This window comes from Schistocerca piceifrons, chromosome X (genome assembly GCF_021461385.2).
Source record: "Schistocerca piceifrons isolate TAMUIC-IGC-003096 chromosome X, iqSchPice1.1, whole genome shotgun sequence".
Taxonomy (NCBI): Eukaryota; Metazoa; Arthropoda; class Insecta; order Orthoptera; family Acrididae; genus Schistocerca; species Schistocerca piceifrons.
Genome location: NC_060149.1, coordinates 578,603,179 through 578,675,267, shown reverse-complemented (window position 1 = coordinate 578,675,267; position 72,089 = coordinate 578,603,179).

Genomic DNA, 72,089 nt, shown 5'->3' with positions numbered 1-72,089 from the left:
ATAATTACATTCAGATTATTGATACACAATATAAATAGATTACATGCTACTAAGTAAAATATCATTGAATTATATTTAATATAGCATTCCTGAGGTCAAATCATGTCAGCACCATACTGTATGGGCACTTCAATACAAGCCATTTTTTTAACTCGTTTTTAAAAATTCTACCAGAAAGCTGTTTCAGGTTGTTTGGCAGAGAATTATAAAATATTGCTCCCTTAATGAATGGGGTATTTGTTGTTAGATTCAATCGTCTGCTCACCATATGAAAGTCTGATTTTTGTCTTGTATTGTAATCATGGATTTCCATATTCCTGTTTGTCACTTTTTTGTCTTTTTTCACTAGTAATATTGATTGAAACATATATACTGCATAGATAGTCATAATATTAAACTTAATAAACAGGTTTTTACATGAAGTTCTGGGTCTTACTTTTGCCATAGTTCTTATTACTCTTTTCTGCAATACAAATACCCTTTTTATATTGTATTGGCTACACCCACCCCACAATACAATTCCATAAGATAGATGGGGATACACCAACCCAAAATACGCAATTTTTATTGCTTCTATATCTAAATATTGAACTAATCTCCTTAGTAAATACAGACTAGATGTTATTTTACCACAGACATGATCTATTTGCTGATTCCATGAAAGCCTGTCATCTATATATATCCCCAGAAATTTACATTCTGAACAGGTATTTTCCTGAATGTCCTCATTTAGAAAAGTATTTTTATTTGAACTACTTGTCTTAAAATAAATTAAATTAGTTTTGTTAATATTGACCCTCAGGTTTTCTTTTTCAAAATGTGTTTGGGCTTTTTCAACAAAATTCTGTACCACTGAATTTAGGTCATCATTACTACGTGCCCAGCAAACCCCAGAGGTGTCATCAGCATACATAGTAATACGATGACTGGTGTCTAATACTTTTGGGAAATCATTCACGTAGCAAATAAACAAGAAGGGGCCCAAGATAGAGCCTTGTGGCACACCAAAATTTATGTTCCTTATCTTTGATCTTCTTTTTGCAATTACCTCTCCATTATCATACACAACTTCTGTGCATTGTTGTCTATCTTTAAGGTAAGATTCTATTAAGAGCAACAGTTTCCCACTGACACCATTATAAGCAAGTTTACTTAAAAGAGCGCCATGATGGACTCTGTCAAACGCTTTGGAAAGATCTAAAAACACTCCTGCTGTTTCGTATCCCTCATTTATTTTCTCCATCAGACAGTGTACAAACTGTACTGCTGCAGATATGGTGCTCCGACCACTTCTAAAGCCGTGTTGGAAATCTCCTATTAAGTTATTCATATTATAGTGCTCAATTAAGATTTCTAGCATTATTTTTTCAATTAATTTACCAAACACTGACGTTAAGGCAACTGGTCTGTAGTTCTGTGGTTGTTTTCTTTCCCCTTTTTTATATAAAGGTTTAACTAAAGCAAGTTTCAGTTTCTTCGGAAACACACCTTCTTCAAGTACACAATTTATTAGATGGACTAACGGTCTGGCTAACTCACCCTTGCATTTTTTCAGTAGAAAAGGAGAGAATTCATCCCATCCAGCTGATCTTTTATTTTTTAAGTTGTCAATTAGCTCTGTTACGTCCTTGATGGTTACTGTAGGTAGCATACAAGAGTCCCTTTCCTTTTCCTTATCATATTTAAACGGCCTCTCCTGTTTCATGCAAGTATCATTTTCAATAGCATCTATAAAGTAATCATTAAATATATTGCTAACTATATAAGGATCAGAAAAATTATCATTATGTATACTTAACTCTATATTATTAATTTTAGTTTTTGAATCAGTGTTCCTCATATCATTAACTACTGCCCAGCACGACTTTGAGACACAGTCAGAATTTCGGATCTGTTTACTAATATGTTCTACTTTCCTTCTCCTTACTTCCTTGCGATACTCATATTTATATTTTTTATAATCCTCTTTATATGAATCAAGACTGGTTTCTCTGTGTAGCTTATACATATACTCCATTCCTTCTTTGAGTCTTTTCGTTTTTTCATCAAGTTTTACATGTTTGACTATTGGAGGTTTATTTTTATTTACATTCATCTTCTTTGCCGGGATAGTAATATCAATATGTCTAGTTAAAATTTTTAAAAATACTTCCCATTTGCTGTCAACTCCCCTTTCTCTATAAACTGATTCCCAAGATTCTTGACCCAAAGTATTCTTTAGCAAGGTGATGTTGTATTCAGAAAATAATCTTCTATTCTCAAATTTTTTGTTTTGTTTAAGTTTATTAAGACAACCAATCACTAATAATTGTCCTAGATGATCAGATATGTGCCCGTTTACAGTCTGTGCCGAAACAACATTTTCATAATTGGTCATCACATGATCTATGGAACTGCTGCTTGACTCAGTTATTCTAGTGGGCACATGACCAAGTAGATCTTTAATATCATAGGATCTTATGCAGTCTTGTAAACCTTTGCATTCCTGGCTGTTGCTTAGTGTGTTTATATTAAAGTCTCCTAACATTACAATATTTACTGTATTGCCACCCTTGCTTAGCTTCCCCAATACACTATCCAGTGCTTCCAGGAAAACCTCGAGATTACCAGAAGGGGCTCGATATATACCTAGCACAATAAGTGGGACGGATACAATCATTAACTTAATTATCACTGCTTCAAAGTCTTTCTCGATACAATAATCCTTAACCCATGATACGTTTTCTACAGAACTTATTAGGTTACATTTCCTTACGTAAGTAGCAACACCCCCTCCTTTATGTTCTGTTCTACAAAAAAACGATGTAAGATTATACTCCTGTAACTTATAATACTGAATATTATGGTTAGCTTTTTGATGCTCTGTAACCATGATTACATGTGGAGCTAGATCTGTAACTAAGGCCTCAAATACATCGATTTTGTTACCTAAGCCCTCAACATTATAATGTAAAAATGATACATTGGTACAATCATGAGAGGATATATCCTTCTCAAGGTTAACATTATCACACAAATTGATAGTTTCTAAATTGGGAACACTGAGGGACTTTTTTATCCTAAAAAATCAACAGTCTTGACACTGCAGTGAGGAATTATTTCGGTTTGCTTGCTCTGCAGGCATATATAATTATCACTTCCGTCTTTCGTGTGTATGACATCTGAGGTACAAGGTATCACATTTGAATTATCGCATTTTGTTTCCTCAATAGCTCTGTTGATGTCAGTTGCTAGAGTATTCTTGCCCAGACGATTAAGATGTAGTCCATGTACAGAGAAGCTGCTTCTTTGATAACTGTTAAGGTCCAGCAGTCTCACATTTTTTAACTTGGAGCAGAAATGTTTTAATTTTTTATTTGTAGATCGGATTTCTCGGTTCACACACGACCAGTCAGGCAGATCAAATCTCGCCGGAATATTTGACAAGATCACATTTGTATGGGACAACATCATTAACATAACAATCAACTTTTTAATAAATGAACTGGCCTCGTTGCAATAAACGTCATTTGAACCTGCTATAATAACAACGACATCACTTTCTGTAAAATCGGTGCAGTCGTTGTTTACAGAGCTTGTTACATCAACAAACTTCGCCCCTGGTTTAATAACGGATGAAATGCGCACGTTTTCTGTGGTCGAGTTAGACATACAATCTGAAATATTGCGTGCATGACTATCTCCGTAAATTTTAACATTCTTTTTAGACTGAAATTGAGCTTGTTTAACCTTAGGACCACTTTTTGTAGTTTTGGTGACACTACTTGCATTTGCAGTTGCACTTTCACACGTGGTTTTCAATTCTTGTTGTTGTTTTGTTTTATGTATTTCACCCACATCGGACTGTTTTTCAACTATTAATCTAGAATTTTCTTCCTTTAAACATAGTATTTCAGTTTTTAATGCCTGAATGTCCTTTTGAAGTAATTTTATAATTTCATTTTTGGAGTCCACTATAGTTGCAAGATCGGCCGTTTCGTTACGTAAACAAGCGTTACACGTCCACGGAAAATCTTCACTGATGTATTTTAAGTTTATTTTCGCGCACTTTTCGTGTAACCAATAGTTGCACTTGACACACCAAATACCTTTCATAACTCGCTTTTCACATTCTTTACATGAACTGCTTATTTTTTGCCTTTTGGACGAGAGCACAGTGCCACTACACTTTTCTATCGGCGCCATCTGTGTACGGGCCTCTGCAGTAGGCACTTGGTTCATGCATCCACGCCACCTGTTCTTTATTGGCAAAAAAAGCTTGAATTTGCATGCACTGAATGGTAACAGGTGGCCTTCAAAAGAATCATGGTTTATGCTCCATCGGACAAATTGTCTTTGGTGTGAATGGCCCTGCAACAATCAGCAAAGAGGTCCAGGCAGGAGGAGGGTGCGTTAGAGTCTGGGGAATATTTTTGTCACATTCCCTGGGTGACCTTATCATTTTGGAAGGCACAATAGATCAATGAAAGTATGCATCTATCCTTGAGGACCATGTCCAACCATACATGCAATTTGTTTTTCCTTGGCTCAATGGCATCTACCAGCAGGACAATGCAACTTGTCATGCAGCTCACAGTGTACACGCATGATCTGAAGAGCATCAAGATGTGTTTAATATAGTCCCCCAGCCACCAAACTCCCTAGATTTAAACCCAGCTGAGATTTTGTGAAGCCACCCAGATCAGGTTGCACAAGAGTTACAGGAATAACATATATTTCCGATCAGGTAAACTGGCTGAAACAGCTCTTTGTCCTACTGTATATTCTTTTTACTCATGTGTGTCATTGAGCTTTCCAGGTGGGTGCTGATATCTGTCATTTACACTTTTAGTTCAGATATTGCCTTTTTGTACTACTGCAAAGAGGCCTTTTATTATATTACTTTTACAATTTCTGTACAGTTTAAGTTCACAATTACAGTTTAAGGTTCATTTATTCATGTTTATTTGAAGAGTGTGATGGAATTTTCCTGTAGTAGTTTAAAGTCAGTTGTTGTGTACCTTCGATGTGGGCACTGTAATACGGCCACTCAGAGCAAGTGTTGACGCATATGATTACAGTTGCCTTTAGAGAATCAATTACAGTAAACATTTTTCATATTATTTATTTATTGGTCCTCTGATTCATTATTGTATGATGCGTGCATATACTGGTGCACGAAAGGTAAATTATGAGACAGGACAAGTACAATGTGATAACTGATGTGTGTTGTGATGAAACTTACACAGTATGAAAATAACATATTTTTCATAAGTGCAGAATTACATTTTATAAAAATTTTTATTGTATTCTCATACATGCAAAACAGTTTACTTACCTGCTTTGTATAGAGAGATTTATTAAATTTACTACACTCACATACACACACACACACACACACACACACACACACACACACACACACACACATATGGAGTACATGATTGGCATAGTTACAGATAGTATAATCACAAAACAGATTTTACATTAATGTTTATTTCTCACTAAAAAATCACTGCTGCTATCAATTTCATATATCTGTGCACACATGTGACAAAAAATTCGTATTCCTTCAGTTTGTTTGAATTATATTCTGGTTAATTTATGCCAAGTGTGCTGTGAATTGTAGTACTGTGCATACCTTGTGCTAAACACTTAATATTTTGTGCATATTGTCTTCAGTAGTAGGTGTACTACTATCAAAATCACAGTTATTTTCTCATCATTTTGGTACATTTATTATTTTTGGTATCACTGCAGCACTGAAACAGGATCCTTTGATTTATTGAAGATTAGAAGTTATCTCCTACACTAATGTGTTATATCCTGCTTATGTGTCTAATTGTTTTTCCATTTCATGATGGTGAAGTATTTTTATGTGATACCAGAGTTTTGATGGTACTACCTCCCATTTTCTGATTTATGTTTATTGTTTCCTGTGTGTTGTATCTTTTGTCTACATGTCTGCAAATGTCAAGGGGAGCTTTTTTTTTATTCAGTTATGCATTTTATTAGAGAGTTTAGAATATATCTGATATTTCAAAACTTTACCAGAGTCTTGATGGTACTACCTCCCATTTCTCATTTATGTTTATTGTTTCCTGTGTGTTGTATCTTTTGTCTACATGTCTGCAAATGTCAAGGGGAGCTTTTTTTTAATTCAGTTATGTATTTTATTAAGAGTATGTATCTGATGTTTCAAAACTTTACATACTTTACTTTACGGATGGAACTAATTGTTTATGTGAATAGCTTCACCCCCCCCCCCACCTTATGCAGCAACTGTAAAAATATTATTCTTCAAGTAGATGTGTTTGACCATGGATTCAGTGATCAAGATCTATTTCCTCGGCATTATAATGTGAATGAGCTGGGTTGTTGCGGTTTGTAACAGCCCTCTCCCACACCCCTTGGGTTCTGGTTTGTGTTCATGAACAAAATGTGCTTAAATTTTGAAGTGTAGATATTGTTGCACAGTGGGATATTAATTAAGTGTGGAATAAAATTTTGTCAAAACTGACCGGGATGATGCTACATGGGACACCTTTGTTGAGTACACAATGACAGAGCAACTAATGTCAGCACTCAGAACAGCCAAGTTAAAAACAAGTAGGGAGCTAATTGTCTCAGTCTAGGGTGGGAAGAGCATCAGGAACTCCTGATTCAGCACCTTGACATCAGTGCAGAAGCAGACACAACACTATTCTGTCAATGGGGCTACATGTAGCAACTACACCTAGGGACAATGCAAGAATGCCTTTCAGGCCACAAACTTTGCATAAAAGAATGCTCTGAAGGTCTGAAACTAAACATTAGGCCAGCCAAGAATGCTGACATGATTGGAAAATCAGGACATTTGGCCACCAGTGTGGGGGCATCATGTCATCAACTGTTGTAAAACTCATTGCCTTCCTTCCACTCATTCTCAAAGTATGGCCACTAAGTCTGCATCACTAATGGTGATGGAAGGCCAGCTGGATGATATGGTGGCTGTGATGAAGTGGTACCAACCACCACCAGTTTGGAGTCTACTATATGAGTCTGCAGCTGTCTGGCCATGGTCACATCCATGATGGCCAAGCAGATCTTCTGTGAATGAAGAACCAATCTCTCCATCTGTGAGCAGTTCAGTTTGCAAGCAGGGAAATTGTGTTGCCAGTCCTGGGCAGTATGGATGATACAAGTACTGCCTTACCACCTGTACGCTGGAAACACCCCTTCGGCTGTCCTCCACATTACTGCTGGGTGTTCCCCCTGCATTTCATCATGACTATTGACATCAGCAACATGCAGATTTCTGGAGCCAAACCTATGCACACATACACTGAATGAGACTACTAGGTCTCTGACAGATGTCCATAGTCTTGCCAGGCTGCAGAGATTTGCTGGCCTCTGCACACTCCTGCCATGGAACCACAGCACTGAGCTCAGACTATGCCAGGGGCTGCACCAGCAGATTCCTCACTGGGCTCTGGCATACTACCCTGCACCTACATCCAATGCAGGCAAAGCATGGCCATTGCTGGGCCATGCAGGGAAGAAGACAGAGTGACTGGAAAACTCTCAGAAATAAATGACTGATAATTGAATGACATGTCATTAGCACCACAGGATCACACCTCCGCACATCCACTCAACTGTCCTAAACCCATGTAGAAGGCCACATCTGGTGGGCTCCTACAACATGTATGGTCACAATAGTCTGAACTTATGGAACTTACTGGAATGATTTCTGTGCTTTATTCCCTGTAATTGTATCTTTGGGTACAGAAGATGAATTTATGTGATACAATTCGTTATGCTGCTGTCTTATGTTTGTCCTTAGTGGTTGAATTATCCTAGATGATTTACATATTTTAATATTGTTGTTATGTTATTAGAGACTTTGATTTTTTATTTCGTGCCATTTCACATACTTTGCTGAATTTGACTGATTTTCTTCCTTAGAACTTGTCTGAACTTATGGAACTTACTGGAATGATTTCTGTGCTTTATTCTCTGTAATTGAATCTTTGGGAACAGAAGATGAATTTATGTGATACAATTCGTTATGCTGCTGTCTTATGTTTGTCCTTAGTGGTTGAATTATCCTAGATGATTTACATATTTTAATATTGTTGTTATGTTATTAGAGACTTTGATTTTTTATTTCTTGCCATTTCATATACTTTGCTGAATTTGACTGATTTTCTTCCCTAGAACTTGTGATTCTTGTGTGATTGTGTGGATGTACTGAGTTGTTGTGTAGTGCTGCTCCCCACTTTGGTTTCAAATGCTACAACATATAAACTGGATCGTAGCAAAATTCTTTTGAGAAGCTAAAGATTTTTCTCTGCGTTGTTCTGTTGATTCCTGATGGTAACAGTGATCATTTTTATGATCTTTCTTGCTTCCATGGGATGTTTGCCAGTATATTTACCCGCTTGTTTTGTTTTGCTTCTTGAGTGTGACAACTGCAGGGTGTCACAAAATAGGTGTTAGAAAACTTTTGTGTACCATGAAATAAGATGGGGTGACAGATTCTTGTTATCATATTTGTGCTATATGAGAAAACTTGAAATTGAATACAGAATATTTTCTAAGTGCTTTGCTTCTGCATCATTGACCATGTAGAGCTGTGAATTGATCTCTGTGATGACTTTCTGAAGAACATCTGGAAATTGCGGTGCAAAGATCCTGGAGTGTTTTAGGTGCACCTTTAAGGACATTTTACTTTAGATATCCCCTTAAGAAATACTCACATGTCCGCAGCTCGTGGTCGTGCGGTAGCGTTCTCGCTTCCCACGCTCGGGTTCCCGGGTTCGATTCCCGGTAGGGTCAGGGATTTTCTCTGCCTCGTGATGACTGGGTGTTGTGTGATGTCCCTAGGTTAGTTAGGTTTAAGTAGTTCTAAGTTCTAGGGGACTGATGACCATAGATGTTAAGTCCCATAGTGCTCAGAGCCATTTGAACCATTTTTGAAATACTCACATGGGTTGATATTGGGACTATAAGTGGGCCATTCCACACCACACCTAGTGAATGTTAAAGTGTTCAGGGCAACACTACAATCTCCGAACATTGCCTGAAGGAAACTGAAGATATCCATAGTATGCTGCTAACATGCTCCATCCTGCATGAACCAGTAGTTAAGTGGTGTCATGCAGTCAGTACAAATTCATATTTCAAGAATTGTGTGTATTTGTCTGCTGTGACAAGTCTCTCAATATAAATGTATCCAATATTGCACTGTGCACAGATTACACATCGAACAGTGACTTATTGTGGATGAATTGGAGGAGCAGCATGAAATTGTGGATTCACAGTAACACAGATGTAACAGTTCTGTTTGTTCACATGGCCATGGAGATGGAGGTGTGCCTCATCACTAAATCATGTTTGATGTTCATTGACTATTCGATTTTCAAAGGCTTCTGTCATCTCATTTTCCAAAGAATGTTGCTGCTCCACTTTCCTGTTCTTCAGAGGATGGCACAGATGAATTTTGTAAGGAAATGGTAAAGCTTCTCTTTAATTATTCTCTGGAGTGACCATTGTGACATCATGAGTTGCCATATTACAGGTCTTGTTGATGTAGTGGGCTCCTCACTGAAAAGTGTTCTCACTCATTCCACAATCTCCATGGTTGCAACTGAGACAGGTCGTCCTGACAGCAACCCTTTCTGGAATGATATAGGAATCCAGCCTTTTCAAAACATTCCATCAACCTGTACAAATTAATGGAAACATTACAAAAAATCCATATCAGAGAATGCTTAAGTTTTGTCATCATAAATGTATTTCAATTCCATACAGTAATCTCACTGAGAAATGGTGAATCTGTATGGTGCTGTTATTGGACCAAATGTGTTGAAAGCATATATAACCACAATATTATATCCAGGTTCTGTATAAAATGTCTTTATGACAAAAGAAAGCTGTTGCAGTGTTAGTGCTTCCATTCTGAAATGTGAACTGAGAATCGATGAGAGAGCTACAGAATTTTCAGAGCTACAGTACAATCATATTGCAAGAAGAACCATTCACAACATCTGATTAAACTATGGTAGATAAATGATTTGTAATACCAATTTTGCGCAACCCTGTAGGTCCCAAGTAAACAGCAACAGGCAGGAGCAGATTTCAGAAGCTGGTGTTACTGAATTAGGTGAGAATGACAATGAACTAGACTCTGGGACTGGTATTTTCTTCCCTGGTCAAGCAAGAAAAGGCGATCTTGCTGGAGAGGAGGCTAGCTTTGGGAGACCAGTAAGTGAGGGGAGTGCTACTATTAGCATAAATTCAGAGACGGAGATAATTATACAAGAGACAGATGTGGACAAGAGAGTGAATGAAATGGACACAGTAACCACTATTGCTAGGACGCATGAACAGGATATTCCAAATAAGACACCCATTCAGAGTTTTATGCTATTTTATTGTGACAGCATCATACTGTCTGTGAAAGTTACCTGAGAGACCATGTGAGAAGTATGATGATTGTAGTATATCCTGTTTTGTAGTGCTATATTAGCTTACACTCTGTTTAGTCGGATAATTTTATTCTGGTCGAAGGCACTGGTGTCTAATTTTATGATATATTTTGCTAGAAATGAGTTTAGGATTACAATGACTGATCGTCCCGCTGGTTCTTGGTAGAGTATTTTATACATTGTGAATGAAAACACATGGCACTGGTGTAATATTCTATAATATATATTATTTGTTTCACAAACCATTTTTTGGCTGTTATGTCATCATCACCTACTATGACAAACATGTGGTGCCATGAAATTTTTGTATGAGCAAACTTTTTAAACTAGTGTATCCTATCTGCAATGTATCTCTATTTCCAAAGATGAAAAGTGATAATGTTAGATTTAGGAATAAAACTAAAGGAATTACTGCTGTAAAATGTGATGTAAGGAAACCTAAGATAAAATATGTGCCATATTAACCAATGAACTATATACAGGTTAAAAAATTGTTCTTATAAGAAAATAAATTTGAAATAAACTTTGGTGACATGTTCCAAGGGTGGAGCTGAACAAAAATAAATGTAAGTGTCATGTGACTAGGGCCTCCCTTCGGGTAGACCATTTGCCAGGTGCAAACATTTCAATTTGACACCACTTCAGGGACTTGCACGTCGATGGGAATGAAATGATGATGATTAGGACAACACAACACTCAGTCCCTGAGTGGAGAAAATCTCCGACCCAGCCGGGAATCGAACCCGGGCCCATAGAATTGACATTCTGTCACACTGACCACTCAGCGGATAGAACTGAACAGAATAATCCTGTCTTCAACAGGTCTTAAATTATGAACAGATAAGATACACAAGTGAGATTAAATGGGTAAGTGAAGCAACTGTGATTTCACAAAGTAAAATTTTTTAACAGGCCAAGAGAAATTACAGTAACTGAAATAAAGGAAAAAATTGGGGCAGTTGAGTAAGAGGTGTAATTTACAAAATGGCTTACAACATTGATAATGCTAATGACAAATTTAACTATTTTATAAATGATTTTTCTGCCCTTTTCGAAGAATCTTTTCCAAAGAAATGGGTTAAAAATATTAATCCAAATTCCGTAAGTAAGGCTTGGATCACAGAATGTATTAGACAATCATGCAGAACTAAGAGAGAAATTTATGCTAAAATCAGAACAACTATTGATACACAAAAATGGAATCATTATAGATTGTACTGCAAAATTTTAAAGAAAGTAATACAGAAGTCAAAAGCCCTTTTCTATAAGGAGAAAATTGATAAATCTAATAATAAAATGAAATTAATTTGGAACATTATAAAAAGTGAGACAAAGCCAAAAACAAGCGACACAGATGATCTAAAAATAAGGCATGGGGGTAACTTAATAGAAAATAAAAAAAGTGTGGCTGAAATTTTTAACAAACATATCCTGTCAGTAACCCAACAAATTGGCTGTAGGCCCTCTGTTGAGGAAGCTATGACTTTATGTCAGGATGCATACTCCAACATAATACCAGAAATGTACATTAATCCTATCACTGTAGAGGAAATTCAAACAGTCATCTGGTCTTTAAAGTGTAAGAACTCTGCAGGAGTAGATAATGTATCCAATAATTTATTGAAATTTTCATGTAAATGGATTAGTGATATTTTGTGCCATATTTTTGATGCTTCATTTCAACAAGGCATTTTTCCTGAAAGACTCAAGTATGCCATTGTGAAGCCCATACACAAGAAGGGTGATAGAGCTGAGCTCACTAACTACCGCCCTATTTCACTGTTAACAGCCTTCTCTAAAATTCTAGAAAAATTAATGCGCAATAAAATTACTGAACATCTCATAATGAACAGACTTATCAACAAGAGCCAGTTTGGCTTTCAAAGGGGCTGTTCAACCGAGGATGCAGTGTATGCACTTACAAATGAAGTACTTGAATGTATAAATCAAAAAATGATAGGAATTGGTGTTTTCTGCGACTCATCAAAGGCATTTGATTGTGTAGATCACCACATTCTCATGCAGAAAGCCAAACTACTTGGAATAAGGGGTGTTGCAGGTAACTGGCTGCATATCTTATCTTCAGGAAAGGAAACAGAAAGTAATTTTAAACAGCTCAGATGAGTCAAGGGATACCTCCGCTTAGTCTGAATAGACTTCTATTAGTTGTGGTGTGCCTCAAGGCTCAATTCTGGGGCCACTGTTGTTTTTGATGTTTATAAATGATTTACCATTGTGTGCAAGCCTGCCTTGCTAGTTTACTCTTTTTTCTGACGATACCACCATTTTCATGAGTGGAAAATCAGATGATAATTTCGAGGAGTCAGTTAACAACATATTCTCTGAAGTGATTAACTAGTTCAGTGTTAATGGTCTCTCTCTAAACTCAAGTAAGACAAATTTTATCCAGTTCCATACAAAAACAAAAAAAGTGAGAGAAATAAATGTAAAATGTGGAAATCAACCAATAGAAAGAATGGATGTGTCTAAATTTCTTGGAGTACATATTGATAGCAAAATGAACTGGTCCTTCCATATACAACAGACCCTAAAAAAATTGAGCTCAGCTATGTATGCTATCAGATTTAACCACTATGAAGTCTGCATACTATGGGTATTTTCACTCCGTTATGTGTTACGGAATTATCTTCTGGGGAAATTTAGCTTTGGCAAAGAAAATTTTTGTGGCCCAGAAAAGGGCTATTAGAATTATGTGCAGAGTACCCCCTAGGACATCATGCCGTAACCTTTTCAAAAAGCTGCAAATAATAACCACTGTATCCCAGAACATATATTCGCTGATGTGTTTTGTAATTAAGAACCCCTTACAATTTCTATCAAATAAGAACTATCACAAATATAATACAATAGGGAAAGAAAATCCTCATTGTGAACTTAAGAACCTGACAGTTGTTCAGAGAGGTGTCAAATGGTCAGGAACAAAGATTTTTAACCATCTCCCTGAGCAGATAAAACATTTAAGAGAAAATGAATCTCTTTTTAAAGCAAAACTAAAGGAATATTTGTTAAATATATCTGTTTATACATTAGAAGTGTTTTATGATGCAAAAAGGGAAATAGCATTTAGATAGAATTATCCATCTTGTTAACAAAGAAATGTGCTTGCAATTTTTCTCCAAATTAAAACATGAAATTTTGTATTAACACTCAAAGAAATCTGATGTTATATGTAAAATATCTGTTTTTCCTCTAAACTTTGTATTAACTATATGCAGTTATGTAGAACATTTTTTATATATTTAATGAAGACTGTTTTGTATCCTTTTCTATGTTTGTTGTTTTGTATGTTTGACTCGTTCCACATCTCATGTGACGTGCTCACAATACGAGATCTATGGAACATGAAATAAATAAATAAATAAAAGGATTATGAGTATTATCTGCAGTTAGAAGTGGCAAGTAAAGGAGCTGTGTATGGCCATTCAGTACTAAGTGTAGGCTGATGGACACATATTTATTAATTTCCCTTATTTCAAGATAGTCCATCTTCCTTGCTTTACGGATGTGGTGTAATATTCTTGTTGTACCTTGCACCTATGGCTTTCCTTAAGTAGGTGGTCACACATGTAGAGTCTCCTTTTGTAAGATTCCAACTTCTATGATATTCCTTCAAGCAGGTGAATGTTGCCCTGCGAGACTGACCTATACAGAGTTTTTCACAATTACACATGATTTGGAACATTTCACTCTGTTTCAAAGCTGGAGTGCTGTCTTTACCATTGGGAAAAAGTGTTCAATAGTGTTGTGCACATAAAATGATGTTTTACAGTTTCTGAATTTCAGCTTTCGGGCTATATTCAGTGAGACTTTTCCTAAATATGAAATTGTGCACCAGTTGTTGTGTTCTTGGGGTAGTGGATCGAGAACTGGGCACAGAACAGAGTGCAGCTATTGCTTCTTCTTTTTGTGCATTATGGAGTCCACGAAGGTAGGAGGGTAGCCATTGTTTAATGCTATATGTTTGACTGAATTTAATTCCATTTCGAAGTTGTCTTCATTCATGAGGATAGACAATAAGTGAGGTATCACTGAATTAAAAGCAGCATGTTTAGGGGTCATTTGGAGTTAAGAAACAGGTATTACAAAACCACAGATACTGTGGTGGTAGGTTTACTGTAAGTCTTGAAAGCATGAATAGGATCACTGATGTCTATGGTTAGATCTATATAATTTAGGCAGTTGCCCACATCCTCCATTGCGAAGTTTATACTGTTGTATTCAGTGATTAGCTGCTTGAGGAATTTATGAAATTGTCTAGTAGTATCCATTCGTAAGCACTACATATCACCAACAGACCTAAACCAGTAGGGCCTAACAGCATTGTAACAGAGTGGATTATTTTTTCCAAAAACTGTTTTTCAAGATTGTCGACAAAATTTTCAGCAAAGACTGGACTGAGGGGAGTTTCCATAGGTAGGCCATTCAAATGATTGTATATCCTGCCATTGAAATGGAAATAATTTTGTGTTAGGCATGATTATATAACTAACCTTATGTCTCTGAGATAACTCCTGATTTATCTAGTAAGTCTGTTTGAATGTTTAGACACTCCTGAACAGACATATTAGTGAATAAGATGCTGACAGCAAAAGAAATTAGCTTTGCACTAGAAGGGATTTGCATGTCGTTTAACTTGTTCACTACATCAACTGAATCAAAAATACCACAAGTGCCTTGCATTAACTAAGTCATTTCTTTGACTGCTGAGCAATTTGATATCAACTGTAATGGGACTCAACTGTTCCTTTGTTCCCTGAGACTTTAACGAGACATGAGTTAGGTGTTTTTGCTTATAATCAATTGTTTCCACATTTTACAAGGTGTGAGTTTTGGCTAGCCTCCACCACCACAACCACAGCCACTACCAACATCCCACTTCAGAGCAATATGTGGTTAACACAGCAGGAGAAATAAATTGTTGTGATAGGTACGGCCCAGAGGATTTAAGAACACACTGTCAGTGCAAGTAAGCATTGAGCAACTCTATGTTTATTGCATTATAAGCTGTTTAAGGATTATTTTGTCTGTGAAGTCACACTTAGTATATTGTTTTGATCTAACTGCATTGTGAATTGCTATTGTTCTGCTGATCTGTAAATTTGTTGTTATTGTTTTGAGAAATTCATTCAGAATCTGATCTAGGATAATAAAGCAGTTGTGAGTGGAGTATTTGTAAGTGGTAACACCACCTTTTCATCACCCACAGCGATGATCTGATTTGTTTGTCTCTCAAGGGTCTTGTTCCATTAAAAAAAAAAAGAAAAAAAGCAGCACAAGTTGCGAGATAATGGGTCCTATGCTGCTAAAAGGATATTCCTCATATAATGGAGCCAGGATGGCGGATATTGTAAAAATTCGATGTCTAGCTCCGCGAAATAATGTCAGTTATACTGTTAGAAAGGAAACCTGTGACAGTTGTAATGACGAAATAACAAAGTTCAAGTAACATGTGCCTAATTCACAATTTATTATCAGTTCGTTGATGACGGATATCAAGAAACTTAAGGAAGAAAAAAGTGTACTGAACACGACAAAATCGCGGAATGATAGTTCGACTTTGTCGGAGATATGGACGGAAGTAAAGTTCAAAAGACGCAAACAGATAATACAGGGTATAGGAAACTGCGAAGGGAATACAAATGTAGTGCAGAAAATCACTTTCAAGCTCTTTCTACAACGGATTGTGATAGGGTTTTTTGCAGTTCGAGTATACCACGTGAAAAACAAAGCGACTTTGTGAAAGAAGTAGGCTAGAACATGGAATATTTCAGCCGCAATTATGTACAAGATCATATGCGGAAGTGATGCGGAAGTGCTCCCACAACATTTGCCACCGATAAGCTGTTCCCTTGAGACATTATCGTCTTATGTTAACAAAAAAAGACAAAATAAATAGTACGGTACCAAACAAGACATCGCGTGGAAGGTAGCGAAAAATCGGTAAGCTCCAAACAGCAAATACATGTAAAAATGAAACATAGCCTTGAATTTCGGCGGACAAGCAGTAAGAATTTTAACTGCACAATAAAGCTGGGAGCGAAATTCAATGCTGCTACGTCAGTGAGTTAGAAAAAAATTTCCTCATAGAGCACAAAGGACTTTTCCGTCTTCCTGGCGGGCTCAAACGATTTCGCAAGGAATGAAAAAAAGGATCTATTAATCTCGTTAAAAAGAAAATTGTATGAGCTGAGAGGAACGAACGTAATTTTTTTCAGTGGCACATCGTTACGACTTGAGAGAGTGGTCCTGTGCAAATAAAGAAATTGCAAGTGCAAATACAGAGGTGCAAAATATTTGCAGGTGGTTTGAAAATGCTGTGTTTGTGAACATTGGCAGTTTGGAGAAAATATTCTACACAACACACGGTTTTCACCTAAATAAACTTGCAAAAACGTTATAGTAACAAACATTTTTGATGTAGTAAATAAAAACTCAAATGTGCAGTGTGATGATACAGGGATGATACCTCTCATGGACAAGACGTGTGTATTACTTACAGACCCAAATGTGGAATCTGCTGTTAGTGAAGCTACACCCCTCAAAGATAAACGTCAGATTTTGTTAACGCAGTTGAACACCCCAAATACAAGCAGCTCACAGAAAACCACAGTGGTTGTGGAAAAGAAAATACCAGAAATAAGTGAAACAGCACCACTACCACCACCACCACCATCATCATCATCAGAAGCAGTACCAGTAACAGCAGCAGCAACGACAACAACAACAGTAGCAGTAGCAGAACCAACAACTGGAGCAGCAGTACAGCACAGCTTAAGGAGGAGGCAAAGGCCAAATACATTTGTGTCACTCAATGATAATTTTTTTATGGCTTTAAGCAAAGAAGGAAATAGAAGTGTGAAAAATCGGCCTGCTAACTCACAGATAAGTCACAGAAACATCTCATTTTTAAATATTCAGTGTATTGAAAGAAAAGTTGAAATACTGGAGGAATCATTGCCACAAAATAAGTATCCTTCCCCATATTTATCTGAACATTGGCTTAAACCTGGACAAACAGAATACTATGTACCAGAAGGCTATAAACATGGAAACAGTTTTTGCAGATCTCAGTACCATAATGGTGGTACTGTTACCTACGTTTGAAAATAAATAGAGTTTAGAGCACTGGATCTGAGTTGGGGAATGTGTAGAGAAACATTTTGAAATTGCTGAAGCCAAGTTTGACTCAAATGAAAAACTTTTTTTAGATAATTTAGATAGTGTACTCTACTACATAACAAAGTGGCAACAATGTGTAGTTATAATTGGGGGAGGCTTTAATTCAGGCTTTGATGTAATATGTAACAAACCTGGTGTAAATAAGTTACTGAATATGCTAAGGCAGCACAGCTTCCATCATGTAAATTCAGAACCGACACGACTAAAGGTGTGCTTGGATAATGCTTTTTTTTAACTATGCTTGTGATTTTTTTTTTCAAGGTGGCTGCTAGAGTAAAAGTTAAGCAAGTGTCCATCCAGAAAAACGTAAATTTGGCCGTAAAAAAGAAATCGTGTGAAAACTGTAAGGACGAAATTACGAAACTGAATGAACGCTCAACGAGATTACAGTTCTTAATTGGTAGTTTGAAAACGGATATTTCGAAAATACAACAAGAAAATAGTGGGAGGAACACGCTAAAATTTGCGCGAGATACGGGAGTTCGTCTGTTACGGGAAAGTGGTCAAATGTGAGGTATAATAACAGCAAGACCAAAGTGCAAGATATGAAAACCTGTGAAAGTAACGCAAGCTTTGTGCACAAAAACACATTTCAAGTACTTTCAACCGCCGATAGTGAAAATACAATATATAGTTCGCATGAACGATGGGAAAATCAAAAAGGCAATGTGAATGACGTAGGAGAAGAAAATTTACTGACGCAAACAAGCGTGAATGAGGTCAATGTAAGTGTGCCGACTAAAAATTGTATCCAAGTGTTTAGCAAAGCAATGCAAAACGATTCCCTCATTGTGAACTCCAATAACAACAAACTGTTTGTGCTTTCAGACAGCCATGGTCGTGGACTTGCGAGTAAACTAAAAGAAACAACTAAAACATACACATGTTTTATAGTGAAACCGGAGCCCCACTTAGAGAAATTAAAAAAAAAACTGACTGCATCCTCAGAGGTAAAAAATCTGCACGATGAAGACTTTGTTGTACTTCTGGGAGACGCAAACGACGTCTACAAAAATGAAACAGCGAGTGCTGTGCGCGATCTTAAATAGTGTCACTCACACAAATGTAGTAATGGTCAATATTCCGCATCGCTATGATCTTGTAAGATGGTCATGTGTTAATACGGAAATAAAAAAGTGCCAACAATCAGTTTGCAAAAATTTGCAGACAGTTTAAAAACGTGAAATGGGTTGATATAAGCAATATTGGACGTAGATTCCACACACAACATGGACTCCACCCGAATTGCTTGGGGGAAGAATATTTGGCAAACCTTATAACGAAGGAAATAAAAAACCACCAAAATAAATTCAAAACCAAAATGATAATTGCATCGCTATCGCCAGACTCCATAACGAAAGCACTTCAAAAAGAGATAAAAGCTTTAGAACCATCATCAGCACCAGCAAAGCATGTAAAGAAAGATGAAGTGTTCACAGAAAGAACAGTGGATAGCGATTTGAACGACAAGAGAACTACAGTTCCTCATCATCCAAATATTTTTTTAGGCGAAAACAAAAAAAGCGAGAACACTCCAAGTGCAGAACCGACATTTGAAGTGTCAGAAACAGCATCACCGTCAACAACGACAACAGAAATCGCAGTATTAAGTACATTAGCAGAAGCACCGATAGCAGACACAAGCACCTCACCACAGCCCGATGTACAGGTATGACCCAAGAGATGCAGGAAACCTGCACTTCTCAATGATTTTGGGTATCTCACCAGGACACAGGAACGAATATGACAGCACAAAAAGAAAATAAAACTGTAACCAGTTCTCATCCTAGTCACCTGCAGATTTTAAGTTTAAATACTCAGTGCCTTAGAAATAAATCACCAGAACTTTAGGTAGCAAAGAATGGTGCAAACATTTACTGCATGTGCATCATGGAGCATTGGTGCAGGTGTTTTGAACTGAGTATCATTAATATTCATCCATATATAGTGGCAAGTCAGTATTGTAGAAAAAATGCCAGAAACGAAGGTGTATGTATCCTTACTAAATCAAGTATCAGGAACAAAAGAAGGTGTGAAGCTGAATCATTGAGTGTGGGAAATAATTTTGAAGCAGCAGTAATACAGTTGTATGAAATACAGGGAAAAGTCATAGTCATCGCAAATACAGACCACTTACTGGGGATACAGACATATTGATTAATTAAGCAGAAACACTGCTTAACATTCTTTTTACTGAAAGAGCCACTGTAGTTGTCTGTGGGGATTTCAACACAAATCTCATAATGAAAGTAGGCTAAAAAAAATCTAGTCCTAAATCTGTTATGTAGTTTCAATCTGTTTCTGCACATACATGAACCCTCAAGAATAACATATAATACAAACAGTCTCATAGATAATATATTTTCAAACGTATGATCCACAGAAGTAGAAGAAACAAATACTGATTTGGGATTATCAGACCATAATGCTCTTGTCCACAAAATTCTTTCAATCCACTGCAATGAAAAAAGTGTACTTCGTGTATAAAAGTAAATTTTCCACTGGATACTGTGTACAAATATCCTAACCAGTGGGTCCTGGACAGAAGTGCTGTCCCTAACTTATATGAATGATGCATATAACACTTTCTTCAGTTTTCATGGGGTATTTTGAAATGCGCTTCCCAAATAAGCTGTCAAGAATCACATCACAATACAAAGCCAAATTCGTGGATCACAGTTGGCATAAAAACTTCTTGTGGAACTCTAAAGAGACTAAATTCAAAATTGAAGATATCTACAGATCCACAGTTCATAGAATATGTTAAGAATTACAAGAGGGTGTATTGAAAAGTAACTGCCAAGGCAAAATTTATGAGTAATGACAACTTAATAACACAGTCTGATAAGAAATCAAAAGCCATATGGGGAACTGTGAAGACTCAAACAGGAGAGAGATGTGAAGACCAGGATATCATTTTCAAAAACACAGAAAATGTCAATATAAATAAACAAGATTTGCCAAACTACATCAACAATTATTTCATAAATGCAACAACTTCATTGAGAAAAACCAGAATTTCAAAAAGCAGCTTGTAGCATAAGGATAGATCCAACAGATGTACGTGAAATGTTCAAAGTAAAAAAAAGCTTGAAACCTAGGATGTCAGCAGGCATTGATGAGGTGCCTCTTTATATCATAACAATGACAGCTGCACAAATTGCAAGACCCTTGGCATGCATAGCCAACTTATCGTTTAGTGAAGGAATGTTTCCGGAAAGGATAAAAATGTCAAAAGTGAAGCCATTATTAAAAAATGGCGACAAGCATAAGGTAGCAAACTATTGGCCAATATCCATTCTTCTGGCATTTTTCAAAATAATAGAAAAATTAATGAAGCACAGAATCAACAAATATCTAAATGACCATAAGTTACTAAACAGAAATCAGTATGACTTCCAGACAGGTAAAAATACAGAAACAGCACTAGTGTGCTACACTGAACAAATAATCAAAAATCTAGAAAAAGACAATTGTGTAGTAGGAATAAATTTAGATCTCTCCAAAGCATTTGACACTGACAATCATGGCATTCTTTTAGAAAAACTGGAATCATTAGGTGTTTGTGGGACAGGGAAACAGTGGTTTGAGTCATACCCACAAAACAGAACACAGATGGCACAACTGATGTCAGATTACTCCAACCACAAAATAAATTTAGTAACATATGCTAAAAGAAGTGGAAATAGGAACACTGCAAGGCAGTATTCTAGGCCCTTCACTGTTCCTTGTTTAAATAAATGACATTCATACCTCAAATGGAGCAGCAAAGGCCATACTATTTGCAGATGCCACTAGTGTGATAATAGGTGCACCAGAGCAAATGCTGCAAACAAGTACTGATCAAGTAATAAAGAATGTCTACACTTGGTTCAATGCAAACCGGTTGTCATTAAGTGCAAATAAAACAAAATATATGCAGTTTGGGAAAATAAGTCAAAATGTAAATCTTAATCTGTTGTTGGGTGACAACGCTATAGACAGACTGGCATCAACAAAATTGCTTGGAATTCATGTAGATGAAAGACTTAATTTTAATGACCTTGTAATGAAACTTGTGCAGAAACTTAACTCATCCTGTTTTGCTCTTAGAATTATTGTCTTTCTGTTACAGAATACACCTATCTGAATAATAACACACAGTCATCCACAGACACAATGGAAACTCTTATTCAACAAGCTTAAAGTTCTAACAATATGCCGACTTGCATAACTACAATACCCAAAACAACACAGCACTCCATGCTCAATGAACAAAAAGGACACACACACAAGGGCATGTGAGCCATATTGGTACAAAACTCTACAAGATACTGCCAGCCAATATCAGAAAGTTGTAAGAAGAAAACAGATTTAAAGTAGAATTTAAAGGATTTCTACTTGCACAGTGTTTTTACTCAGTAAGTAACTATTTAGGCCAACGAGTAAAAAGAACAAGGAAGATATTTACATGCTCTCAAACAGTCATGGAAAGGGCTTAGCTGGTATCATGTGTAACATGCAAACTATGTTTAAGGTTAGTGGAATAATGAAACCAGGTGCTCCCTTGAGTGAAATTCTAAAAAACTGTGAACATTTTTTGGAGCCTGGTAGAAACTGTTTAATAATCGTGGGTGCTAATGCCATTTACAGGAATGAGGATAAACTTGCAACAACAGCGCTAAGAAGCACACTACAGAAAATTACAAATGTCAACTTCTATATTGCAAGTATACCACAAAGATATGATCTGATGGAAAAGTCTTGTGTCTACAAAGAAATTGCTGTTACTAATAGGAAATTTGAAAAAATATGCTGAAGCCTCCCGAATGCCACATATGTGAATGTATCATCTTCAGAAAGAAGTCATTTTACCAGGCATGGGCTACACAGAAATAAACTTGGAATAGCATTCATTAGTCGAGAAATACTTAATGCAGTGTTAGCAGTTGAAGACAAGAATTACCATACCATACCACTACCACCACCCATTACAGCAACTGAAATTCTTCAACAAAAACATGGTTCAAATGGCTCTGAGCACTATGGGACTTAACATCTATGGTCATCAGTCCCCTAGAACTTAGAACTACTTAAACCGAATTAACCTAAGGACATCACACAACACCCAGTCATCACGAGGCAGAGAAAATCCCTGGTCCCGCTATGAATCGAACCTGGGCGTGAGAAGCGAGGACACTACCGCGCGACCACGAGCTGCAGACAATTCTTCAACATAAAAATGAAACTGATTCACTGGCAACAGATCCAGCAGTAGAATCTTCACTTGTCACAAAAGTAGCCAAAGAAAATGAAGCCTCCCTAACAGCTTCGACAGTATCAGAAGCAGCTACAGACTGTACAGTGGCATCATTAGCAAGAAATGTGCTTATGGCCAGCGTGTCATCAGATACAACAGGAATTCCAGAATCAAAAGTTGCAGCACATGTAGAAGAAAGAAAGACAAGATGCAGGAAACCTGCGTCCCTAAAGGATTTTTAGTACCCAGCCTCAACACGAAGAAACTGTTGACACCAGACAATACAAGTAAGAGTTCCTCTCAACTGAGCTGCAACATCTTAAAATTACTTAGCCTTAATATACAGTGTCTCAAAAATAAAATTCTAGATCTTGAGATTGAGGCCAGTGAATATTGTGTTGATTGTGTTTGTATTCAAGAGCATTGGTGCAAAAATTATGAATTAGAAAACATTAATATTTCCCCATATACCTTGTTTGGTCATTTTTCTAGGAAGGAAGCCAAGAATGGGAGTGTTTGCATTTTTGTAAAATCAGATATTAAAGTGAAAAAAAGCCCTGAAGCTGCACTCCTGAGCATAGAAAAAAAACATTTTGAGGCAACAGCAGTGCAAATCAATGTAAAAAATAAGATAATTACAGTCATGTCAGTGTATAGATCACCAGGTGGTGACCCAGAATTTTTTAAAATAAGTTTGAAGAACTACTGAGCATCTTACATGATGAGAAGTCATCAATAATTGTATGTGGGGACTTTGATGTCAATATGTTTGTAGATAGTTCATTTAAAATTAAATTCCTCAATATTCTACACAGTTTCAACCTATATTCTAATATAAACAGGCCTAAAAGAGTAACAAACACTTCAAAAAGTCTTATAGATATTATATTTTCAAATATAGAAAGCCCAGATACAGAAGTTTTGAATATTGATCTAGAAATATCTGATCATAACGCACTTATTATTAAAGTGCTCGCAGTCCCAGTACATACAAAAACAGTACATCATATGTGTAAGACAATTTTCTCTCTCGAAAACTGCAACCAGTTTGGTATCACACTGACTAACCAATCTTGGGCAGAAGTATTGTCACAAACTGATACAGATGCTGTATACAATGTTTTCTCCTCTGTTTTCATGACAAATTTTGAAATGTGCTTTCCAGAAAGATTAGTTAAAATCAACTCATCTAGCCATAGATACATAAATTCTTGGAGCACATCTGGCATTAAAAACCCCTTCCAGAACTATTAAAAGACTAACCTCTGAAATGAAAAATAATACTGTCTCTAATTCTAAAAAAATGTTAGTAACTACAAAAATGTATGTAGAAGGGTAATTAATCTAGCAAAAGTATTAAGTAACGATAGACTAATAAGGAAGTCAGACAATAAATCAAGGACCACATGGGAAATTGTTAAGACAAACAGGAAAAAGCTCTAAAGACCAGGATATTGTACTTAAATCTAGTGATAAGATTGAAATAAAGAAGGAAGTCTTGACCAATTACATTAACAACTACTTTATAAGTGTATCTGATAAATTACACAAGAGCTTGACCAAAGAAGAGAAAACAACAGCACCAAAAGTAGTCAGTAGCATGATAATAAGTCCCATTAATAAAAATGTAATATTTAAAGTAATTAACAGGATGAAACCCAAAATGTCTGCAGGACTGAATGAAGTGCCAGTGACAATAATAAAAAAAGTCACCTCACAAATCTTGGAACGACTGGGACATATTGCCAATTTATCATTCAGTGAAGGTGTGTTCCCCCAAAGGCTGAAAATTTCTAAGGTTAAACCATTATTCAAAAATAGGTATACACATGAAATAGAAAACTATAGACCTATATCCCTCCTTCCATCTTTATCAAAAATGATTAAACAACTGATGAAAATTAGACTCATGAGCTACCTTGACACCTTCAATCTTCTAAATTGTAATCAACATGGTTTTTGTACAGGTCACAGCACGGAAACAGCTATACAGAAGAAATTATTAGAAATTTAGACAATAACAAATGTGTGGTAGGAATCAATCTAGATCTTTCCAAGGCCTTTGATACAGTAGATCATCGAATTCTCCTTGACAAACTGGAGGCAATAGGCATCAGAGGAATTGGGAGGAAATGGTTTGAATCCTGTCTCCAAGATAGAACTCAGGTTGCGGAACTCATCTCATCTCAGAATAAGCAAAAAATAAAGTGCGTATCTGGTGCTGCGAAAGTGGTAGTAGGTGTCCCTCACGTTAGTGTTCTTGGCCCCCTATTATTCCTAATGTATATAAATGACATTGAAAGGCCCAACAGATCATCAAAAATTATGTTATTTGCCCGACACAAGCATAATTATAAGTGGTGACAGCAAATCCTTATTCATTACAGCTGAAAAAGTTCTGAAGAGTGTGCAACAGTGATTCAACACTAATATGTTAACACTTAATTTAAATAAAACAAATTACATACAGTACAGTAATGTAAATGAGAATGATGACCACCATTTATCATTGAGTGACCATGAAATAGAGAAAGCCTGGTCTACAAAATTTTTGGGCATGTACATTGATCAGCACTTGAGCTGGAAAGACCTTGTCACATACATATACAAAAAACTCAATTCAGCATGTTATGCACTGAGAATAATTTCTAGAGTTTCCAGTGCAGAATGTACAAGATTAGAGTATATGGCTTATTTCTATTCTTCTATATCCTATGGAATAACATTTTGGGGTGCAACTAAATGTCACTTGAGAGAGGTTTTTAAATGACAGAAAATGGCCATTAGAATTATTACACACAGCTCTCCACAAACACACTGCAAGCCCTGGTTCATGCAGCTAAACATACTTACAGTACCATCTTTGTACATATTAAAAAGCATACTGCGTACAAGAACATGCTTGAATAGTTAATGTGTAAATTCAGATCTTCATGACTGCAATACACGTATCTGTAAGAATCTGCATGTAGAAAGAACAAGAAGAAACAAAAACTCAAAAACATGTGAGCCACTATGGAATAAAACGTTATAATGCTCTGCCACTCTGCATCAGGGGAACAGATGATGAAGGAAAATTTAAGTCAGAATTAAAAAAGTATCTGATAAATAAATGTTTTTATAGCAAAGAGGAATATTTTGAATCCTTAAATCAATAACTGATAGTTGTATTGTCAATATCATGTTGATCTCATTGTCAGTTCTACGTCTTGTTTATACTCTTCTAACTCTAAATTATGTGTAATATGTTTTTTCCAAAATGTACTAACTATATATAAATTCAATACATATGGTACATGTTAAAAGAGCATGTAAAAGAACAAACCATTAATTCATTGTTTTAATTTTCAACATACTATATAATGTTAATTTTATGTGTTTCATAGAAATTTTTAATATTCTGCTGTGCATATTCTGGACAGTATTATGACAATTCCTGTATCATGTAAATGATGTAAAGGATGATAATACATGAAATGAAAAGAAATGAAATAAATAACTATGATAATGTTTGTATTAAGACAAAACTGAAAACACTGTCTTTCATCCCCTAAAGTCTCTGTTAATTTTGTATATCTGATGGACTGCTGTTGAGTGTGGTAAAATCTTTACTGAATTATGGTAGTGATTATAAGGGATTACTGTTTAGGGAAGACAAAAGTAAAGCCTGAGGGCAAACAGGCTATGCAGTTACAATACTGTTAATATACATGTATAAAAAGTTGTATTGCTGTGTCTTGTATGACCAAGTATTATTCTTTGTACATTTTTTGTGCAATTTTGTATGTATTATTCTTTACTCTACTTAATGTAAAGTTTTGTATGTTCCTTTTCCATAAACTGTTTTCCATAAACTTACATGTACTTTTGGACAACATCCATACAATATTTATTGTCTATGGATGGATAAATAAATAAAATTAAAAAATATCTACTCCACCAGTGTAAAGGAATCTGGTTTTTCAGACCACTCCATGTTAACAATAGAGTAAAGACATTTTGTAAATGGAGATCGGAACAAGCCTGTATAATAGTTATCAAAAGCTAATAACTTAATACTAACAAAAAACAATCTCAGAAAACTAACACACCAGCTGAGCATAACAACTGGAAAAAATTAATTCAAAGATGTGATTCCATTGCCCAAACAGTTTGTGAAACATTCCACAACTACTTAATACATATTTTAAAAGCTCATTTTGTTCCAAAGAAATATCATAAAACAAGACAGGGTAAATTGTGGTACACCAAAGAGTTGGAAAACTGAAAAAATAAGCAACTACTGCTAAAGTGCGTAGGGAAAATAAATAATTTTAATGAAGTTAAGGACCTGGAAGTAACCACTAAGAAACTGTATAAGAAAAAGTTACAATTGGCTAAACAAAGATACAACATTAATCTCATAAAAAAATAACATGGTCAGTAATTAATACTGTGAAAGGTGAAATTAGAAATTTTGATAAGTCTGTCCCAATACCAGCAGATACATTCAACAAATATTTTGTAAGCTGTGCTGCTGATATCAAAAGGTTGATCAGTAAACCCAATGCAACATATATAGATTATCTTATGAGTAGAAAACTAAATCATAATCAGGTCAGACCTTCACTGAAACACTTCAAAGTGGTATGACAAGATGAAGTTCTTAAAACTCTCAAAGAAATGAAAAATTCATATAGTACAGATATTTTTAATACAGCAAACAATCTACTGAAAGAAATAACACATTGCACTGCAGCACCATTAACATATTCTATAAAATTGTGTCTCATAGAGGGAGTTTTTCCTGATCCTCTTAAACTATCCAAGGTGACTCCAGTCTTCAAAAAGGGTATTAAATCTGATCCAGCAAACTACAAGCCAATTTCACTAATTCCAGTCTTTGAAGTCATAAGGCATCAGCAGATGTATTAGTACCTAGAACTAAATGATATATTAAGTACATCACAGATTGGTTACAAAAAAGAAAAGTCAACTATACATGTCATAGAACTCTTAATGAGAGACTTCTTGGTATGTTCATGGGCTTTCCTGCGTGAGTCAGGGTTTGTGAAACCTGTGGCCCTGTGAAGATTTTCTATGGGGGTTGGTTTCATGCAGCCTGTCACTATCTTGCATGTTTCATACAAGCTAATATCTACCTTTTTTTGCGTGGGCGGATCTGTACCATACTGGGCAGGCATATTCAGCAGTTGAGAAGCACAAAGCTTGGGCTGAAGTTCTGACCACGGTAGGTTTAGCACCCCATTTGCTATTGGACAGCTTTCTTATTGGGGAATTTTGTGCTTCTACTTTTTTGCGTGTTTTTTCGCAATGACATTTGTATATCAATGTTCTGTCCAGCACGCCACCAAGGTAGGTGGCAGTATCTGTGTGTTCTAGTAATGTCCCATCCCAGGTAACATTGAGCCTGTACTTTGCCTGCCTCGAGTTCAGATGGAATGCACTCACTTGAGTTTTGGAGGGATTGGGTTTTAGAGAATTCTTTTTGTAGTAGGTTAACATTGTAGAAAGGGCGGTTTCTAGTTTCTCCTCGATGGCTTCAAACCTGTTGCCTTCAACTGTTATTGCCAGGTCGTCTGCATATACAAAAGTTTTGGTTTTGTCTGGAGTTGGTTGGTCATTTGTATATATGTTGAATAGGATTGGTGCCAACACGATTTCTTGGGCGAGCCCATTTTTCTGCTTCCACCATCGACTCTTTTTCCCCTCAAGCATTACGAAGAACTGTCTATTTTGGAGCAGGGATTCGATTATCTTGACTAGGTGGTAGTCTTTCAGGGTCTCGCAGGTTTTATACAGTAGTGTCCAGTGATGTACTGTATCATAGCCAGGACTTAGGTCGACTAGTGCCAGCCCGGTGATTAGTTTATTCTCAAACCCATCCTCGATATGTTCCGTCAATGCCAGAATTTGACTGGTACAGGACTTTCCAGGTCTAAAACCTGCTTGGTGTGGAATTAGCTTCGAGTCAACGATCTTCTCTATTCTGCTGAAAATCAATCTTTCATAGAGCTTAAATAGGTGGCAGAGAAGGGTTATGGGTCGATAGCTCTTCGGAGACTGTGGGTCCTTCCCGGGTTTAAGGAGAGCAACCACTTTTGACTTCCTCCACAGTTTCGGGATTTGAAAAGTTTCACTGCACACATTAAAAAGTCCAAGTATTCAGTCCCTGGCGCCAAGGCCAAAGTTTTTAATCTGTTCCACGCAAATATCATCAGACCCAGCGGCTTTCCCATTCTTCATGGTATTTATGCCATTGTTCAACTCTCTCACGGTAAATGGTTTCTGGAAGTTACTGTTTTCCGTTGGCAGTAGGCATGTGATTTTAGTTTTCTGACGTTTGGAGTTGAACTTGCCATTTAGAAGGAGTTGGTTGGCCACCTGGTTTGGAGTTACATTGGTCGGGGCCTTGCTTAGCCTTGGGTCACCATCCAGTTTCTTAATCAGGTTCCAGGCTATTTTACTACTGTGGGACATATCCATTCTTTCTAGGGTTGCTATCCACTTCTTCTTGTGTGCCTTGCTGAGGGCTGACATTAAAGCTGTGCCGCAGGTGATGGTTTCGTCACTGAATGGGTCTTCTGCGAACAATACTTGATACTTCTCCAGGACATCCTTTGAGGCTTTTGAGAGCCTTGGGATATAGTGTTGTCTGCAGCCCCTAGGTATATAGGACTTGGATTCCAATAGGTCGATGTTGTGTCTTTGGGATTGCATCATATACTCTTTTGCAGCAGGTGTCGTAGATGCTCCAGCTGACGAAGCAAATATCGGGATTGTAACCTCGCTTCCAAATTTTGCTGTTAAGGAGCATGGGAGCTTGGAGACATGGAGAAGTGAGAGGTTATTTGCCTCAGCCCATTGTTCTAGCAGCTGGCCATTGGCGTCTGTCTTGTCGTAGCCCCAGGTGGTGCTGTGGCTGTTAAAGTCGCTCACAACAAAGTGTGTCCTTTGGTTGTTGAAGCTTTCTGGCATTGAAAAGTGTAAGTTCTGGCCGGGGGGGGGGGGGGGGGGGGGGGGTTTATATTCGGAGCATATTGTAAATGATCCACTCTCTATGGCTAACACTTCAATGTTGTTGGTGGCTGTCTTACTCGTGGAAGAGAGCATCATCTCGGGTCTGGTAAATATTGCGCTCCCATTCCTTCTGTGGGGTGCTTCTACTGTCAAGCGCATTCCTTTGATATTGGGTCTGTTTGCTGTTTCATCTCTATGCGTTTCCTGCAGGCACAGTATGTCCCACTTTTCTGATTGGCATAGTTGTGATATTACATCCTCATTATTCTTGATGATTCCCTTGACATTCAGGCTGACGATCGTCAGGGTTGGCCCTATAGAGGACCTGTTTTTGTTTTTGACTTTTAATTCCATTGGTTTCCGGTAGTGGAAGGTTTGGCCGTTGTCCAATTGGGCAACGTTTCCGGGGAGCGCCGGCATTTTACTTTCTTCTATGTAGCATGTAAGCAAAATGCACACGTGGAGGCACCTTCCTCCCTCCCCACAGATTCATCATTACCTTAATTCACAAAATATCTCCATGTAATTTACTGTATTTCATCATAATTACTTCACACTTATTTATTATAGCATGAAAGAAGTATGAACATCCATTACATCCTCATTTCATTACCAACCTCTGTAGTCCAAGTCCCTAATTCATACTCGTGCAGTTGCACATAACTCTGAGGTAAGCCAGTTCGAATCCTGGTGGTGAATGAAAGGAGGGCAGATGTGGTGGCGTAAAGTTTCTGATCACCAGTCTTAGCATCAGTGTCCTGGGTTAAATGCCAATCCTCTCAGCAGTGCCTCATGCAGTGAGGGCACATGACATTCTTGATAGTGATCCATCTGTCAGATGGTGACATCTTGACAGCCACCTTAGTGCTTTTTGAGAGGTGTAGGCTATGTGCTGGCACTATGTTTCACCCTCTTCCTTCTCCCATCTCCAACACAAACATGATGCTGCACTCCACACACACCCATTCCAGTGACTTACCCTTTTAGATACCCTTATACACATAGCCCATACACTGTGAAGTGAAGCTGCCTGCAGGCGTGAAGGATAGGGAAAAACCTATCCAATTTGGTGGCTGGACCTGCCCTTCAGTGTCTACAACTGTACTTTTACTTTATTAGTTCATTAAGGGTAACACATCTTTCCACTTCATTATCTGATCAGCTCTCAATATTTCTTAGTCTTAACACAAACTTACTCAATTTCTTCATACACACTAATTTCTCCAGAGACAGGCAATAATATATGTTTCTCATGGGTAAAAAGCACGATTGCAGCCAAAAACATATCTACTTTGCAAAAAGAATTACAACAATGCACTGGTGTCACACTTGATTCCTCACGTTTCTCGTGGGTAAAAAAGCACATCATAGCCAAAATCATATCTATTTGGCAAAAGAAATTGCAACGTATGCACTGATGTCACACTTAATATTTCACAATAAAATCATTTAAATCCAACCCACCTCTTTATCCTTATATCTTCCCTAAACATCACAGATTTTTTAGTAATGACAAAATTAATCTCTAAAGAATCCTAATGTGAAATTTTATTCATTCTGGATACCACATATCAATTTGTCAATAATAGTAAATGAAATACTCTGCTAAATCTACTTATGTATAATTTATTTACATACACATAAGACTATTTTATTCATGTGATGAAAAATACAGAAAATGAATTTAATTTGTACCTTCCACATACCATACCTTCCTCCAACTTATTTTACATTAGTAGCACATAGGTCATAATATGATCACAAGTAAAAATGACAACACCTCCATCTAAAAGTAACATAAAGCTTTTTAACCTCTTGCTAATAATTCTACAAACAGCCTTAGTTTTGTTAACAGTACAATGTTAATGTCATTTAAGGCAACAGCACTGTTTCTATTTGGCTTATATCAACCTCCATCTTTCACATGCTTTTGTTTTTTTGTTTACCCACTGTGTGCACTACTGTGGTCCACCATTGAATGTAAACTGTTACATATTTAAATAAACTCTGTACAAACAGTCTTACAATTCAGCTTTATTTAGTCCACCTGATTACAGGTTATGGGCCCAGGTGCACACATCTGTTTTTCACTGTAGTGACAGAGTTTGTTGGTGATGTCATGAGTAACAGCAAATTTGACATTACTGGCATAGTGTTTTGAGTTGTAAGGGGGGTGGTGTGGCAACTTCAAATGAAAGTGATATTGAGGAAAATGGCTTTTTAGATATTGTCAATGGCATAGCTTATGAGAAAGAAAGAAACTGAGGAAAAAAACATGGCTGGAAAAGGATGCAAAAGCACAGGAACTTATTGCGATGTGGGTGGAGGTAGCATCAGTCACTCATTTACCTTTTTGTATGATGTCAACTGGCATGTGGACCAAACTGAAGACTGTGCATGAGAAAGAGTTCACAATGAGCATTCACTTACTTCAGCAAAAGTTTTTCTCATTCCAATTTGGTGATGTTTATGTCAAAAATAAAAGAAATCAACACTAAATTGAAGCAAGTAGGTCAACCACTATCACAAAATATGATCACCAAGATGTTGATGTTACTGCCAGAGAGATATAAACATTTCCAGTCAGCATGGGAGTCCAACCCCTTTGAGAAGCAAACACTTAGTGAGTTAAGTTCAGGATTGCTTATTGAAGAAGAAAAAAATAGATTAGCAGGTGATACTTTTGGCCTGTGTAAGCCAGTAGCAAAAAATTACCTGTTATGCTTGTGGTAAGGAGGGGCATTTTGCAAAGGATTGCAAAAATCAAGTGAAGAGAGAAACAAGAAGCTGCAAATATTGTAAGAAACGACATCATTTGAAGTTAGATTGCAGGTTTTTGAAGTCCACGGATGGCAAAAAGACTCAGGATGTAAATGCCTTTATGTGTATGAGTTGATAAGTTGCCCTAGAAGATTATCAGTTCAGGGATACAGGTGCTAGTGAGCATATGTGCAATAAGAGAGAATTGTGTAAGAAACTGGGCAGTGTGCAAAGATCAATGAAAGTTACTGTGGGTGACAGTAAACTTCTTGATATGACTGAATGCAGTACTGGGGAACTGTATGTATGGAACAGGGTCAAATTTCTCGAAACAGTACTTAGTTTAGAGCCTTTGTTCCTGAAATGACACTCAAGCTGTGTTCAGTATGTACTGTGTTGGACAAAGGTATGTCAAACAAGGAACAATGTAAAATCTTGAACAGTAGAGGGGAAGTTTGTGCATTATCCAAATGTGTCAATAACATGTATTGTATCCTGTTTTCCTTAAATGAAACACAGTCAGAACTGTCAACAGTTACTCCGGCATGTGCAGATAATATGCACTCAGTAGTTGACAGTAATGACACTAGTGAGCTTTCATAGGTCGATATTGATAGTGATTTGTTAAATTTGTTTCAGTGTGTAGAAAATTTTAGTTTTGGCACAAAAAAATTGTGCCAGCGGAGCATTACGCATGTGAGAGAGTTCTGTTCATATAAAGGAGTGGACCTCATGGACAACCTTGTCACTCGTGAAGAGTGTTTGGCTGGTAAACAACATTGCTTGCCTTTCCTTGTCCGTTTGTCAAGAGCTAATTCCCCACTTGAATTGGTTCATGCATACACCTGCAGACTGATGGATATACATTTGCTTGGAGGAGTAAGATACTTTTTGCTTTTGGAGGATGACTCCTCTGGTTATTGCAAAGTATTTTTTATGAAACTGGAGGATGAAGCTAATGGTTTAATCAAGAACTATATTTCAAAATCTGAGACAGAGACTGGCATTAAAATTAAAGTTCTAAGAAGTTACAATGGACTGGAGTTTATCAATACTGACTTAGGTACATTTTTGAGTGAAAATAGAGTAATCCATCAAAGAAGCACCTGTGTACACACCACAGCAAAGTGGAAGAGCTGAGAGAGAAATGCACACCTTGGATGAAGCTACCCCTTCAATGATTTGAGGAATACCTAAACATTTCTAGGTTGAAGCACTTAACATGGTGGCTTGTGTACTAGATCAGGCCGGCCGCAGTGGTCTAGCGGTTTTAGGCGCGCAGTCCGGAACCACGCGACTGCTACGGTCGCAGGTTCGAATCCTGCCTCGGGCATGGATGTGTGTGATGTCATTAGGTTAGTTAGGTTTAAGTAGTTCTAAGTTCTAGGGGACTAATGACCACAGATGTTAAGTCCCATAGTGCTCAGAACCATTTGAACCATTTTACTAGATCAGACTGGTCCAAGTTGTGTCAGAGGTAAAACTCCTTCTGAAGCCTTTTGTGGCAGAGAAGTACCCTTAGAAGATTCGAAAATATTTGACTTTAGTGTGTCTGACCTTGTACTGAAAGAAAAGAGATTGAAACTAGATCCCAAGAGCAAATAGGTTTATTTATAGGTTGTGATAATGATATGAAAGGGTACAGAATATTTACACCTTCGACAAAGAAAATTGAGGTACATAAAGATGTAGTTTTCTTGCCATGAGCAGTATCTGAAAGGGGGAAGAAGACTGATATTCCTGTAATAGAATTGGATACTATTTGTTGTGATGAAGAGAACATAGACAAAATTTCAGAATCAGAGGGGCAGGAAGAAGAAACGAGGATTGAGGTTGCAGAAGAAACTAGAATTCAGCTTAGAGAAGAACAAGAAATCAGTGAAGACAGAGAAAACAGAGAATTTCTTTTGCAGATGCAGAGGAAAATGTAGGTGATGAGGATGAGAGGACATACAATCTGACACACAGGGGGAATATTCAACTCCTGAATTACTTAAGGGATTATGAGTTGGATCTTTTGGCTGCAGTGAATGATGATTACTCCAGCATCTACACTGATGTGATGTCTTATAGTGATGCTGAAAATTGGAAAGATAGCATAGCAAGAGAGCTACATGGGATTATGTATGTAAGCCAAATGATTGTAATGTTATTGATACAAAGGGAGTTTTTAGGTGAAAAAGAGATGAGAAAGGTAATGGTGTTTCTTATAAAGCTCATCTTGTAGCTAAGCATTTCCAACAAAGACTGACTTATTCAAATGTATACAGTCCAGTAGCAAAATTAACTCTAGTGAGACCTTTTCTGGTCTTTTTTAATGAAAATCACTTTCCCATCTATCAGTTGTATGTTCTTTAGTGCTTTTCTCCATGAAGAGATAGTTTGAGACTTTTATGTTAAAATACCTATTGGATGTTGCATTAAAATAAATGCTAAAGTTCGTAAACTTAGAAAGGCTCTGTATGGTTTAAAGTACTCACCCAAAAATTGGAATATTAAATTCATCACAGTAGTAACTGGCTTGAAGTACGTAAGAACTGATTTTGAGTATTGCTTGTATATAAAGACAGAAAACATAAATAATTGTTTACGTTGATGATATGCTGATAGATTCAATTTCCTAGAGTGAAATTGACAATTTAAAGCTGTTATTAAATGAAGGATTTGAGTCTGATTAGGAAATATTTGGAAATGAATATTGTTCAAAATTTAAGGAAGAGTACTATTACTATTTGTAAAAGTACCTATCTTGAAAAAGTATCGAAAGTGTTTGACATGTTTGAATGTAATTCTGTTTCAACTCCCATAAAGGAGAATTTTGATCACAGTGTGTTAAACAGAGAAAAATCTGAAAATGGAGATGTTGAGAAAAGATGAAGAAAATTAAGATACACTGATGTATGTCACGTTAGCTTCCAGACCAGATATTTGTGTGGCAATAACTATTCTAAGCAGCTACCTATCATGTGCAAGTCTGAATTTACTAAATGCCTTACCCATGTATTGCATTATATGAAGGGAACCCTAAAACTGAGTCTGTTGTATACTATGGATAAAAAATGTACCGATCCCATAATTGGTTATGTTGACTCTGATTGTGCTGGTGACGGAATAGATAGAAAATCCACAGTCCATTATATTTTCAAAGTTTTAGGTTGTAATGTTTCGTGGACATCTGAGAAGCAACCACAGTGTCTTTGTCATCAACAGAATCAGAAATGGTAGCCTTGAGGTGCAACTAGTGAAGCCTGTTGGCACAGTAATTTGTGTTATAGTCTTTCTGGTAGTAAAAAAGCTGTTGTACTTGATGAAGACAATACGGCAACAATAAGCTTCCAAAAGAAACCACAGTTCCATCATAAACTATACAGATGTCAAAATTTTATTTGTGATGGGGAAACTTTTTGGTGAGAAAGTTCTATTAAAGTACATTAGCACAAATGAGTAACAAACTGATGTTCTGACAAAACCACTAGGTACAATAAAATATGAAAAATTTAGAGTCTTGTTAGGGCTTACTTAAAGATTGTAGTTTAGTTTTTGTAACACTGATAATTAACACTCAGGGAGGGTTTTAGTGGTACGAAGTTAATGTTGTTTTAATACAGCAGCACTGTTTCTTTTTCGGTTTGTGTTAACTGCCATTTTTCAGATGCTCTTTCTTTTTCTCTATGTGAACCACTGTCATGTCGTTGAGTGTAAGCTGTTATTTGTTTAAATATACTCTGAAGAAACAGATTTGTAGTATAGCTTCATTTGCTGAATTGATTACAAGTTTACCTTCCATAGACAAGCCCGTGTTACTAATCTATAATTAGTGTAGCATTTGCATTTATTATGCAGCCGAAATTATTGTCAATTTGACAAAATGTAACACATTGTAATTCTAACTGTTAGATAATAAATCCTCTAATCATCATGATTTCAGACTGTTCTTAACACCAACCATTATGGCAAACATCATTGACATTTTGTCACTAAACATGTGTCATAGTCTTTGTTCAAACCACTTACAGTATGGGCAGTAAATCAATCATCGTTATAGAAGCTCTTGCTCTAGCTATCATATAGTATTATCAACGGGCTCTCAAATAAATTATCACAAAAAAATCATGCAGACAAGTCCCTCGCATAAATCCTACAGATCTTTCAACACTGAGTCATAAATAATGAAAAGCACATATATAGTAATTATATCTCTACATTAATCACACCACAAAATAAAATGACAACACCATAAAAAGATAAAGCAGTAAATACGAGGGTCACTCGAAAAGAAATGCACACTATTTTTGTATAAATACAGTTATCATTCTGCATGTGTGAAAGTTTTACAGTGTGTAGATACATCCTTCCCACTTATTTTCAAACTTAGTTCAACCTGTTCCCATGAGTGGCACCTTCACAGCATGTCTTCAAGATGGTTGCTACACTTAATATTCATCAGAAGCAACATGCTGTCATAGAAAACCTGTGCTGTGAAAACGAGACAGTGGGAAACATCCAAAAGAGGTTGAAAACAGTGTATGGAGATGCTGCTGTCGATCGCAGTACAGTTACTCAGTGGGTAAGCAGGTTATGTGACAAAAGCAGGCATGGCAATATTGAGGATTGTCCTCGCAGCGGCAGGCCTCGTACTGCACACACTCCAGATAATGTGCAGAGAGTTAATGAATTGGTTACTGCTGACAGACGCATCACAGTGAATGAATTGTCACGCTACGCTGGGATAGGGGAAGGAAGTGTTTGCAGAATACTGAAAGTGTTGGCGTTCAAAAAGGTTTGTGGCAGGTGGGTTTCCAGGATGTTGACAGTGGCTCACAAAGAAACAAGAAAAATGATATGCAGCGAACTTTTGGAACAGTGCGAGAATGGTGGAGATAAATATCTTGGAAGAATTGTGACAGTTGATGAAACATGGCTCCATCATTTTTCACCAGAGATGAAAAGGCAATCAATGGAGTGGCATCATGCAAATTCACCCAAGAAAAAAAATTCAAAACCATACCTTCTGCTGGAAAAGTTATATGGCTACGGTTTTTTTTTTGATTCTGAAGGACTCTTGCTTGTGGACATCATGCCAAGTGGTACCACCATAAATTCTGATGCATATGTGAAGACACTGAAGAAGCTTGAAGCTCAACTGAGTCGTATTGGACCACATCAGCAAAATCAGGATGTTTTGCTGTTGCACGACAATGCACGGCCACATGTCAGTCAAAAAACCATGGAAGCGATCACAAAACTCGGATGGACAACACTGAAACACCCGCCTTACAGTCCTGAGCTGGCTCCATACGAGTATCATCTCTTTGGGAAACTGAAAGACTCTCTTCATGGAACAAGGTTTGAAGATGATGACTCCCTTGTGCATGCTGCCAAACAGTGGCTCCAACAGGTTGGTCCAGAATTTTACCGTGCGGGTATACAGGCGCTGGTTCCAAGATGGCTTAAGGCAGTTGAGAGGGATGGAATGTGGAGAAATGAAAATATTTTTCCTAAAGGATGTATCTACACACTGTAAAACTTTCAAACAAGCAGAATAAAAGATGGATTAAAAAAAAGTGTGCATTTCTTTTGGAGTGACCCTCGTAGTAATAAATCATTAGTTAATCATTTAAGTTCTCACTATGACATAAATACTGCCTTCATTGTTATAAAAAAATATGTACCATAGGGCAATTAGTTGGTCTGCGAAGTACAGGCTAGTCACATACACTGTGTGATCAAAAGTATCCAGACACCCCAAAAACATATGTTTTTCATATTAGGTACATTGTGCTGCCACCTACTCCATATCAGCGACCTCAGTAGTCATTAGACATCATGAGAGAGCAAAATGGGGCGCTCTGCAGAACTCATGGACTTCGAATGTGGTCAGGTGATTTGGTGTCACTTGTGTCATACATCTGTCCTTGTGATTTCCACACTCCTAAACACCCCTAGGTCCACAGTTTCTGATGTGTCAGTGAAGTGGAAATGTGAAGGGACACCTACAGCACAAAAGCATACAGGCCAACCTCATCTGTTGACTGACAGACACCATTGACAGCTGAAGAGGATCCTAATGTGTAATAGGCAGACATCTATCCAGATTATCACACAGGAATTCCAAACTGCATCAGGATCCACTGCAAGTACTATGACAGTAGGGCGGGAGGTGAGAAAACTTAGATTTTATGGTTGAGTGGCTGTTCATAAGCCACACACCATCTACGTCGACATATATACTTTGCCAGCCACCAAGCGGTGTGTGGCAGAGGGCACAATTCACACCAAAGTCATATTTCCCCGCCCTCTGTTCCACTTGCGGATTGGGCGAGGGAAAAATGACTGTCTGAACGCCTCAGTAGGAGCTCTAATTTCCCTTATCTGTGAATGGTGATCATTGCACAATTTTAAAGATGGCAGTAAAAGTATATGCTCTACATCTTCGGTGAAGATCGAATTTTGGAATATAGTGAGCAGACCCTTCCGTTTAGCTTGCCGTCTATCAGCAAGTGTGTCCCACTTCAAACTTTCTATGAGATTTGTAATGCTCTCACAATGGCTAAATGTACCAGTCACGAATCTTGCCGCTCTTCTTTGGACCTTCTCAATCTCTTGAATCAGACCCAACTGGTAAGGGTTCCATACAGATGAATAATACTCTAAGACTGGATGAACTAATGTATTGTAAGCTATTTCCTTTGTTGGAGGACTGCATCGCTTCAGGATTCTACCAATAAATCACAATATAGAGTTTGCCTTACTCGTTACTTGTGTAATCTGATCATCCCATCTGAGATCATTTCAAATAGTCACACCCAAATACTTGACAGATGGTACCACTTCAAAAGACTGGGCACTTATATTGTACTTGTACATTAATGGCGATTTTCGCCTTGTTATATGCAGTAGGTTACACTTACTAATATTGAGAGATAACTGCCATGCATTTATTTTCTGCAAATCCTCATTGATTTGTTCACAACTTTCGTTTGATACTACTTTCTTGTAGACTACAGCATCATCGACAAACAGTCTAATGATGCTGTCAGTACCATCAACCAGATCGTTCATGTAAATCATAAAAAGCAGCGGACCTATGCCTGTAAATGCCGAACGATGTAAGGAGTGTAAAAATTGGATAATTGAACAGTGGAAAAATGTTGTGTGGGATGATGAATCATGGTACACAATGTGGTGATCTGATGGCAGGGTTTGGGTATGATGAATTCCCAGTGAACGTCATCTGCCAGCATGTGTAGTGCCACCAGTAAAATTCGGAAGCGGTGCTGTTATAGTGTGGTCATGTTTTTCATGGAGGGAGCTTGCACCCCTTGTTGTTGTGCATGGCACTATCCCAGCACAGGACTACACTGATGTTTTAAGCACCTTCTTGCTTTTCACTGTTGAAGGGTAATTCGGGGATGGCGATTGCATCTTTCAACACTATCAAGCACCTGTTCATAATGCACGACCTGGGGCAGAGAGGTTACACAACAATAACATCCCTGTAATGGACTAGACTGCACAGAGTCCTGACCTGAATACTATAGAAGACCTTTGGGACATTTTGGAATGCCAACTATGTGCCAAGCCTCACCGACTGACACCAATACCTCTCCTCAGTGCAGCACTCCATGAAGAATGGGCTACCATTCCCCAAGAAACCTTCCAGCACCTGACTGAACATATGTCTGCGAAAGTGGAAGCTGTCATCAAGGCTAAGGGTGGGCCATGACTATATTGAATTCCAGCATTACCGATGGAGGCCACCAAGAACTTGTACATCATTTTCAGTCAGGTGTCTGGATACTTTTGATCACATAGTGTATCAAGAATAATATCATCATAGGTATCATATAACTTTTCATATCCCTTGAAGAATGACAGATTTATCACAAATAATAATATGGCAAAAACACAATGTTTTGAAAAGTCTTTTTTTAGCTCATGTGAAGTCTTATTTAATGATACTCATAAAATTCTCTGATAATTACCGCTACTTCCTAGCAAAGATAGGATAGATATGATAGAAAGAATAGGTTTGACAGATGGACAGGAAAGGCGAAAAAGATATGGTACACAAAAAGAAAATGGAAACTGCTACAACAGCTCGAGGCTCTATGTATACCACTATACAATACCAATGAAGCCAGGTGGTGTGAGGGGGACTTGCACCACATTTGAAACTGCTGCTCTCACCTCCCTAGAAGTGTCAGACACCCATCTTTGTTTTTGCTCAATATCTAATGCCTGTCCCTATGACCTGCTAGGTATGTTCCCCTGGTCTCTGTTAAAGAAGTTGGTGAATCTTTGTTCATAACCTGAATTGTCCCCTACCCAATAGTAAGATGTTTGTTCATCTTTAATCATATTTGTAAAGTTTTTGCAGTACAATAATACAAGGAAAAAATTTCACATTCAAAGTCTGATGGTCACTGCACAGAGACACAATAAAGTAGTAGCATCAGTACCTATCTTTCATCCAACATGTTGCTGCAGTTTCAGTTTGGTGCAGTAATTTTTTTTTGTCAGGCAGCACACAGTCAGGCCCATTTCAAGTTTCAGTGCCCTAATTTCCACAAAAAGCTTGCTTTCCAATATTTTTGCTGGAATGCTCATTGGCTGGAACTTCAACAGTTTTCAGTAGAATTTCAGTCTCACACATGAAGAGCTGCAGCTAACCCCTACTACATTGTAAAACTTTCACTAACTACCATTTTATTACGTGAAAGCAAGTAGTTATGATTCAGTATTGCTCTTCTTTGTATAACCTGTTATGAGGTATATAACATTTAAATTTTATATGCTAGCAGTGAATTTGACAACATTTAATTATAATCCTTAACTTTGTCTTCTTCTGTCATTGACAGTGGGGACATGTAACTACTTGTTGCAAAGCTAACATATGTCTGGATTTTGATATACACTACAAATTCAGGACAAGCTAATGAAAAGATAGTATTGTAATTTTGCTCACCTCATGACACCTCAGAAAGTTTTCTGAATACAACATATAGAGTATCATTCAGAATAGCACTACCCTTGCAAAAATGCAGCCAGATTAACTCTGAGTAACAATGAACTGCATGGACTCAAGCATCTGGCTGTTTATATCTAACTACTCCAATTCTTCACATATACTGTTGCATCTACAATTTTTAATGACTATTACGGTTACCAACTTCCAATTCAGATTAATTGCATCACAATTTGGTGAACCAAGTAATAAGTCTGCGTATATTAATTAGAGAGAATAATGAGCTGTTTGAGGTTTACATCCAAAAAACTGAAATATATATATATAGGGTGATTTTTTTCCACCATGTACAAACTCTAGGGATTGATCAATGAGAGGATACAGAAGGAAAGAGGTCTAATGAACTTATATCCAGAAATGCATGGTTTTGATGCTAGAGAAAAGTTATTCAATCATACGTTGTTACAGAGGCTGCAGTCTAATATGCGCTATACCATGCAGCAACAGTTACAGTAGGCATGGTTTCCTCCTAGAGGGTGGTATTGTTCCTCATACGTCAGGCCCTAGCGCCCTTTCCTGCCACAGTAATTGGTAATGTTGTATCTGATTCACTTCTCTTGGTGACTCACCTTGTAGTGGATGTGATACAGTACTGTACGCAATGGTTCCATATTCAGATCAAGAGCTTGCCAACATGGTGTTTACCTATGGTAAGGCAAATAGCAAATGGAAAATGGAAATGGGTGGCAGACAGCAAGGTGTACCATGAGGCCTACCCCACCAACACGAACTATGGCATTCAATGTTTGAACAGTGTTTCACCATTTGTCTGAGACAAGCTCATTTCAGGAAACAGGGAATCATGAAGGACATACACAAAATGTTTGGACTCGGAGGAAAATGTGACTAACACTATGGAAGGCCACTGTCTTCTCGTAGTAGGCCAGCCAGTACAGGGTAAGCCAGACAATCATGTGGAAAATTCTTCATGACAATTGTTAATACTCTTATCAATTACAGCATTTGCAAGGCTTACTAGCAACAGACATTCCACATCTGGAGCAGTTTTGTCACTGGTTTCTTCACCTGGCAACCTTAATTCCGGGATTTGTTTCATCCATCCTATTCACAGATGAGGTCACCTTTACACAGAGTGATATCTTCAACTTTCATAACAGTCACCTGTGGAATGGTATGCAGAACCCTCATCGTATGGTGACAGCATCAGCTGGAATGTGTGGGCTGGGATAATTGGTGACCATATCATGGGACCAGTCTTCCTTCCACATCACCTAACAGGCCAGAACTATCAGCATTTCTTGTAGGTGACTCTGCCTCTCCTCCTTGAAGAAGTGTCATTGATGATTCAAAGGGTTATGTGGCTACTACACGAGGGTGCTTCAGCCACTTCAGCATTAATGTCTGGACACATCTCAATTGTGTTTTCTGTGGTCAATGGATTGGATGAGGGGTCCAGTTGAATGGCCTGCTCATTCACTGGATCTCAACCTGTGCAATTTCTGGTTATGGGATTATCTCAAAACTATCAAGTATGCAAAGCCCATTCCAGATTTGGAGACACTGGGGCAGCATATTGATGCTGCCTTTCACACTGTTCATATGCAGCCCGGCTGACATGAAGTGTGAGACAGAACATGCTACACTGTGTGTACACACCTGCATTGAGGCACATGGCAACCATTTTCCACACATACTGTGACAATGGCTGCATGGTACAGTGTGTATTAGACTGCAGTCTCTGTAACAAAGTATGAGTGAATAAATGGCCTCTAGGATGGATACCATGCATTTCTGGACACAAGTTCTTTAGACTTGTTTTGTTTCATATCCTCTCATCAAGCAATCCCTAGAGTTTGTACACAGTGGAAAAAATCATTTTGTATAAGTACAGTAATACTGTTACTTAACTGTTAAACATGCAGCTACTAGATGACAATTTCACTAATGTTTGTATTACATTGTACCATTATTTCATAGTGTTTGGTATAAACATCATCATCTTATGTTACTTCTGTAACAGGAATTGCTAGTATGTCTACAAACACATTGGACTTCAGTTTTCACATTCTCAGTGAAAAAATATATGAATTGTAATGAATTGTGCCCTTTTCATAAGTAATCAACATATATAATTAGACAAAAACATAAACATTTGTGTGCAAAATAAAAGGTGGGTTGTATAGTTTCAGAACTATATTATCAGGCTCTTCATTTTAGTGTATCTTGGTCTGTTACATTGCACAATGTGTTAGGCTTAGAGCTGGTCCTATTCAGAGCAGACAATTTTGTCTATCTGAGTATTGGCAGCTCATACCAGTTTCATAAACAATCAGTTTTTCTTTGTAGGCACTATCTCTAATAAATGAATTGTGTGACATAAATCCTTGTTTTCTTAGTACTGGACTTTATTTCAATGCTCTCTTTAACTATTCGAATTTGTCTCAGCATTCCTTTGCCCATTCAAATTTTACCCCCATTTTTAACAGGCATGTAAGTGCTCTTGCTATATCTGCAAACTCTATTATGAATTTTCTAAAATAGTTCCCTAAGCACATAAAAGATTGTAACTCCTTGGTATTACTAGAAATCAGAAATATCTATACTGGCATCATGCTTGGATCCATCATAACCCCTTCACTGCTAATGACATGCTATAAATACATAACTTCTTCTAATACGAAATGACATTTTTCCATGTTTAATGTTAAATTTGCTGCTCATAATCTTCTAAAAACCTTTCACAAATGTTGCATGTGCTGTGGTATATCCTTCGCAAAAAATATTACATCTTCCAGGTACACAATGGACTATCAAGATTTCAACCTCCTCAGCATTCCATCCAGTAAAAGCTGAAATGTTGCCAGAGCATTTTTGGACCCAAAAAGCATTGCATAGTACTGGAAATTGCCCTAGGGGACCAAGAAGCCTGTTTTTGTATCCTCCAGGTGTGCCTCTATCTGATGGTAAACACACTTCAGACCTAAGATAGAGAAGTACTCTAAATGGCTCAAATTGCCAATAGTTTCAGTTATGTTTGGGATCAGATGTGTGTCAGTCATTGTTTTGCTGTTAAGATGTTTAGTCACAACAGAATCTACATCTTTTGGATACACCCAGTGACGTCTTTGGTACAACTGCAATGACTGCACTCCACATCCTAGTGTTTTCCACTATTACCCCATTCACTAGTAGTTGCTCAATGAATTCCTATAATAGTGGTTGCCTACACTGCAGTACACAGGAAGGTTTACAACATACTGGTGACTCAATTCCTGCAGAGATACAACGTTGCATTATAGGTGTTGATGGTAAAGGCCCTTGAGGAGAAAAACAAATCCACAAATTCAAACAATAGTTTTTTCATTTACATTCTATCCATACCTCTAACTTCCTGCGCAATTCAATTTTATTGGTGGTTTGTACATTACCCTGGTGCACACTGACTGAGCAACTACCCACATTTTCATACAGTCCAACTTTCCTGTACCTTGTGGCACAATAATGTGTGAATTAATTCTTAGTGCTGTTGACTGCAGTTTAAATGGTTCACCCCTTAAGACTGGTGCATCTTGTGTCCATACTTGACTGGCAACCACTCCCATAGCTGGAATCTTGCTCCCCTAATTCAACTATACTTCACGTAAGGTCAATTCTGGCATGCTATGTTGTCAGAAACTCCAGTCCTAAGATCATGATATAAACCATCACTTACACGAGGTTCAACTTCAATGCATTGCCTAGAACACTGTATCCTCTCCTGAAAAATCTATCATTGTTGAACCCAAAGACTCCACATCACCATCTCCAGCCACACATAAATTGTACCATGAATCTTTCTTTCTTTCTTTCACTTGTGCCTTTTCCCACAGTTAGGCAGGGTCGGCATGCTTAATCAGATTTGACAATGTTAGTTTAAGGGGTGGCCGGATGCCCTTCCTGCCACCACCCCACACCCCCTGGGACAGAATTGGTGTACCTCAACTGTCTGTGACTAGTGTAATCCTTGGAATAGTGCAAAAGTGTTCAAATCTCTGCGAGCCATGTAGCTGAGGTGGGATGTGGGGACCAGCCCGGTATTCACCTAGGGGGATGTGGAAAACCGCCTAAAAACCACATCCAGGCTGGCCAACACACCGGCTGTCATCATTAATGCACCAAGCGTATTCGATCTGGGGCCGGCGCGCCTATCCAAGTCCAGGAAGCAGTGCATTAGCACTCTCGGCTAACCTGGCAGGTCGAATTAATACATGAATACGTGCCAAAAAAATCAATTTTTAATTACTGTGTTAAAAAGTTCTCTGTAGCTTTCTGAACAAAAGAAAGTTAACTTCAAGGAAACTGTACCAAACACAGTCCAAAAATTAGACGAATTTAAAAGTGTCTGCTCACATGATGACAACACCATTTCACGCATACAGTTCTGTTAAGAACAGAATTTTATTCTCACTTGGTTCTTTTTAATTGATTGTTAGTCTCTAATCTCTTAGTGACACAAGACTATTAGAGAAGTAATTACATGTTAGGATTCAAAGCCCAAATGAGAGTTTTAATAACTTTGTATGGAAATGGGTACAAAATACTGCTCTGGTAGGATTAAACACTTTGAAAATAGGTGTGCTGGATGCTCTACTTTGTTTCAGTGATGGTGCAGTGTCAAGGTTTAAGGTCATGAAGTTGGTGGGAATCCTTGGTGGACTAAATATGCAAAGAACTTTAATTGCCATTGACCACAAGAGACTCATCAAAACACAGAAATTAGTGTTCGAAGCCACCAAAGAAACAAGAATAAGAAGCAGAAATCTGAAAAAAAAGGGAGGGAGGCCAACACTAGAAATAAGATGAATATGGACCTGGGATGCATTAGTGTTATGCAAGGTAGGTAGGAAACCAAATTTTAATTTTAACTTGAATTTTCCAGATGCTCAGATTTTTTGTTCTGGTACATATCGGGTAAAAACATTAAAGATAGATGGATGAAGTTTTGTATATTGTCTTAAAACATCCTTAACTAAAATGCAGACTATTCTCACAACTTAAACTTGAAAATTAAAATCTTCTTTATAGAAAAACTATGGGATAATTACAGCAGTTTTCGAACCATACTTTATGGTAGCAACATCTTTTTAAAAGTCTGCTTTAAAGATAAGAGTATAGAGAACTTCCAGAAAAAAATCAAGCTTCCACTTTGTTTTTATTTTGAGATATGTGTATCTATGTTGTGCATAAATAATTAACATGCTTTACTTCACTTGCAACACAAAATACAGTCCAGAAAAAAGTTTAAGACCTTAAGCTGTGGTTCATACCTCAAAATATTTCCAACAGATCTGTTAAAAGATGGTAAGCATTACATTGACTTACAACTCTCATTCTTTGAGCTACACTATTTAGAAAACTGACAAATTTTTCAATATTGTCCCTTATGTTCATGAGCCAGTCACCTTAATTGTCTCTGACCCATGTCATCCAGACTTGCTACCAACACATGCGCTAGTGTGCTCAATAAAAACTAATGCTTTTTACCCTTCACTATTCCCACTATATTACATTCTGTCTGTGCATCCGTACTTGTTGCATCAAAATTTATCAAGAACTCTGTGTGGTGGGCCTGGGCTTCCCTTTTTTTCATTTAGCAACTCCTTATTTGACTCTTTTTTTCCCTTACCATTCCTACAGTCATGTTGGTGGCGTCCATCCACACCATATCTACTACACAAAGGTTGGTGACATTGCTTCTGCATGTGTCTCATCCTCTCACATCTATAACAGCTCTTGTCAATGGAAAATACTCCCTTACTATTCCTACAGTCATGTTGGTGGCGTCCATCCACACCATATCTACTACACAAAGGTTGGTGACATTGCTTCTAAATGTGCCTCATCTTCTCACATCTATAACAGCTCTTGTCAATGGAAAATACTCCTCTGTTATCTCATATTCTTGTTATTACACCAATTTCATCAAATTCCATGTCTAATCTGACCACAGAGTATAAATTCTTCTAGAGATACCAGGTGGCATGACACTAAAAATGTGTTCAATGCTCTCTGTTCTGCTGTGTAGAGTATGACTATTTGCCTCATCACCTTTCCCTGATTCATATTTCTGCACATTCACTTTCCATTGTCTGTCTACAAAATTTTCTACTGACTCATTTTCCTTCTTTGACATACTACCCAACTGCTTGTGAAAAACCCTCATGCAGTTTTGCTTCATGCACCTTTGTAGCAGGCATTTTTCAACTTATAAAATGCCTGTGTGCCTCTTAGTTCCTCTGCTCATCTCACATACGTCATGGCTTCTCCTATTAAATGTAATTTTGCTATCTGCAATAATTGATCTCATGAACACCACCCAATATAAGCTGCTAACAGCAGGTCATCCAACAAAGAAAATAGGTTATCAGTCAACATTCCAGAGAATGGCGCGATCAAACTGGCTGTGGCTGGAACTAATAAATGAGTAGGTTTCTCAGCTAATTTCAGTTCTTCCTTCCTAGCTGCAAGTCTACATTATCTGCTTTCAATTGTACCATTTCATTAACTAATGCTTGAACTGCCTCCCGAATAGTAATACTCTGTGCTTGAGACACTGCTATTGTGGAACTTAAAACTTCAATATACATCAAAGGATACAAAATTGAACCCATACACGCTTGTGTCTTACATCTCATCATAGCCCATCCTGACTCGTTCCCTGCTAACCATATGCTTGAAGCAATGACAGTTAACAGAAATTACTGCTACTGACCCCATATACTATGTTACAAATTACACTGACCATGACTCACAGATCATAATCTGTAGTACCACAGAACTGCAAAAGATAAGCCAGTTTCCCTGGCTGTACCACCTATGCATCACTCGCTTAGACTCCATGTTTCGGACACATAAAATGGGAAAAACAACAATGACAAAAACCAATAGTCTGCTCACTCATCTCACTCTTTGACGAAACTGCATACTTTTGTTGCAAAGTTGTGTTGTGTCGAGATGACTGCGCTGGCACCAGCTGCCAGGCGAGGTCCACAAACACTTCTGACACCACCCTATGGTGATCCAGGGTGAGTGAGGCCACTATGGTGTAGAGGTGTGGAGTGACCATGGACATGTCTGAAAGAACAGACGCCACACGTAATTTGTGTAATGGTATAAATATGCCTTGATGGGCAGTATGAGTATTTCAGTGTGGATGCATATCATCTTTCGCCCCCTTGCGGGAATTCAGCGAGGCTGCAAGCAGTGGGGTAAATGAATGGGGTCACAATATCAATGGTGAGCAGCACTTGGAAATTTGAGTCAGACAGGAAGTATGTCCAGATGTGTGAGGCGGTGAAGGTGATCATTCGCAAGAGGTGGAGAATTCAGTTTCAAGTCCAGGTATGGTCACAAATTTTCAAGTGTATGTGTTGAACTATTTCAATGCCTATAGCAGCTAAGTGTTTATAGCTGGGTGAACATGACAACAGCTAGGGGTAGTCTGCTCTACAGGGCCCCCTGTTCAACAATGTACCCTCAACAGTCTGCTCCAAAACACTACAGCCTGAACTGGATTTGCAAGTTCTTATCAGAACTCCCACAGATCACTGCCTATCCTATGTTACACAGTGGGCAAGCCTCTGAGCTCTGTGTTCTGTGATAAGGCAACTACTTCATTGCCTACTTGTCATTTGATCGCTGTTCAGATACTTTTCATAGATGCTCACAACAATAGTGCATAAATACCCAACCAGCTTCAGATTTTGAGATCTTTATCTAAAGGCACTGGGTCATAACAATCTGAAATTTGTCAAAGTCATTTACATTAGCTGATTTCCCCTTCTGTGGCCCATACCGTCATTAGAATGATTTCCCACTCATCTCTGCTCCAGTATTGTATATGTTTCTTCCCACATCACATGACCGCCAACGCCGCCAGGCTGTATTCAATCTTGCGGTGGATCGTGGCCGTAATGTTTCGGCTGATCAGTGGAATTATATATGGGGTATTGTATCATAAATGGCTTGTGTTATTACAAGCTATGTTTTTGTCCGATCCTGGTGCAGATTAATTTCTCGACTGCTAAACGTGTGTTTACAAAATTTTAAAGTTTTTAAGATTAAGTATTAAACCATTTTTATTTCTGTTTTGTATTTAGTTATTTTAGTTTCAGTTGGAAACCTCCTGTTCAACATTATTCCACACAGTTAATTCTTAACTAACAAATGTGTGTACAATGTAGAAGAATTTTAAACACAAATTATGTGTGTTCCCTATAGACACATTTCTAGTTAGGGACTGTTTTCCAATTTTTAATTCAGTTGTTAATTGTAAAGGTAATTATGTAGATTTCAATGATTATTGACTGCTGACAAACAGAGATATTGATTTTGTGGCCTGCATTCAAAGACAATTTACACTTTGCCAATACATCAGTTTGCAGTGTAGAAACATAAGCAAAAAATGTAGTCTCACTAATTGTTTTTAACAGAGCTGAGGTTCTTAAGATGTTCAGAGGATTTGCTGTTGTTTTTAGTAACCTAACTCATACTAGACAATACAACAGAGTATTTTAGGAAATTTCTCCTGAAATGCTTATTTGAATAATGGTATGAACTTCTAGATTTTTACATTCATAGCTGATATGTGCTTCATTTTCTTTCTGCTTTTGATTAAAAAATCTTTAAGATGGGAAGGAGGCAGTGTTTTCTGTTTATCCAAAATATTACTCTGTTTCCAACATTAGACTCTGTTATATTGATAAAATAAAACAAATACTGGTGAATGATGCAAAACCTGCGACACTGTATTATATACATATGAGGATAGGTCACCATTCACCAAATAGAAGAGAAAGCATTGACCACCCAACTGGCAAACAGGAAGTTCTTTATGCATGCTTCTCTGTCACTCAGTACCTCTCCTGATTGGTGGGCAGTGAGCCATCCTCATGCGCATAGCTGTGTGTATCTACAGACACACACACACACACACACACACACACACACACACACACACACACACACACACACACACACTTGTTTGGTATGTTCCATATCCTTGAAGTTCACTTAAATTAGGATCTATGTAATGTTAAGTCCAAGCATATCATATCATGTGTCAAAAGATAAATTGTACTAAATGTTTCTGACTTTCTTCATACATAAGGATCTCCAAATCATGGATGTATGAAGCAAACAAGCAATCCAGTCCTGCTTATGAAGGTGCCTATCCATGAAGGAAGCTATCACCTGATGAAGAGGAGAGCAGCACATCAAAATGTCACGCCCCCTAAAAGCTATTTACTGCATAGAAGGTCAGTTGGGATGTGCAGTTCTTAGGTGATGCTTGCATCTTGAAGTGTCATATCCTGTGTCAAGGAGAGTGTATAGCCACGATTTGTACTAGACCAAACAGGACTTTCATAATATTTAATGCAAGTTTAAAATTTGCACCTCCTTCACTACCGGTAACAAGTGTTTTGACACATATTCTCTAGCACTCAGCAAAAACGTCTAACATCGTAATAGGCTGAGAAATAAATGATAAAAATTTGAACTCGGTTTTAGAAGGAAGTATTGGACGAAACCAGATTTTTTCTACACACAGTGGAGATGTTTGTTTAAGAAACAAAGCAATGCGAGAAAACGTACAACTTTACACTGAAATCTGATATCAGCATTCTTAAACAATGAACATTTCCAACTCCCTGAACCAAGATTGCCTTTACTGTCCCCAAACGGTTTCATCTACCAGCAAGTGTCCGATGCTAAACGATTCCACGCAATTAATTTTTGCTCTCAGGCTGTTTGATGTAACTATCAAGGCAACATGCAACATTAAATTACGCCCACTGAGTTTTGTTACCCTCACCCCTCCCAGTTCAACATCTCTTAATATACTCTCGCGCAGAGTAACTAGTCTTAGGGAGTGTCCCGGGGACGTTTGACAGGATCATCCTTGTTTTCTATATAAATGAACGATATGACGGATGTAGTAAGCACCAATCTGCGACTATTTTCGGATGACGTTGTAGTATACTTGAAATGTCGTCTTTGATTGACTGTAGGAGGATACAGGATTACCTGTATAAAATTACATAATTCTATTTAGTACGATAACTGGCAGTGTGCTCTAAATCGAGAAAAATGTAAGTTGCCGCAGATGAGTAAGAAAAACAATCCTACAGTATTCGAATAGAGCATTACTGATATGCTATTTGACACAGTCAGGTCGATTAAATATATTGGCATAACGTTGCAAAGCGGATTAAATAGAGACATCGAAGCAATTCAGAGGTGTGCCGCTAGATTTGTTACCGATAAGTTCGACCAATACGCAGATGATACAGAAATGCTCCACAAACTCAAATGGAAATCCCTGCAGGGAAGAAGGCATTCTTTCCGCAAAATACTACTGAGAAAGTTTAGAAACAGGTTGTTGCGACAGAGAGCAGAATGTTCCTATTGCCTAATACACCTCGCTTGGAGACGGAGAAGACAAGATAACATAAATCAAGACTCGTTCGTGAGCATATAGATAGCCGCTCTTCCCTTGCCTTACCTGAGACTGGATCAGGATAGGGAATGACTAACAGCGGCACAGTGTTTTTCCACTATATAGGCCAATTATGCCTAATATCACACCCATCTTTATTTTTTTATATAATTTGCTTCATCCCAGTTCCCAGAACTCCTGAAGATAGACGTTGACTGTGAATATTGTATCACAGACACAGTCCCTTTAACTGTTCAGATATGTCACAAAACCCGCCCAAAGATGTAAACAACCATGCATGAGCAGCGCCTATTAGACGGAGGGGGGCCGACAGCCAATCAGTTCCAGTCATTCCACCAGGAAGGAGGTACACTGCTTGTGTTGCCTGTAGTTCAATCATACCTAGACGGTAAATACCGCGGTTCTATCGCGTCCGCATTATTACTTTGTGCCAGGAAGGTCTCTTCAACAAGGGAAGTGTCCAGGCATCACGGAGTGAACCAAGGCGATGTTGCTCGGACTTGGAGGAGATACAGAGAGAGACAGGAACTTTCGATGACATGCCTCGCTCAGACAGCCCGAGGGATACTACTGCAGTGGATGTCCGTTACCTAGGGATTATGGCTCGGAGAAATGCTGACAGCAACGCCACCACGTTGAATGCTTTTCGTCCAGCCACAGAACGTCGTGTTACCACTCACACTGAGCGCAGTAGGCTGCATGATGCCCAACTTCACTCTCAATTTCCATGGCAAGGTCCTTCTTTGCAACCACAATACCATGCAGCACGGTACAGATGGGTCCAACAACAACATGCTGAATGGATTGCTCAGGATTGGCGTCATGTTCTCTTCACCGATGAGTGTCGTATATGCCTTTAACCAGACAATCGTTGGAGACTTGTTTCGAGGCAACCTGGTCAGGCTGAATGCCTTAGACACACTGTCCAACGGGTGCAGCAAGGTGGAGGTTCCCTACTGTTTTGGGGTGGCATTATAAGGGGCAGACGTACGCCGATGGTGGTCATGGAAAGCGCCGGTATGATACGTGACTGCTATCCTCCTATCGATAGTGCAACCATATCGGCAGCATATTGGTGAGGCAATCGTCTTCATGGACGACAATTTGTGCCCCCATCGTGCACATCCTGGGAATGATTTCTTCAGGATAACGACATCGCTCGACTAGAGTGGCCAGCATGTTCTCCAGATATGAACCCTATGGAACATGTCTTGGATAGATTGAACAGGGCTGTTTATGAACTACGTGACCCACCAACCACTCTGAGGGAGCTACGCCGAACCGCCGTTGAGGAGTGGGACAACCTAGACCAACAGTGCCTTGATGAACTTGTGGATAGTATGCCACGACGAATACAGGCACGTGTCAATGCAAGAGGACGTGCTACTGGGTATTAGAGGTACCGATGTGTACAGCAATCTAGACCACCACCTCTGAAGGTCTCGCTGTATGGTGGTACAACATGCAATGTGTGGTTTTCATGAGCAACTGAATGGGCGGAAATGATGTTTATGTTGATCTCTATTCCAATTTTCCATACAGATTCCAGAACTCTCGGAACCGAGGTGATGCACAACTTTTTTATGTGTGTAGTTGCTTTATTAGTTTTTTTGGCACGATGATTATTGCTGTTCCTTGCCCGAAATAATGAAGTCAATGTCTCCATAAACAATAAAAAAAACAACAAAAATAAGGAAACTTAGGTAGTTCAGAAAAGGGAATTCCTGATACTCCGCCAGGTATCGTGCTAATAGCGTGTTGTGCGATATTAGTAGGGGTGGCGAGCACCAAACTAGTGTAAATTCCTGTTGTGGTAATTCTTACTTATTTAGTCTTGACTACTGTAGTAAATTATTTCCATAGTAATATACTCTTTTAGTGACTGTTGGAAGGCTCAGTTTCTATTTATTTCTTTTTTTGCAGCTAAAGTAGTAAGCCATTTTACTAAAGAAGTAAGCTGTTTCTGCGCATTGCTGGTACGAGCATTTCATTTCCTCTTGCAGAATATCGATTGTCGGCAGACAACATTGCATCACCTTTCGACAATAACATCGTGTTAACGTAATTAATGCTAGAAAGGATTATTAAAACTGAAAGAAGCTAAGTGCTATTGTGTTAATTGTAAGATCGGTGAATTACGAAAAAGAAACGTGCTATTAATGGACGAATGTATTGTTCAGTCCTCAACCCCGCTATATACAGCTACCACCGTCCATAAAGGCAATTGTCGGGTGACACGTGTTAATTGAAGCGGCACCATTTAAACTGAAGGTCTGAATGGAAAAACATCCTAAGTCCATTGAACAAAATATATGAGGGGAGGCAAAAAACGTTATGATTGGAGACAGTTTCCCAGTATCAACGTAACTTTTAGTCGTGAATTACTTACTTTTATGTTCCATGCAAGTTTTAGACACTTGGAGTGCATACTTTTAGAGAAAATGATCAATATATAACCATGGACGTGGGATGTTTTTCAATGCATGGCAAAAAAAAAAAGACATTGGTGAAAGAAAAATTATTTTTAATTATTTTTTTCACATCATAACATGGTTTATGGCATTGAATACATGAATAAAACATCGTAATCTTTGGAAATAAAAAAAAAAATGTAATACAATTTTTTTCTGTTGTGAAAAAGAACTTATTTTTCTTTAATTATGTTTTTTCTTCTTCTTCTTCTCCTGATTCCATCGCTGTTATTTCGGTTGGGAATAGCGTGTGAGTGATGAATAAAAAGCTGCACCCTCTAGTGATGAGTACTTTATCAGACGTTTCAGATTTCCCAGCTTTTCTGATTTTATGGGCAGTGTATTGGTGAACAGTGACAGAGTGTTGAAAGTAATCTGCTGGGAAAGATCTTTCATCAAGGAATATAATTATTATGAAGTCTGTTCCTCCCATTGTTTCTGCAACAGAAATTTTTCCCGGATATTTGTGTGGGTATTTAAGTATTTTATACTCAGAACATTTCTGACTTGTGCTTCTTACTGACTTTTGTAATACTGATTTAAATGTCGTTTGTATTCCTGGAAATCATGAAATAGCTTCATCGACACCCTTATGACAGAGTGTTTTGTCCGACATAAACATTGTACTTTTCGTTGTTTTTCCACTGTGAATACAAAAGTTGCATTCCGAAAATCTGACGGAGGTAGAATATTTCATTTACGGGGAGTAAAGAACATGGCAGATTCTGTTGTAAGTCAAAACAGAGAATATCGACATTATCTTTTTCCCTCGCAAGATTTGTGAACTTTTTCTTGTTGTCGTGGAAGACAAAAGTTTGCGTTTGTTAATTGCTAATTTTAGTGTCATCTGTCTCTTTAATCCATCATTTGCGCACAATTTCAACTTGTTCTCTTTTTCGGCACATGAATTACATATGTCTCTAGCAGGACAACCAAACCAATAATTAAAACTATCTGTATAATATTTATGAAACCACCGGTCTTTCACTTCTGCATTTACTTTTTCAGGTGAAGTATTACTTTTGATTTTTTAGTAATTTTCTGACTCATGTTTCTCGAGATAGTGAGTGTAAAGCCTTTTATTCCTCCTATAGTGCCTCACTTTATAAGAAAAGATCGTATGTGTTCATGAACTTGTTATATTTGATAAAGGAAAAAAATTATTACATGCAAACCTGCACTAAGTAGATGATGAAGTCATGAAAATTAATAATGCGACAAAAAAGACGTATTACCTGACTTATAGTTTCTGAAGATTTTCTGTGGGATCTGCTACTATGTACACCTCTTTTATCAGTAGAAGATTCCCCCATTGCAGTTAGTGTCAGCAGGCGTTTCACTCTTCCTTCTCCGATGCCATGAAGACAGCAAAATTCCATGTGGCATACAAGATGACTAGTTGTTGGAGCGGTTACCTAAAACAATATACTGTATAGTATTATATGTCTCATGATGATTAATTTCACAGAAAAAAAAACCTGGCTAAGAATGCGGGAGAGAGAGAAAGAGAGGCGCAGAAGAAAGGGAGAACGCTGAGAGGCAAAAAGGGGGGAGAGGGAGAAATTATTATGGGTATTTTATATAAGAGTTCAGAAATTCAGAAACAGAGAACAATGTTTGATCATGGACGTAAATATAAGAAAGCATTAACATTTTACTTACCTTATATTTCATTGTAAAGGTTTTCTGGGAACATTCGATGTGCGGGGTCTTTGACGAGAAACTACCGTAGGAGACATCAGCCCGAAGAGATGAATATCTTGCTTATTTTTCACAGCTTAACCATTAAAATTACGTAAAATAGCTGACTTTTCTTCTTCAGTGAACAATTCACATTTTCTTTTGCACTTACAGTTAGGGCCTGTTTTTCGACCCAGGTGTATTTCTCCTGTGTGTTAGTCTCCCGCATCGCGTTTTTGTTTCGCCACAGTTTTTTCCCACTTGTCAGGCATTTTGTGTTTTTTACCACAAACTTCTGAATCGCCATCACTTGAAACAACCTCCATATTAGAATGGAAAAAAATATCAACTTCCACAAATGATGCATTCAGTACACAGGCTTCAAGGAAACTGAGGGTTAGTAAAATATATAAAATATCAACAATGCAATATGTAGTAAGACGGTCCGTTGTTGAGAAAAAATATTTTTTATAGATTGTTGTAGCTGCCATGAGGCACTGAAAACTGAACGTGGCTTCCAAGATTTTGCTGAATGGAAAAACTGCACAAGTCATGGACTTGGGATGTTATTTCATTAATTTGAAAATGTACTTTGTCACTTTAAAGGGAAAGAGCTGGACCTGGAAAGGTCTTCTCTTCAGGGACGTAGCTCTAAGCATGTACATTCAGTTTCGTATTAAAAGTGAAAATTAACCAATTGATATTTTTTCATTCAGGTATTCAATTTTTACAGATCGAAATACGAGATAACAGCAACATGGAGGCAGCCAAGGGCAATTTAAGTGCTAAGAAACGTTAAACCAACATATCAAAATGTGAAAAAGAGCGGTCTCCTGAAATAATGAAAAAATATCATAGGCGCCGACGACGGGTGTGCTCGGACGCTCAAGAAAACCCCAAAATTTCAGTGGGCTTGCACACCATACCTCACTGAAAACTGCACTATTATTTTTCTTCACGTTAATATTCTGTAAAATAAATATATAAAATAAACGTTTTCATCGTACCCAACCGGCTCTGTAACGGTTTGCTTCCTGACCGTAATTAAAATCGACTCACTCATAATATTCATGGGCGGCTGGCTTTTGTAATACACCGCTGTAAAAAGGTTATCTTAAAACAAACGGCTAATTGAATTCGTAGGAATTAAGATTCACATGGACATATAAGTGATCGTTTTCTAAAAAGTACGAATATTAAGAGAATGCCATTTATTAAGTCAATAATGTAAACTGAAGGCGGAAGCCTTTAACATTATTATTGTGTTAAATAACTATAAATAAATCCGTTTGGGCACGATACGATGAAAACGTTTATACTAGGAAGTACGGATTTAATTAGCAGTTTCTTCTAAGATAACTTTTTGATACAACCACATACGTTACCAATGAGCTGACATACCTGCTCCGAAAAATCCCCCATCCCTCCTAACTAAAACATTCAGTAAATGAATAGCACGTATAACAACTTGGCGAAGTTCTTTGTGCTTTAATTGGCAGCTCTGCAACAATCACAAAACGTAATAGCTAACGAAAGACTATTTCTTGTGAAATCATGTTATATATAGTGTAACTGATACTTAATTTCAATTTCCAGACTTCAACAACTGAGCCGGCCGATGTGGCCGAGTGGTTCTAGGCGCTACAGTCTGGAACCGCGCGACCGCTACGGTCGCAGGTTCGAATCCTGCCTGGGGCATGGATGTGTGTGATGTCCTTAGGTTAGTTAGGTTTAATTAGTTATAAGTTCTAGGGGACTGATGACCTCAGCAGTTAAGTCCCATAGTACTCAGAGCCATTTGAACCAGGTTAAAAACATATGCAGGTGTTCCGGCGCAACGTCAAACGCCGGCACGTCGGCCTGTTACGATGCAGCAGCCAGTAGAACGCTGACTAGGACAACACCGCGACAAGAGCGGCCCTATTCGAAGTGAATGTAAGCGCCGCTCCAGCTAGCCGCGGCCGCATTATAAAAGCGCACTAGAAGATGAGACGTGATCCAAACGATTTAGCCATGACTTGTGATCTATAGCAATTGTTTGCATGGAAATTGTATACATCGAAGCATATAGATTATTTGCATGTCGCCAACTGCTTGCGACACCTCTTTGTAAAAAGACAAAGTTAACTATTGTCAATTTAATTTACTGCAATAAACTCCATTAACAATATTTGCTTTAATTGTTGTCGAGCTATCCGAGAAAACAGCTTCCTAGGCACCCCATATTAGACGAGTGAGCCGGACCCGACAACATGGATTCAGTACGACGGAAAAGAGGACAGAGATTATTGTTTTTTGTGTAGGTCTGTGTGTGAAATGAAGAGATTGACTCCAGAAACTATTACTGCGAACAAGGATTCCTATAGTGCCTTCGTTGAGTATGGCTTTAAGAAATGATCCGTTGCTCTAAAACGATTCAAATCTCATGACAAAAGTAATTTGCATATGTGTATATGTGTTCAGTTATTACAAATAACTCTATGAAAACAAAAGAAGTAGGCATTCTGTCATCAGTTAGTCATTCTAAAGCAAAAGAGATGCAGGCCGCTACTCTTTGTTTAAGAAAAATTTTTGCTTCAGTATTGTTCTTGGTTTGCCAAGTATTGGTCTTAAGGGGTCGTGTTGATGGGTCTTCTAATTTTATCAGTCTTCTGAAATTACGTTCCGTGGATGTACCCGAACTGGAACTATCGGTTAATCAGACTAGTTACAGGTGGATGTCTCATGACATAATTCGTGAAATTATAACTTTGATAAGCATGTCTCCTCAGAGAATTTTGATTCAACAAGTAAACGAATACGATTGATATGCATTAATGTTGGACGAGACATCCGACATATGAATTAGAGAGGAGATGTCTGTTTGCCTTCCGACTGTTGTCTGTCTTCCGACTGCTGACCAAAATTTTTCTGTTCATGATTTACCTTGTGGTTTTTATGAACTCCTATTAATTGAATCAGATATCCTGTTTAAATCTGTAAAGGACATATTATTAAGATGTTCTGTTTCAGTGAACAACTGTCGTGAGCAACGCTATGACGGGGCAACAAACGTTAGCGATTATCTGCAAGTATTACAGCCAAGGATAAAAGAAATTGAACCCAGGGCAACTTACATTCACTGCTTGGTTAATTCCCTAAATTTAGTTGTTCAAGACTCATTTAATAACATTCCAGTATTAAGAGAGATTCTGTTAGTTCTCAAAGATTTGATTTCATTTATTCGTGGTTCACTCAAGAGGCTAGAAAAATTCGGAAATCTTAAACAGTTGCTTTCAGATTCTCATGATATTGAAGTAGGTCAACGTTTAAGACCATTCTGTCCAAGGAGATGGTGCATCCGAGTTGTGTTTCTGTTGTGCATAGATAATAAGTATGAATTCTTCTGCAGTTTCTTAATGATACGCAAGATGAAAGAAATAATGATGGTGCAAAAGCTTAAAGGATTTCTAAAATGTCTGCAAAAATTTGGAATTCTATTTCATATCAAGATGCTAATTCTTGTGTTCCAAAGAATAGAAAAAACTTAACCAAGTACTTCAAAAAGTTTCATTGAATTTCCGCCTTGCTCTTAATACTGTAGATGCTGTTTTGTCTTCCATAGAAGGAACCATAAGTACAGATACATTTTATCACTTTAGGGCCATGCTAAAGAAAAGTATGATGCATTGCAATTAAATCTCCCTACTGTTTCACCCCCTAGAAAATTGCCTTTAAAATTAAGAGATGGTGACAGGCATAATACATCAGATATTCGAGAAAACTTATGAATTTTATTTTTTGAGGTAGTGAGCAGTTTTAAAAGCAGATTTCCACACGAAAAAATGTCACACCTTATCAGAATAGAACAATTTTTACTGGGCAAAGAAGATAGTAGTAGATAGTAGTAGACGTTACCTCTTTTTACGGCGACGGTTTCGACTGTGTAAGATTGACCCTTCACGGAGATGTTACACTAGATAGCATTGAAAGTGTAGTGCAATACGTGAATAGGACTGAGGGTGACTAGTGTGTAGCTCTAAAGAACATGACTCCAGAATACGTAAAATCATTGCTACTTCTTTTAAAGATACCTGTATCCACGTGCACTGCAGAACATTCGTTTTCTGTACTTCGAAGACTGAAAACTTACACCAGATCCACCATGAACCAAGACCGGTTAAATCATGTAGTATTATTGAACATCCAATCCGATGTCGCAAGGGAACTGAACCTGGAGCCTCTAGTCAACGAATTCATCAACAAAGCAACTGTCAGGAAGAGCACGTTCCAGTCTCTTCATATTTAGGTGAGTGATCATGTATTTTAAGTTACTGTTGCAGCATTTACATTTGCTATAATTATGTAGGGGTAACAATGAGTTTTATAGTGTAACATGATGAGCATATCCCAAGATTTTCAGAAGTCTGTGCCTATGAAAACTGTATAACCACCAATTAATGTAAAACGCACGATGTCAACTAGCTAAAGACGAAAAAGGATCCTTGGGAGAAAAATACACGTTGAATACAATGCAGTAGCCCTTAGACAAAGATCACAAAAGCAGCTTAAAGTAATTTGGAATGACATCTACATCTACATGGATACTCCGCAAATCACATTTAAGTGAATGGCAGAGGCTTCATCGAACCACCTTCGCAATTCTGTATTATTCCAATCTCGTATAGTGCGCGGAAAGAACGCACACCCATATCGTTCCATACGAGCTCTGATTTCCCTTATTTTGTCGTGGTGATCGTTCCTCCTTATGTAGGTCGGTGTCAACAAAATATTTCGCGTTCGGAGGAGAAATTTGGTGATTGGAATTTCGTGAGAAGATTCCGTCGTAACGAAAAACGCCTTTCTTTTATTGATTTCCAGCCCAAATCCTGTATCATTTCTGTGACACTCCCATATTTCACGCTAATACAGAACGTGCTGCCCGTCTTTGAACTTTTTGGATGTACTCCGTCAGTCCCATCTGGTAAGGGTCCCACACCGTGCAGCAGTATTCTGAAAGAGGATGGACAAGCATAGTGTAGGCAGTCTCCTTAATAAATATGTTACATTTTCTAAGTGTCCTGCCAATAAAACGTAGTCTTTGGTTAGCCTTCCCCACAACATTTTCTATATGTTCCCTCGAATTTAAGTTGTTCGTAATTGTAATTCCTAGGTATTTAGTTGAATTTACGGCCTTTAGATTTGACTGATTTATCGTGTAGAAGAAGTTTAACGGATTTATTTTAGCACTCATGTGGATGACCACACACTTTTCGTTATTTAGGGTCAATTGCCAATTTTCGCACCATATAGGTAGCCTTTCTAAATCGTTTTGCTATTTGTTTGATCTTCTGATGACTTTATTAGTCGATAAACGACAGCGTCATATGCAAACAACCTAAGACGGGTTCTCAGATTGTCTCCCAAATCGATTATATACAGGGTGTTACAAAAAGGTACGGCCAAACTTTCAGGAAACATTCCTCACACAGAAAGAAAGAAAATATGTTATGTGTACATGTGTCCGGAAACGCTTACTTTCCATGTTAGAGTTCATTTTATTACTTCTCTTCAAATCACATTAATCATGGAATGGAAACACACAGCAACAGAACGTACCAGCGTGACTTCAAACACTTTGTTACAGGAAATGTTCAAAATGTCCTCCGTTAGCGAGGATACATGGATCCACCCTCCCTGATGCGCTGATGCAGCCCTGGAGATTGACGTATTGTATCACAGCCGTCCACAATACGAGCTCGAAGACAAGAGCTTTCAAATGCCCCCATAAATGAAAGTCAAGAGGGTTGAGGTCAGGGGAGCGTGGAGGCCATGGAATTGCTCCGTCTCTACCAATCCATCGGACACCGAATCTGTTGTTGAGAAGCGTACGAACACTTCGACTGAAATGTGCAGGAGCTCCATCGTGCATGAACCACATGTTGTGTCGTACTTGTAAAGGCACATATTCTAGCAGCACAGGTAGAGTATCCCGTATGAAATCATTATAACGTGCTCCATTGAGCGTAGGTGGAAGAACATGGGGCCCAATCAAGACATCACCAACAATGCCTGCCCAAATGTTCACAGAAAATCTGTGTTGATGACGTGATTGCACAATTGCGTGCCGATTCTAGTCAGCCCACACATGTTGACTGTGAAAATTTACAATTTGATCACCTTGGAATGAAGCCTCATCCGTAAAGAGAACATTTGTACTGAAATGAGGATTGACACATTGTTGGATGAACCATTCGCAGAAGTGTACCCGTGGAGGCCAATCAGATGCTGATAGTGCCTGCACACGCTGTACATGGTACGGAAACAACTAGTTCTCCCGTAGCACTCTCCATGCAGTGACGTGGTCAACGTTACCTTGTACAGCAGCAACTTCTCTGACGCTGACATTAGGGTTATTGTCAACTGCACGAAGAATTGCCTCGTCCATTGCAAGTGTCCTCGTCGTTCTAGGTCTTCCCCAGTCGCGAGTCATAGGCTGGAATGTTCCGTGCTCCCTAAGACGCCGATCAATTGCTTCGAACGTCTTCCTGTCGGGACACCTTCGTTCTGGAAATCTGTCTCGATACAAACGTACCGCGCCACGGCTATTGCCCAGTGCTAATCCATACATCAAATGGGCATCTTCCAACTCCGCATTTGTAGACATTGCACTGACTGCAGAACCACGTTCGTGATGAACACTAACCTGTTGATGCTACGTACTGATGTGCTTGATGCTAGTACTGTAGAGCAATGAGTCGCATGTCAACACAAGCACCGAAGTCAGCATTACCTTCCTTCGATTGGGCCAACTGGCGGTGAATCGAGGAAGTACAGTAGATACTGACGAAACTAAAATGAGCTCCAACATGGAAATTAAGCGTTTCCGGACACATGTCCACATAACATCTTTTCTTTGTTTGTGTGTGAGGAATGTTTCCTGAAAGTTTGGCCGTACCTTTTTGTAACACCCTGTAGATAAGGAACAGCTAAGGGCCTATAACACTACCTTGGGGAACACCAGCAATCAGTTCTGTTTTACTCGATGACTTTCCGTCAATTACTACGAACTGTGAACTCTCTGACAGGAAATCACAAATCCAGTCACATAACTAAGACTATATTCCGTAAGTACGCAATTTCGCTACAAGCCGCTTGTGTGGTACAGTGTCAAAAGCTTTCCGGAAATCCAGAAATATGGAATCGATCTGAAATCCCTTGTCAATAGCACTCAACACTTCATGTGAATAAAGAGCTAGCTGTGTTTCACAGGAATGATGTTTTCTAAACCCATGTTGACTGTGTGCCAATAGACAGTTTTCTTCGAGGTAATTCATAACGTTTGAACACAATATATGTTCCAAAATCCTGCTGCATATCGGCGTTAACGATATGGGCCTGTAATTTATTGGATTACTCCTACTACCTTTCTTGAATTTTGGTGTGACCTGTGGAACTTTCCAGTCTTTGGGTACGGATCATTCGTCGAGCGAACGGTTGTATATGATTGTTAAGTATGGAGCTAATGCATCAACATACTCCGAAAGGAACCTAATTGTTATAGAGTCTGGACCAGAAGACTTGCTTTTATTAAGTGATTTAAGTTGCTTCACTACTCCGAGGATATTTACTTCTACGTTACTCATGTTAGCAGCTGTTCTCGATTCGAATTCTGGAATATTTACTTCGACTTCTTTTGTGAAGGCATTTCAGAAGGCTGTGTTTAGTAACTCTGCTTTGGCAGCACTGTTTTCGATAGTATCTCCATTGCTATCGCGCAGAGAAGGCAATGTTGTTTCTTGCCGCTAACATACTTCACATATGACCAGAATCTCTTGGGATTTTCTGACAGGTTTCAAGACAAAGTTTCGTTGTGGAAACTGTTATAAGCATCTCGCATTGAAGTCCGAGCTAAATTTCGAGCTTCTGTAAAAGATCGCCAATCTTGGGGATTTTGCGTCTGTTTAAGTTTGGCATATTAGTGCAACAGTGTTCTAAGCGGTTTTGTGTACCAAGGAGGATCAGCTCTGTCGTTTAATTTATTTGGTATAAATATCTCTATTGCTTCCGACACTATTTCTTTGAATTCAAGCCACATCTAGTCTACTCTTATATTATTCATTTCTCATGAGTGGAGATTGTCTCTCAGGAAAGTGTCAAGTGAATTTCTATCTACTTTTTTTTGGATAGGTATATTTTTCGCTTATTTTTGGAGGAGTTGGGGATTACAGTATTCAGTCTTGGTACGACAACCCTGTGTTCACAAATCCCTGTGTCCGTTTTGATGCTCGTTATTAACTCAGGATTATTTGTTGCTAAGAGATCGAGTGTATTTTGACAACCATTTACTATTCGCGTGGGCTCATGAACTAACTGCTCGAAATAATTTTCAGAGAATGCGTTTAGCACAATTTCGGATGATATTTTATTCGTACCTCCAGAATTAAACATGTATTTTCGCCAACATATCGAGAGTAAATTAAAGTAAGTCACCACCAACTATTATCGTATGAGTCGGGTACGTGTTTGAAATCAAACTCAAGTTTTCTTTGAACCTTTCAGCAACTGTATCGTTTGAATTGGAAGGTCGGTAAAAGGATCCTGTTATTATTTTATTCCGGTTGCCAACAATGACCTCTGTCCATACTAACTCATGAAAGCGAAGCAAAGGAAATGAAGGTAAATGTTATCGGGAACAGTTCCAGACGGGCAGTGGAGTGGCTGCGACGAAGATAGACGCTATAAGCGAAATGATTGTTCATATGATCCCACAAGTTTTCGAATGGATAACTGGAGTTAAAGACAATGACACAACTGAAGACAATGTGGTCCTTTCAAAGAACATCGATGATGATAACTACTCAGAAGATGGCAATGAAGCTCATGAAGGTGAAGCTTTATCCCACAGACATGAACCTCGGCTTGTCCGCCTCGGCAGCTGTTCTGTCAGTGCGGGTTTGTAATCGAAGGGGCTTGGTTTCGATTCCCAGCCGGGTCGAAGACTTTCTCCATTCGGGGACAGGGGGTTGTGTTGTCCTTACTTTAGTATTATCATAATCGACATTACTATTGAGATGGTTGTGTGAGCACTGCCTGAAAACCAATGAATTGAAAAAAAACTCGGCTTGAATTTCATGGTGGGAGGGGGGGGGGGGGGGGGAGGCTTAAAGTGAAGAACTGAGAGTCGGAAAAAGCAGACGAGCTTCATTCCTTGAAAATGTGTTTGATATGAGAGAAATATAATGCAAGAATTTTTTTAGTTGAAAGGCAATGAGCAATCACAAAGAAGAGCATAGCCTTAAAATAGAAGTTAACGAATAAGCAAAGAACGAAATGAAGCAAACTTCAGGTCCCGACTCTTTAGGCAACATGCTCGAGAAATTTAGGTTTTTATAAATGAATGTGAATATGTTTTATATCTATAAATCTATAAAACACATTTTATATGCTTGATTTTTTTCCTATGGTTAATATGTTATTGTTTTTCGCATGGCATAGAAATTGCGTTTGTTATTTCAGCATCAGCACATTTAATTTTTCTAATTACCATATTGTAAAATTTATTTGTATTTGTGAAGTTACAAAAGCAGACAGCTTGTGTAACTTTTTTATACTGAAATAAGAAATAAAATGGAAATATTAATGCCCTATCTGAAAAAAAATGAAAGAAGAAACAAAATGGAAAAAAAGAAAATAACATAACTAAAAAATGATACACAAATACAATGTGTCGCATTTCACTACCGTAGTGACAATCCAGTGCCTTAGTTATTCATTTAAGAAAGAAAAGTCTTTGCACTAACTTGTTATTTTACTAGCAGATTACGTACAATTTTAGTTAAAATAATTAAGTGTAACTGTCCTTATGACAGCTTGACCTGCAGCCTCTGCTTCTCGCTAAAATGCATATTGGTAGACGTCATTCACCTCCACAGCATCGGGGGGGAAACACATCTCCAACTTCTGTTACATGTTATGCAGAACTGCAGCAGGCACAATAACATTCTTACATTTTTTTTATTAATGTAGCATTGTTTTAGTGACAATTTGGAAACGTTCCTTCCAGACACAGGTAGTAATATGGAGTCTACTGTCTAACGCTCTTGCGCTCCTATGTGGGATCGAAACACAGGAGATGTAAGATCGCTGGAGAGAGCATATAGACTATTTCCCACAAGTAACCCATTATATTGTCGATTTTCAAACTCTGCAGCATCCTTATTATTGTCCTAAACGCGTGCATCATGTGTGGAACCCGGCCAACGGCCTACCATGTTCGAAATCTTCATATTGGGATCACAGATGATTTGTGTATTGACAGAAAAGAAACTCTTGCGATATCTGTGTATTTCTGCTTGTGCTCCCGAAGGACGAAGTATGGCTATGAGTACACAATTTATGACCCCTGTGACTTTCGGAATCCATCCAGTCCATAGAACTCCTTGTTCCTTGATATATTTTCTTAGCTCAGTAGCATGGACACGTACAGCGGCTTTAAGGCAATTAAACTGTTTGTCACCCTATTAAAAGCTTTTACCGCAGTAGTACAATGGGTGTTTATGAGATCCCCTACAACGAATTTGATAAGTACCAGTGCGAAAGATTCGCAGTCCGCAAAGAAGTTACAGCCTAGGAGACAAAACATGGTTCCTGTTACTATTATGCTGCAATGACGGCTCCAGCATACCAAGCAGAGACTCAAAAGACTCCTTACGCAACCCGAACAGCTCTTTCAAATCATTATCGCTGTGTATCGCAAATGGGTCCCTTACCTCGATTAAAAACGTTATCCTTGGGATGTCTACCTCTTCCTCCATCTTCATATATCCTTGGCAGTCCAGGTAATGCATAGAATTCGATATTTAACACACAGAAACCGCAGAGCACACCTTACCCTGTAACTTTACTCCTACTACTGCTTAGGAGTAAATTTTGGCCTTATTTCTTCCTTAAGTTACTAACGCAGCAGCGTACTCTCTGACGGTGCCCCTCACCACTTATGAAGTAAATAAATTTACTTCGGGAGTAAATGAAAAATTTACTAGCTCAGTATTCTCGACTGACGGTCACCAATTTCCTTCTCTCTTGCTAACTTACTAGTTTAGTTTCACTTACTTTTGGTTTGCGGTCGCCACCCTAGGAATATTAGCTCTGACAGTTATAAAATACAGTTATGAAATGAAAATAAATCAACTGAACATTTCAGAATATTATTATATTTAATCACATGTATAATTACAATTGGATTACGCAATTTGACACAGAAAAATGACATTAACTACCATAAATTATACATAGTTGGAATTTATCCTTCCAAACACAAATCACAAATAAATATTTTATAATCAGTAACTCGATAACGTTGTTCATGACACCACGTGCGACATGTAGTACAAGTTCCAGACCTGTCAATCAAATGAAGCTCTCAATCATTTTCGCTGCCTTCGTCGTCTTTAGATACTACCAGTGGTTGATCAGGATCCTAATTTAGGGTGATCAGGTGCCCAAAATCAAAATATATGATCCAAATTAGAAGTTAAAATGAATCATTTTGGTAAAATTTGCAGTAACAACAACGAAAATAACTTGCATTACTAATCGAGTAAATATTTTATTTTAACAAAATGAGGACTTTAAGTGGGATAGAAATTATTATTATTTACCTAGGTTACTTATTTTTCACTCTCAATTGTCCTACAAGTTTCGGTGTGGGTAGCTTATGGAAATTATTTTTAGTTATATTTTGGAGAATAATGTGTCACTCAGAAGTTAGATTTCTTGAAACAGAATTTTATTAAAAATCAACACGTATCCTGAAATTGAGTCTTAGTTAAAGTTTTTCCTTAGGTTTTTACATTAAATCTATTCCTTTCAACAGTCCATAAAGCATTTATTGTAGAGAACAGTCTTTCTGTAACAGCATTACAGGCAGCTAGAGCTAGCACAAACGCAGCAATGAGACGCAGATTCTTGCAGTACATATCTTGAGCTGCAAGAAAGTCGAAAGTGACAGGCCTCGTTCAGTTTGGTTCAGTCAAAGAGTGTATTTTGTTTTGCGTACGTCCACAATTATTCTTCATTTGACCATGCTAAACATTACTTAAAGCACTGTATTTGAAAACATACACGACAGTTAGCGAAGAATGGGACAATATACGTCCCTTACCTATTTCGTCGGGATAACAGGACACCTAAGCTAAGTAAGGGCCGAGTCCGTAAAATACGGGACGTCTGTTCACCCTTAATTTTATTGTGAGGATGTCTCCAATAAACTTACGTAGGACATGTCTTTTCATAGGCATGATTTTATTCCTTTTGTGTTTTCCAGTGAGTTTTTTTTCTTTGATTTATCAGCAAATATATATTTTACAATACTTTTCTTCGGATTCTTAGAAATGTCTTCACTAAGCTTGACTTTATTTGACGTACTTGTCAGAGCAGTTGCTGGTCAGCTTGGTTGCCCTTCTTTCTTTGAATGAACAGTTTGGTCTTTCAGTTGTGGCAAGGTGCTTATATCCGTTGGAAAAATGCTACGGTCATTTGCAGATGGTAAGGAAGATTCAAACCTGTCTGGGCCTCAAGTGATTCCTGTCTGATGCGACTTGTCTGAGCTGGATATCTGTTATTTTATGGCGAATAACAGACACAGTCTTCTAAGTCGTCTTGATGTACAATCGACATGGAAGACTCAGTCACTGACAATTAATGGTCTTGGAAAATGTTTCCGTTCAAAGAATGCAGCCCAGTTACTCTTCAGCCATGTTCTGCTGTAGCTACAGTGGCTGATTTTTTGTAACATCTAGCAAAGAGCTTTGCAACTTGGAAATGAGTCACCACTCTACCTACATGATTTTTCAGCCGGTTTTCTGTTTCCTGTGCCTCGTACGTTTCAGGGAAACATGAATACTCTGTCAAGAGGTCGAAATCTACGAAGCAGTAAGGCGTTACACTCACTATCTTCACATCATTTCCCCTGGCTGACTCAATTAAGGGTAAGTTTCTTGTGTGCGAATAGTGGCCACGTACGACCAGGATCACACGGTCGTTCTTGGTGGGTTTCAGGCTTTGTAACAACTGATCTTCAAACCATTTAAGGAAACTTTCAGATTCTATCCATCCTGTTTTGCGGTAAACAGCCATGCTTCCGTTTGGTGTCCTATTTAACAGCGCTGGCTTTTGATTTTTTTGTGGAAATACAAATAAAGGTGGTACACACTGAGGTGACAAAAGTCATGGGATAGCGATATGCAAAACATTATGACCACCTGCTTAATAGCTTGTTTGCCCGTCCTTGGAACGAAATACATCACTGATTATCAGGGATCCGACAGTTTGTTGGTAGTTTTGTGGAGATATGTATCTCTACCCACAGGTCATGTAACCGGCGTATGTGGTGATTGCTCCCTATAGCGATCCAGATGGGTTACATAGGACTTACATCAGGCGAATTTGGTCGCCGAGACATCGACGTGGGTTCACTACAATGCTCCTCAAACCACTTAGCACGGTTCTGGCAGCGAGACACGGACAATTATACTGCTGCAGGATGACGTCGCCATTGGGGAAGACATCAAGCATGAAGGTATGTAGGTGGTTCGCAGCTGTCGGTGCGTATTCAATTACTACCACAGGTCCCATGCAAGCGCAGTAGAATATCTCCCATAGTATAATACTGCTCCCACCACCTGCGTCCAGGTCCACTACAAGTTTCGAGACGCCGTTCACCTCGATGATGGCGTTTGTGGAGACGACCATCTACCTAGTGTAGCAAAAATGTGATTCACCTGATTAGTCGACACGTTTCCATTGATCGATAGTCGAATCTCGATGGTCCCTCGCCCACTGCAATCGAAATTGATGATGTCGTTGGGTCAGCATGTGAACACGTAGGGGTGGTATGCTGTGGAAATCTATGTTCCTCAATTTACCATGAACAGTATTATCCAAAACACTTGTGGATGCACAAACAGTTTGCTCTTTTGACAGAGATGCCACAGTTCATCATCTATCATACTTTACAGAGCAGACAAGCCTCCGAACCCCACGTTCTGTGGAGAGTCGTGGGCGTCCAACCGTTTAGAGTTTAGTGGTAATTTCACTGTCCTTCTGCCTCTTTCCGAAGATGCTCACGACAATAGCACGTGAGCAATCGACCAGCTCCGCCGTTTTCGAGATACACGTTTACGGGTTCTGCGTAATAATAATCTACCTCTGTCAAAGTCGCTTATCTCAATGGATTTCCCCATTTGCAGCCAATATCTTCGCTAGGGTAATACCCGTCCGTGTCTGCTCCGCTTACATATTTTTGCTACCGCGTCGCGTGCCCGCAACGCCACCAGGTGGCATCCAAAGTCGCGGTGGGCAGTGGTCCTAATGTTTTGGCTTAATAGTGTATACAGATGGCGGTAGTATCGCGTACACAAGGTATAAAAGGGTAGTGCAATAGCGGAGCTGTCATTTGTAATCGGTGATTCATGTGACTGAATTTCCGCCTTGATTATGGCCACACAATGGGAATTAACAGACTTTGAACGTGGAATAATAATTGGAATTAGACCTATTCGAGATTCCATTTCGGAATTCGTTAGGGAATTCAATATTCCAAGCTCCACAGTGTCAATAGTGTGCCGAGATTACCAGATTTCAGACATTACTACTTACCACTGACAATGCAGTGGGTGAAGGCCTTCACTTAACACCCGAGACCAGTGACGTCTGCGTAGAGTTGTCCCTGATAACAGACAAGCAACACTGCTTGAAATAACCACAGAAATCGATGTAGGATTTACGACGAACGTATCCATTAGGACAGTGCTGCGAAATTTCACGTTAATAGGCTATGGTAGAAGCCATTGTCTCTCCTAGGCTCATGACCGTGTCGGTTGGATCCTAGACGAGTGGAAAACCAAGGCCTGGTCAGATGAGTACCGATTTCAGTTGGTAGGAACTGATGGTAGGATTCGAGTGTGGCGCAGAACCCACGAAGCGTGGACCCAAGTTGTCAAGAAAGCACTGTGCATGTTGGTGGTGACTCCATAATGGCGTGGGTTGTGTTTACATGGAATGCACTGGGTCCTCCAGCGTCTGATAATTGACTGGAAAGGGTGATGTTCAGCTACTTGGAGATCATGGACTTCGTGTTCCCGAACAATGATGAAATTTTGATGGATGACAATGCGCCATGTCGCCATGCCACAATGTTCGCGATTGGTTTGAAGAACATTCCGGACAGCTGCGGCCACGTCGAGTTGCTGCACTACGCCGGCCAAAAGCAAGTCCGACACGATATTACGAGGTATCGCATGACTTTTGTCACTTCAGTGTAAAGTGACCTGACGCACTCGTGCAAGTAACAACCGTGTCCACTAGCAAGTAACTTCCGCAAGTAACGTCTGCAAGCACTTTCTGATGTGTCTATATTAGAACAAAATCTTGCTCAAGTTTACTTCTCCAAGTCGCTGTGACAAGTTAATTTCAGGAACTTGCTCCAAGTAATTGTGGAACTGTTTCCACTAGAAGTAGCGTAGTGAGGCAGACAAGTGTAGTTTATAACGACGTGTGCACAAACCAGAGGAGCCGCCACCGTTGTAGCATTGTTATTGCTTAAGGCGAAGAGCGACGAAAGACAAAAAAATTAACATGCTTAAGTTTTCATCAAGCACTACTAAATGAACTGAAATCAGAGGACTTTTCTCAGATTAAAGACTTTCTGAGAATGTCTCTTGACAATTGTAGGATCAAGTAATTCGAAAACAAGATACACAGATGCGACAAGTTATATCATCAAAAGACCTTTTTTTAA